Genomic DNA, 71,369 nt, shown 5'->3' with positions numbered 1-71,369 from the left:
TACTGTAGTCACTATTTCCCTGATAAATCAACCATTTTCTAAAGGGAAAGGCAGTTCCTTGCTATAATGCAAAATGATAATTTCTTTTTGTACTTGTGAAAATCCAGTGGTAAAATTACAAAAACATGCTGGAGAATCTTTCTGTTTGTGTAGCACTTCCATGTGGAAGATTCAAGTTACCAGTCTGACTTCTAAACTCAGTTTTTAAAGATATATCAATATATCCACTTAAATGTATGGGATGAGCCAACAGTGCTGCTCTGACCTGCCCAGTCTTTGCTGTTTATATGCCATGAATCTACTTAAAAGTTGTGTTAGCCTGAACCTACCGAGGTTAAGGAGTCACTTTTGATGCAACAGAGTAAGGAGGGATCATACATTTAGTTGTTTTTACAAAACTGAATCTTGGACATGTGTAACATCTTTGATTAGAATGAACACAAACTGCTATTCCAGCCTTTCCACACCCACACCACTACACCACTGTCTACCTCATGGAAATGAGACTAAAACTCACACTCAGTACTAGACATAAGACTGAGAACACAACCCAAAATCCTGCCTGCTGTTGCAATTCATTTCATCATTGAAGTACTGGGGAATGGAACAGTTAAGGAAGTGCAAGTACCTTTTATACCGAGGCTTTCTGGTTTGTGAATGGCAAGATGAAGTTATCCTGGCAAAGTAAGTAGTGATTTATTCACAGATGTAGAAGCTGGATATAATTTTAACAGATCCTTTCATGAAGACAGTTAAATGGATAGTGTAAGTGATACAGAAAAGGTTGACAAAGCTGAAGTTTGCAGTTTGGTGACAGAGTTGAAGGATGAAGACTTTTAAGTCAGACCTAGATTCTAAAAAAGGCATTTATGTATCTATCTCCCCATTGAAAAGAGTGAGAGGATTCAGACCTAAGTTTAGAAATAATTAGGGCATAAAGAGATATAGTTGTCTGTCTGGGAGAGTGGGGAGCACTGAACAGTGCCTAAGATATTAAGTTCCATTAGGAGAAATTTCTGACTGGGATTTTTGCTGCATAGGCTGCTTTTCCTTGGAAATTGTTGCACTGAAATGAATGGCAAACCTCTGTATCCTCCTCACAGATGCACCAATGTGAGGGTATGGGATGAAAGTGGGATTTCATAGAGTTCATTCAGGCATGAAGTGAGCAAAAGGTGGATTGAAGACACACTGAAATGAAAATAAGAAAAGGAAGTAATAAAAGGAGAAAGGAAGCAAAAACTTGTCTTATAGGGATGAAATGTTGCAGAGGATTTGTCTGCAGGGGAAGATTTTGTAGAGGTTCACATTTATGCATTAACTGGGAGAATAAGAATCTGTATATTAGCCTCATGCCCAGCTTTCTGAGCGGTTCAAGAGCTGCAGTGATAACCAGTGATCTAAATCCACTTCTGGGCTGAAGAGAGCCCAAGTTACAGACTGTCACAACTGACCTGCTTGGTACACTTGACAGTGTCGCAGTGGCGAGACCAAGGAGCAGATGGGAGCACGGCCTAAAACATCACTCTGTGACCAACCTTTTCTGAACAAAATCAAATGTTTTGAAGAGTACAAAACATACTGCAGATCCCTGGATGTTGCAGACCAGCAAATGTCACCATTCCCTGGAGAGAAATCTACCTTCACTGGCTGGGCTTGGCTAAAATTCCAGAAAGCTCGATAGCAATGTTTCTTTCAGGGCTCTTCCTTCTCTCTCTGAACTTTTCTCTCTCCTGAAATTATTGAACATATTCCAGCTCTCAGAACTGAGCCCTATTTCCTTGTCACTGAGGCTTCAGTGGGGCTGAACCAAGACCCTGCTGCACAGCTCTTGCTGTGCAAATCAAATCATAGGGCAACAATGCACATCACTGGGCTGAGAATGTAGAGGAAAGAGTTCTTTATTAGATATTTTAGTTCAGAGACCTCATTTGCCTTAATTCTTTACAGTGGACTCTTCTTCAGCCAAAGAATCTCCCTCTCCTTACCTGTTTTACAAATGAGTTGTAGATTCAGCTTCTTTCTGCTCAGTGAGGTAAGGGATCATTTTACCAGCCTTGGCAGTGTGCTGTTCTTTCCTTGCTCAACATCTGCTGCAGTTTTCATGGCTTGAATTGTTCCTGGACTTGTTTTAAAAGGCATGTTTCAGAAATGTCTTTGAGGATGTGAATTATTAGTCATTGTTTTATCTTCTAGGTTGTTCTTCATTTATCTTTGTTATTGTCCTTTTTTAAATAAGACTAAAGAGGCTTTGAAGTGTAAAGTTTATTAGGTTTTAATTCAGGTTTAGGGTAAAGATACTAAGAATGGTAAAGTAAATCATAACAATAGGATTTTAGTGCAGTTTCAGAAAGTAATTTATTTTTGTATGGCAATAAACTGGGATTTAATCTCCTTCTAGCACGTGCTTCTCCTTACCATTGTAGTATTTGTGTACACACTTTCCACATACACATGACAGTTCTGACATTTACTGCTCCAAAGCCTTTGCATTATTTGTACTTCATACCTCATTTCTCCATTACTTCATTTGTGACAAGGTGTTTGATATTTAGTGCACTTTTAAGCTACTTTTTTTTCTGTAAAGTAGCAAAACATCTGAGATTTGACTTTTCAATTTTCTTACTTAATTCTTATTAATATGCTTAATTTTTTTTCCAGAACACCTCGCGTCTTCATCTTGGACTCTGCATTTTGCTCAGCAGCGTCCTCAACATTTACTCTGCCCATGACATCACCTGTGCCAAACTTCCAAAGGCTATTTGGGACATACACTTGCTAGTAGGACATGTTGAAGACAAAAGGTTTGTGCAAGTTTAACTTGGAGCAGAACTGGTCTAAAGAATCTTAATTACTGTTGATGAAGCAGAAAGGAACCCAAATAGAGTTATTTATTTGAGCTGCAGCGGGATAATAACTCACTCTGGTCCTTACAGGGCAGCAGTCAGTGATTCAGGCCCTGTGGGATGCAGATTCCTCACTGCTCAACTCAGATATAAAAGAGGATGGTGTGACTCCTGTAGGGAGATGATCCTTGTGAATTAAAAAGTTTGAATTTCAGAACACCTAAAAGCAGTCCAACAGCAAGACAAGGTTTAAGGGTTTTGTTTTCCAGTAATCTCTTCTCAAGACAGGAAAGCTTTAGGAAGAGGCAATTTGGTGCTGCACAGACTTTTTGCTTTTTCTTTTTGAGTCAGTGGAAACGCTGGTAACAGTCCAGGGGTAAGAGTCAGCCTGTTGTAAAATCACACCTGCACATGAACCAGTATACAACTTTGGAAGTCCCAAGGATGTTACATTTGAAGGGTTCTTGCTGGATGAGCGTGCAGTAGGGATAGCTTTAGCCTGCCAAGTTGTACAATTCTGCTTGCATGGCTTCATGTCAAGGAATAGAAATGAATGAGTGAAGTTACTGGCCCACCAAACTTCACAGAACAGCAAAACTAGCTCCCTCTTTTGCTCTGCTGAAAATAGTTAAGAGAAACAAGTTTCCAGTTTCATACAACCAATTTGAATTTCTAACATTAAAACATATGAATTATCTATTGCTTCCCCAGCTAGTCACCTTTCCTAATCAAGAAGTTATATTTGTTGTCTGCCATTTAGTCTGATCATTGTTAAATCGTTCTTGTAAAGATGGAAAGCTTTACTGTCCTTGCTAGAAAATTAAGTAATAGTGAGAACAATTTTGTTATTCTTCTGTGGTAATGAAGGAGTACTGCAAGGTACTCCACACAAACAAAACTGTCAGTAAAGAACAACTTAACACAACCCCCTTGGCCCTCCATCTGGGTGTGTAATTTCCTTTGGGTTGGAAGTTTTGCCCATCTTGTCTTTGAAGAGATAAAATCTTTGTCTGACTTGCTTCAAAACATGCACTAGTTTCTTCAGGCAACTATGGGAACACGTCCCATATTTAACTGAATTACTTGATTTGTTTGCAGTTTCCCAAATAGGCAAAAGCTTATTAAAGGAATAGGGGCAGTTACTTGAACTCTGCCTCTGATAGTGAGAATACATTTTAGGTGGTGTAAGAAAGTAAGATATAGTCTGGAATCATATCTCTAACTATTTAGACTGCTGGATAATCTAGAAAAAAAATAAACTTGTCTCAGAGCCTTTTTAGCTGTGTTTTCATAAGTCTGAGGCAGCTCAATAAGGAAGCTACAGCATGATTTATTTTAACCAGTTATTACAGAGGAGTCATTTAAAAAAAAACCAAAACAAAAACTCGGCAAAATCTTCCTTACATACTTTTTGCATTTCAAATCCACAAAAAGTTTAGATAAAATCTCATTTCATTACAACCAAAACAAACCTCCTGTACTAGACTGCTTTAAATTTTTTTCTTTAAGTGATGATGTTTCCATACCTCTTCTGTCTTCACTGGCTTTCCTGTTCAGTGTTTTTCATGTCTGTTTTCTTTATAATCTCACTAAGGTTAGTCAGGAATTCTATTGTCTCCTAAGGCTTGGGAAGAGCATTTGACAGGCTCTGAACTAGAGATGGAGTAGGGAAAATGATTTTGCCATTTTTGTCATCTGAAAATGACTTTAAGAACTGCTTGCAGACGTGGTTATTCTTCCAGTTCAAATGTAAAAGAATCTGGATTTTGTCCTGTGTATTGAACATATGCTGAAAGTTTTACCAACTTTTCAGCTCGTTATTTCGTTTGATATTGCTGTTGAGTTAAAAAGTGTGCATTCAGGCACACACAGAATCTTCTTTTAAAATAACTCCTCTATCTTAAAAGAGAGGAGCCATGGGGCTACTGAATGATTTAGATAAAGAGTGTCCAGCTCTGCTCCTGTAACTTACAATCTCTAGGCATTGTGATATCAAATTCCATAGGACTAATGGTTTCATCTACAGCAACTGTTGTGACATTGGCTGTACCTGTTCTTGGCACTGACCAAGAACAAACAAGATGAAGACTCATCTTCAGTTCTTTCACTTACTTTTATTTATGTACTTTTGAAGGCCAGTGAGAGGAGGGAAGCATATAAAGAAGGAGGATAACACCAATTGCCATAACTGGTCAATTGTTAAATGTGTCCGACTCTGAATCAAGAGAGGGCAGGAATCCATTACTGGAATATCCATGGTATCATGTACCATTTAGGTTGTCTGAGGGCATATTGTTGATAAAACATCACTGGCAGGATCATACTTTGCTCGTAAAGACTCACAGAAAAATTGAAGCAAAACCTGCCAAAGTCACCTCTCACTAAAAAGAAATATTTCAAACATATTCTAACAAATCCTGACTGTAAAATGTGCAAATTGGATTTCCAGTAATGAGACCCATCAGTAGGCACATTTTCTTGACATATTCTGTCTTGGAAATAGTGATTCAATTTTCCAAAAGTCCTTTAATTTGCTTAGAGAGGAAAGCATTTTCATTTTGCCCAGTCAGTTCTAATAATTTGCTAAATTCAAAATATTGAAATCACTGAAGCTGGTTGTACCGACCAGAAGGACCTCTAATCTTCTAATAATATTTTTCTTTTCCCATGAATCATGTAGGCTTGCACAAGAAATTTTTCAGAACAGATAAAACACAAATCTTTGTTGACATGCCTGCTACTTATCTCTTCCACAGACAGAATTTTGGGCATTTGTTAGTAATCTCCTTCAGGAAATTTGCTTTAGAAATCTCTGTTAGCTGCTGGGGTGTGTGGCTAGAAACTTGCATCTTCTCCAGCAAGTGAAGTTCCCTAGGAATTCCCTTACAGATGAGCCTAGGTATTGATACTTCCTATCTTGGCAATGACAAACATGTCAAGCTAGATGAAGAGCAGTTGGGAAGGAAAAACAGTTTTCCACAGCTTTTTTATACTTTAAAGCCTTGAAGGGCTTTAAACAATAATCCTTTATCCCACAGTATATTCTCTGGGCGTTTTCTTTTGGGCACCGGATGTTGAGTTGCGTGGACTTTGGAATGCCTCAGGACAGCCACACATAAGTAACTCCTGTGTGAATTGCATGTAGCATGTTTTAGTAGCACAGTCTTCTGTCTCAAACAGTAAGGAGATTACCAAGGCAGTTGTGTGCTCAGCTGACTTTTCATTTTGAAATTGAAGCTCATAAGTAGTGTCCCTCTAATAGATATTTTCTATGTCTTTCCCGATTAATAACTAGCTATTGTTAAATACCTTTGTTTTAAAAAGAGGATATCCCTTAAGCTGTTACATAATATATTTATTCCATCAAATATATTTTATAAAAAGAAGAGTTGTTCGTTTTTGTGCTCTACATCTGGAGTTCCATTAACTGTTATGCAGATACAAACATGTATTTAAGTGGGTGCTTTTGCCATTTCTCTTCCCTGGCAGCATCATGCAAAATCCCTGTCCAGAATACTGAATTGCAGTCACAGGGCTGATGCTGCTGTGGCTGGCAGAAACAGTCCAGTATCCATGAGGACAGACACTGTCCTTCAGTGGAAATAGGAGTGTAGGTAGGTATGATTATTGTAAATTAAAAAGGGATTGCACAGTTGCTCTCCAAATCTACCGCTCATCTCTTTTTAATTTACAGTGCAAGGGTTAAGATATTTTCCTGCAGCATACCACACCTAATTATGAATATTAATCCCTATTAGGAGCATTAGACTTCTTCACGGATTCACCTAAGGACAACTGAAGTACATGGGATAATTTGAAGACCTAGGCTTTAACAGTATTTTTAGATTCCAGGGAGAAGACAGACAAGAGTGTGGACTACAAGGGGCACTAAAGTTGCTTTATTTAATTACTTGTGCTGTTGTAAAACTGCATTTGCCCCTAAATTCAAAGTAAAATACTTAAACCAGGAGTATTTTTCCAGTAGATTGTCAAATATATGTATTCCAGATGCAAATGAACTCTTGCTGCTTTTGCTGAACGCTTGCTAGTGGAGACTGAGACCCATTCTTCTGCAGAAGAATCAGCACAGACTTTCAAGATTACCAATGGGGAACATCTGCACAGAACTGCATCACCTTCAACCAGGATTCCATTCCTTTGTCTGCTCCTGACACTCTGTACTTACCAAATTATCCATTGAACTCTTGTGCTCCTCAAAACAAAAAAGGAAATGGGGTACAAGACAGAATGGTAGGTAGGGAGGGATGCTGGCTACAAGGATAGTGCAGCTTTATGAATGAACCCAAAGTTTTGCTGAACACTTTCCAGTGGAGACTGACAGAAGTGTGAATTTTGTCATCTTGCTTGACTAAACTTGTGGAATCAAGGTATTACTGGTTAAATCCCAATTTCAGTATTTTAAATGATCCTGCGTGAGGAGCAGAGAGAGGGGCGGGAAAGAGGAGCAAGAAATCACCAGTCAAAACAATAAGTTTTTCATCTATTTATTGATGGGCCTTTAATCTTCTGATTGGTCAATTAAGACCAAAACCATCTGTAGGCTTCTCTGATCTGTCCCTAGTCACCCCAATCCCTACTTCTGTCAGATGTTCCTGTAATGAGTTCCAGGCTAACTACATTTTTAGAAAACAAACAGAAGGAGAATGGCATTACCATAACCTAAAACACTCTCTGTGTCATGATCTATATTGTGGATCTATGGTGAAAAATAAGCATTTTAAGTAATAATACACCAAATGGAGCAGGTTAAAGGAACTGACACTTCTCTATTTTTCCTGGATAGCTCCTGCTAGCTTCTGCTCTTTGACACACAGAGAAACCATATGTGCCTGTAATGTTCAAGATCTTTTGATGTAATTAAAGGGTGCTGATGGGTGAAGTCCACAGCATTTACTGTGTATTGAGTAGGACTATTTCTACACCAAAACTAATAATTACCTGAAATCAATTATTAGAATTCTTCAGCAAGTTGCTCTTTCTGTATCATTTAAAATGAAGCAGTATTTAAAATGAACAAAGGAGCTGGAATCCCTGTCCTGAAGAATTCAGCCTAGAAACTTACTTCCAATGTCAAACAAGAGACAGAGAGTATGAAAAGATAAATTATTCAGTAATGAATCCTACACACTTATAATGCACAAGTTGTAATGAATCTCAGTTGCTCTTGTAATTTTGTAAAGTTGTTTACCTAATATGGTAGATGTGCCATATGGTACACTAAAGAGAGTGTTAGAATGAGGACGTGAAGATTTCGAGGTTTTTATTTCTAGTTTTGTAGGCATCTGTAAACTACATTCAAGCTGTCCTAGAATGTGAGCAGAGGAAGAATGCAGGCTGCTCTGCCCCTCCATGCTGGCTGCTGCTGCCACTTGCTAACATCCTCCATCTCTTCCTCCCTTGTTCCTCGGGCACTGTGGCCCAGCATGGGGCTGTACCAAGGCTAGATGCCATCAAAGAAAGTCTTTCAGCCACTCTCCACCTTTAGGCTGGTTTAGCTTAAGTCAAGCTTTTTCACCCTTAATAAATCATTTGAGCAGCTGATGATTAACTCTTCCGTTGGGTATGGAATGTGACCAGGCTTCTATTCCAGAGAGTTCTTTGGTATGTTGCTTATAGAATTTCACCATAGCTAAAATGAGCAACGTGCTCGACTGTGGCAGCAGCAAAGAGGTTGGGACTGCCCTGCTCGAAGCAGCATTCCTGTCTTGTAAGAAAGGGGCAATGTGACCTACAGTGATGTCTGTAAAATCACAGCTACTTTGCAGTACTGTAATTTGTCAAAAATTGGTAAAACGGGAGTTAAAATTCATACAGATGAAAAGGGCAGTTTCTTGCTCACCCTTGAGTTTCAAATGATGACTGAGAAAAGCATGTGAGTACAAGAATAAAATATTAATATAAAAATTCTCAGAGGATGGAGGCAGTCCCTCAGTGATGCCAGAGGGTGAAGTGAGAGAAGCCTTGGGAAAGGCTTAACGTTGTAAATTTTAGTTATCAGCCAAAGTCTACTGCAGGTGAGAGGAAGGCACAGAAACTAGAAGAGTAATATCCCTCACCATGAACTGAACTTCTAGTATTTTTGATTTAAAGATACTTATATTATTTGGGGCCTGTATGTTAAGAGCAAATACCTATCAGTTTTTATGTTTTCACTGTGAATTTTTGGCAAACAGCTTCTCCATTGTAGGTGTGTTTGCATATTTGGGGGCAGGGTAAGACATGGACAGTACTTCAGCACTGTTGCCATTGCTCATGGGGTTAACTGTCAAGCAGATCAATTTAATTCATGTTAGAGTACTATAAGTTAAGTGATCAGCACAAATACGTGATGGGGGAAGCGCTGACACCCACACCTGGGCAATCCTAAGTAGAGAAAACTTGGACGTGTTTAAAGTGATCCCCTTGTCACAGATAACTCATGGCTTTTGTTCTTCCAGGTCTCCACCAGCCTCCAGGCAGCAGCTTTCAGGCCAGTTAATTCCTCAGAATCATCAATCAGCAGGTGCTGGGCCCATCCCACTACAACAGAGTTCCAGCCTCTAATGCCACCCATTCCCAAAACATAAGAGCAAAGCTTATTTTAAAATACTGATATAAGAGGTGCTATTTAAAGCTTGCTGCCCCTTAAAACTTGAAAGTTAAGTTAAATTGGGATATAGGTTGCCCAGAGAGGTAGTGGAGTCACCACCCCTGGAGATGTTTTAGAGTCATCTGGATCTTGCGCTGGGTGATGTGATTTAGCGGTTTAGGGGTTACAGTGGCAGTGTAGTTGGACTTGCTCTTAAAGGTCTCTTCCAGCCTTGATGATTCTATGATTCTATCCGTGAAAGATAAACCGTAGCATCTGATAATATTGTTCCAATTGCATCTGGTAATACTGTTCCACTAATTCAGCTGTCTGGGGAAACAGCGCCTGGCAGAAGAGCGCATTTATTGAAAGGCGGGTTGTATTTTTACGTTATTTACTTCCTTTATGATGGTTGCACAACAAGGTCAAAGTGCAGCTACCTCCTGTAAGCGATCGTGTCCACCTGCAGCCAGCGCCCGGCCGAGCGCTGCGGGCCGAGCCGTGGCCCCGGGGGCTCCGCTCCCCGCCGAGCGCCGCTGCGGAGCGCGGCTCTCCCCCAAGGGTTAAGCGGCGGCGGGGGTGTAACGCGGGCTGACACACGGGCGGGGATCGCCCCGCCGTGCCGGCTCGCAGCTGCGACTGGACCGTTCAAAATTGCCGTCTCCCTCTCTTTTCCCCCCCGCCTCCCTTCTGTCTCCTCTTCCTTTTCCCTTCCCGGCGCTGGGCTCGCAGCCGGGCGCGCTTTCCCGGGGCTGGCCCCGGCCGTGCTGAGTCAGACCGCGCCCGGCGCCCGCCCCCGCGGCCCGGCCCGGCCGCACCGAGGGGCTGCAGCCCCCGTCTTGTCCTGCCAGCGGCGGAGGGAGGGAGGCAGGCGCGGGGGCTCCTCCTCGCCCGCTGCCCCCGCCCGGGGCTGGGTGTGTGCCCCGCCCGCCCCGCCGGTGGATCAGTTACACGCAGCTGGCACAGGTGCGGGGCGCCCTTCAGACTCGCGCCGGCGGGGGAGACCCGGACGCAGGGAGCAGCAGGGAAAACATGCAGCCATTTTGGGCCGAGGCAGACAAAGAGCCGCCGGCGGTCGCGACCGCGGCCGCCGCCCCGCGCGGCCCCCGAACCCCCCGCACCCGCGGCGCGGCCACACCGAGGGGCCGCAGCCCTTGCCCGCCCGCGGCCGCCGCCGAGCCGCCGCCGCCGCCCGACTCTCAACTAAGCGTTCGCAGCCATTTGCACGGCCTTTTATAGCGCGGGCGCCGGCCAATCAGCGGCGGGCGGAATCCCTGCCCGGCCGGTGATGTGCGGGCCGGGCGCTCGCGCGTGCGCGGTTGGGCGGGGGGGCCGAGTGTGAGCTAGGCGGGGGGAGGAGGGAGGAGTGAGAGGGGAGGGGGGGGAGGAGGGAGCCGCTCACAGGAACCCTCCGAAAAAAAGATGGCGGCGGGCTCGGATCTGCTGGATGAGGTTTTCCTGAACACGGAGGTGGATGAGAAGGTGGTGAGCGACCTGGTGGGCTCCCTGGAGTCCCAGCTGGCGGCCTCCGGCCACCACCACCAGCACCACAAGGCGCAGGAGCCCCTGAGGGCCGCTGGGGGGCTGCTGGGGAACCATGTTGTGAGCAGCAGCAGTAGCAGCAGCAGCCCTAGCCCCAGCCCTGGAGGAGTAGTAGTAGGAGGCAATGCTAATGCCCAAACAGAGAGCAGCAGCGGCAGCAAGATGGGACTGAGTGCCCCAGAGATCACAAAAGCAGGTAACGTGGGCAGGGGTGGGGGGCTCTGAGGGAGAGGGGCCCTCCCCTCCCCCCACTCCCCGGCTCCCGCTGCCTCCTTCCCTCACTGCTTTCCCCCCTTTTCCCTCTCTCCTCCTTCTCGTTGTGGCAGGAGCGGGAGTGCAAAGGGTGGTATCGATCATACGGGGGAGAGCCTCCCCTCATCATGCCCCCTCGGTGTGTATCCGCGCCTCTGCTCCCTCCCCTTTATTTTCCCTCCTCGCCTGTGCTTACTCGAGGGTGTTGGATCATGTGTGGGGGCAGCCGCCCCGCAGAAGGAGCCGGCAGTGCCCGTCCGTGACTCTGCCGGTCCCCTCTGCTTTTCCTGCCCTTGTTGCTGGAGTGTAAAAGGGCTCTGTTAATCTCGGGGACTGAAGGAGGCAGAGCCCACCCCCTTGGTCATGGCTGTGCCTCCCATGCCGCCTGTGACTGCTCCCCGTCCCTTTCCAGGGGTGGAGGTTATGGGGGGGATTCCCTCTTGATAATGCCGCCTTAGCTGTCTGTGTAAATGCTCCCTCCCCTCCCCCTTCGCTGTTGCTGAAGTGGAAGGGGGTGTTATTAATCATGACACCTATTTCCTGTAGAGGAGGAAGCGAGGGGGGATTTCAAGGGGAGGAAGTCCCTCAAAATGCTTCCCCCCCATATCTGCTTGCCTTGATATTCCCCCCGCACCCCCTCCCTTGTTCCAGGGGCTTGGAGGGGGCATCCAACACCTCCCATTCCTCCTCTGCCCTCAAGGGGGGGTTGTCACAACGCCGGGTCCCGGGAAGGGGGGGAATTCAGGCCACAACACCCCACCTTGCACAGCGCCTTCTCCCACCCGCCCACCCCCGGAGCTGCCTGGGAATATTCCCCCCTTCGTGTTGGGAGGGTTGTAGGGGGGCAGTGTGAAGGCTGGGACAGAGGGCTCACTACGTGGGAATGGAGGGAAGCTGGTTTTTTTCAGGGGGATTGAAAGAAATGTCTCCCCAGAATGTCTCTGCAATTCCTCCCCTCCCCCCTTTTTATTTTTGATTTCGTCTTGCTGAAGTGTAAGAAGATACCACAGACCCTCTGTTATGATTGATGAAGCTCTTCTTGGAGGATATCCTTGACCCTTATAATGTGCATCTCAGTGTCTGGCTGTCACTATCCTTTTCCCATTTCTGTTTCCTTAGGGCCAGGACCTGGACTGTGTGTGATTGTACTTGTGCTAACACCAGGCCTTATCAAGGGGCATGCGGATTATTCAGGACAAGAAACTACATCATCTTGTCCCTTCTGAAAACCAGCTTTGCTTTTTATTTATTTATTTTGAACTATCTCTGGCTGTGGGAACTTCAGGTCCATTGGAACAAATTCTGTAATGAAGAAGAGGGGTTTTCTAGAAACCTACTCCAGGCCTTGCAGTACTTCTTATCTTGCCAGGCCAATGTTTTTCTTTCCTTTTACTTTTCATATTTCAAAGTAAGCCTCCCGATCTGACTGACTTACTTTGTAGGAGATGACAGGCTTAGGGAGTAATGAGTGCTTGGTCTAGGGAATATATCTTAATAATGTATCTCCCATGGACATTTTCTCCCCCTTGCAGTTGTAGTGCTGTTGCTAAATGGGATGTCAGGTTCTAGAATGGGGAAGAGGTCTTAGATGATCTTCCTCTCTTCCCTTGGTTGATATTAAATCTGTTTTCCCTGCTTTTTCTTACTGTAGTGTCAAAAGCAGGGGTGTTACAATTAATACTGAATCTCCCAGTCTTTGGTGGGAAATTGGAGGCTTTAAGATAACGTCTTCCAAGCCATGTTCAGTTTGTATTCTGTCCTGTTTTCCTTGCTCCAGGCAGGCAGCTTGGGAGATGGAGAAGACTTGATGATGTGGGAGAGCATTCTGTCTTCTCTGGACTTGTCTTCTTGCTCATTCGCTCTGTTTACCCATGTTGTTGTTTTGCAGGGGCAGGAGGAGTGCAGGGGGGTGTTATTAATCATAACACCAGGTCCCAGACTTCAGCTCTGGATGGAGCCACCACAACGAGCACCAGCACCACCACTGCAGCAGCAGGAGGATCTGAAGTCACTGCTGCTCCAGGGACCCTCAGTCAGGGCAAATCGGTGGTTATCAGCACCATGGCAACTGCCTTGTCCACCAGGAATGGCAAGATTGGGACCACGACAGTGCAGACTTTGAATGGGAGTAACGTGGTGATGAACTCTCACCACACAGGAAGTGCTGCTTTCTCTGGGACTCCTGTGACTGCCAACCCCGCTCCTGCACCTGCTGTCGCCCCTCTCGTTAACAATGGACCTGGATCCGTGGGGAAAGGAAACACTGTTAATGCTGTTTTGCCCTCAGCTTCTAACACTGTCATCCAGACTTCTTTCCTTAATACTGCTGTGTCCTCTGCATCCTCCTCCTCACCCACAGTGATCTCCTCGCAGCCACCCCTGAGCGTTGGCACCGGGGCGCCCACGGTAACGCTGGTGAGGCCCCCGATCCACACAGCAGGACCCACGGTAGCTGCAGCTGGTGCAGCCACTCAGAACGGGAGCAATACTGTGATCAATTCAACCATCAGTGTGGGGAGTTTTCCTGCTGTTGCCACAGCCACTGTGGGATCTGGAGTTTCCCTCCAGACGTCACTTGTGAACAGCCAGTCTGGTTCCACTGTGGCGGCAGCTCCTGCCACGCAGGTCATCAAATCTGAGTCTCCTAAAACTATAGTCCAGGCAGTGTCCCAACAGCAGACGCTGGCTACTGGTGGCCAGCCCAGTACTACAGGGGGTAACATGATTATTGGGCAAACTATGCAAGCTGGGCTCTCCAATGTTGCTCCCAATCCTGGTGGGATACCTCCTGCGGCTCCTGGCACCCCCACAGGAATGGCTAAAGGCACTGCCAATACAGTGGCACAAAGTCTGCCAAGGACTCCAACACCAACTACGAGTGGAATCAGAGCAACTTTGACTCCTACAGTTTTAGCACCTCGTTTGCCTCAGCCACCTCAGAATCCGACTAACATTCAGAATTTTCAATTACCACCAGGTAAGTCAGAGGATTGAGGGGTTTTATTTTGGAAGTGTGTTTCTTGCAGGGAGGAAGGAATCCAAGTGAGATTTCGTGCCACTTAATTGTGAATTGTCCAAAATGCATTACTTGTAACAATGAGAATGGTCTGGTGTTGAGTAGTAGTAGCACAGTAGCATTCCACTACTTTGTGTCTGATTTTGGGTGACCAAAATGTCTTTTCAGCAGTAATTGAAAATAATTCTGCCTGGTATCTTTGTTCCAGTGTCAGTGTAGATGAAGCTGCAAACTGCCAAAGTGTGACAAAGGAATATTATCTGATGAAATGTTATTATTTCATTAGTACAAAAGACATTTTGACTTTTCAGGTGATTTTGTCAGTAGTTTGTAACCTTTATGTGCTGCTTGGTTCCCTCCTGTCCCTGCATGCCCCCAGTACCACAGAGCTCTCATGAACAGAGAATCAGCAGATACAACACTCGAAAACTACCTACTTTTGCTTTAAATACCTTCAAAGTCTGACTTAAAAACTCACAGATTTGAAGCTTATGATCATCTTTTTAGTCACTAGCATTCTGATACAAAAGGCAGACTTCCTATGTCCTTACCTCACCCTGTTGTGTCTAGGGCTGCAGCTTTTGTAGTAGCTAGTCTCATGCTTAGTGCTGAGCATCTCTGGACAAGGAATCTAGTCCTGAACTCAGTGGGTGAGTGAAAAGCAGGATGAGAAGCATTTATTTGCTCAGAACTGTCTCTCCTTAAATATCCTAGGTGTGGAGATTTATATATTTGCTGTTATTTGAGTCAGGCTTGTTGCTTGTATCCACTTTGATTTTTAGCTGCAAATACGTGTGTGAACCTACACACTGCCTCCTGTCCTCCTAATAATACATACAATAGCTGTGTTCTTAGTCTTCACTGTTTTCAGGGCAATATGCAAAGAACAGCTAATTAAATTTTGCTACTAACACTGAATGAAATCGGTGGTGGTTTTAGTGAGTGGTTTTAGTAAAATACAAGTGGTCTTAGTAAAATACATCTCTTGGAACTCCTGGCCAACCTCAGAGCAATGCACCTGTCACATAAAGTAGATCAGGAATTATGAACTGTGTTACTAAACACTGTGTTTTTGTGTAATATGCTGTCTGTGGTACGTGATGCCATGCAGTTTGATGAAGTCTGTCAAACATTCTGTGTATCCAAGTACTAACTGGTATAAATATGCCTTTTTCTTTTTTTTTTTTTTGTGTGTGTAGAAGATTATTCCATATATGAGTAATTTGAATGACATGTTGCTAATTTAAAAAATAGCAGTAAAACTCAGATCTTGAAATCCTGGTGCTTGATTAGAAGCCTGTAAATGGTTAGGCTGGAAAAGCCTTATTTTATTTATTGCCACAGTGTTTTGAAGGGTTGGTCCAGTTTAGTGTATTGCCATTTATACCTACATTTTTGTCAATACTGCATTATAAACGTGATGATGGGGGAAAATACTACTGTAGAGTCCAGTGGGACCTTTTTTCAGGTAGCTGTAGCTTTCAGACTGCCATAGCATACTGAAATGTGTTACTCTTAGAAGCAGCATTGCCAGTCCTTAAGCAAAATTGGACCATAAATTGTTCCTTTGGATTTCTCGATAGATCAGAGTAAAACAATACCGGTTCTAAGCACTTGGGTTTTTGTTAAGCACTTTTCTTGTCTGTCCTACACTAGAAATATTTATAACTTCAAAAGAATAAGTATGACTCCTAAAATAAGCAAGTATGTGTGACTGGATGCACAGAAATTGAAAACTGAGTTCTTGCATGAGAAGGCAGACTTAATATTGAACTTTTTTTAGTGGAACAGATTATTTTTCTTTTAAGTTGCTTTAGCTTGTTTTTTGTACTCTGCGAAAGTAGCCAGCTTTGAAAATGCTGTGCATAAACCATTTCTTTCAAAATATTGAAGAACTGATGCATGCTGGGCTCTTAAAAACATCTCTCAGGCACAAGGGCCAAGCATCTCTGCAAGTCTGGCCATGTGCATCTGCTGGGATCTTCAGCAGAGTGCAGGTGCATTCATAGTGAAAGGAGAATGGGTGGCTGTGCTTTTGAAATTGTATTTTAGATGACAGCGTCATAGGCTAGATTTTTAGAGGCAGTTTGGTAGTGTGAAGCTGCAGTGCCTGTTTGCTGTGCACCTACTGCATGCATCGAATTTGCATTGACAAGTTTGTTTTTAAAAGTTAGTGGTGTGTGCTAGTAAGAGTTTCTAAGACATTGCTTGAAATAGTTTGAAATCATACACTTTACACACAGCTTTTTACACCAAAAAATACAAACACTTAGAAAGAAAATCCTGATGGAAGGTTTGACCATGACAGCACACGTTTTACAGTTATTTTCTTATCCAGAATTACTGTTTCTAGCTCTCCAAAATACAGTTACAGTGTCACATGCATGGAAAGCAGCATATAAAATGTCAGCAAGAGTTATTAACCTGGGACTTGAAAATTAGGAACCTTTCAAGGTTTCAAATGTTTTCTTTAAAAGAGCAAGTGGAAAATAAACTTGATCAATGGTCTTTGAAATGTATTACTTTTAGAATAATGCTTTGTATCACATCAAGTCAATTGTGCAGCAAACCTTGACTGACCAGATTGGAGTTGTTTGAAGAGCCAGTGGGCCATAATTGTTGTGACCTTACTGGGTTTTGGTATATTACTTCTCCAAGGAACTGGACTATTGAGGGTATCTGTGTATTAATGATGCTTTTTCACTTCTGACAGTCTTCTTTGAGGAAGACTGTTGCACTTAGTCATTTCATCAGGAGCCTGTGTTTGGAACTTTGTGGTCCATCTGAAGAGATTTGGGTAATGAAGGTCCCAAAATAACGTTATTTATGCCTTCTTAGAAAAGACATGGAAGTATTTACTTGTGAGATGATTTTGTAAGGGGGTGGGAGCACAAGTTTATACAATACTGCCTTAAGGATGCAACACTCCTGAAATTGTGAGTGAAGTTTGTTGTTTCTGAGTACTTCAGTAATGAGAAATGTGTTAGGTACAATAATATGGTAAGAAGTATAAAGTCTGAGTTTGTTAAAGCAGTAAGTCAGTGTTCCACTGTTAGAGGTGCTCAGAAAAGTATAACTGGGATTATGCTTTGAAATTTATCTTTTACATTGACCAAATGTGTAAAGTGTTTTGAGATCATTGCTGACACAGGGTAGAATCATCTTGTAAACTGGCAAAACTTGTGTAGTTTAAAATCATTTTTGAAAATCCCATCATGTCCAGTAGTCCTGTAGTACAAACCCAGCATCTGTGAGTTCATGCTTGCTTAGGAGCACTGTCAACTTGGGATTCAATGATTTGATTTCTCTTCCTGCAAGTTCATTTGTTACTCTCTTCTGCTTTATCTTTATGTACAAGCATAATATGTTTTTAAGATACTTGCTTAAAGAAAGGAGCAGATTGGTGAGTGCTGAAGGTATACAGTAAGAATATTGTAGAGCAGGTAGGTCTGGACAGTTTTCTCTGCTGGCTTAGGTGAAATTGAAATCTAGAAACTTTCACTTCCCTCTGTCCCTCTCTTTTCTTTTACCTTCTGAATGACTGTTAGTACTTACGAAAATTTAGTGGCTTGATCGTAAAGACTGGTATTTTCCTGGTTAAATATGATTTGGTGACAAGTGGTCCTGTTTAAGATAGCGGATAGGATGGGTTGTCTTCATGTTTTTTTTTTAATTCTGCCGCCATGACCAGTTTTCCCACTAGCAGCAGTCCAGTTCTGCAGCTGTTGTAGGACAGAATTGTTTTGCCTTGTATCTAAAAATAAAACTTCTTTATTACTTTCTCAAAACTCAGTTGGATCTGCCAGTAGCTGATGATAGGGGATGAGACTATAAATTTCTTCGTTGCTTTCTTTCTGGAGGGCATCTCATGTGCCTTTTCTGTGGTGAGGACAGGATGGGCCTTTTATAGACTGAGAAACTGCTGGGGCCCCTTGAACAGTGGAATGTTCCAGAGTTCTGAACTCTACCAGTGGTTAAAGCTTATCATTGGTGCTTTCCAGAAGCAAATGATACCTGGAGGAGCATCAGTGCTGTGTGTCTGCAAATCTGGAAGATGTTCACGTGAATATGCACACTCAAAGTTTTCTTCAAGGCCTTAGAGGCTCAAAACTTCATTTGGTGTTAAATGGGAAATTTAACACCAAATTCTTGTAGAAACTGATTGGTTTTTAGCTTGTGTTCAGTGTCCAAGAAAGATTCTAACTTAGGCCATGGTTATGGTGGCTTTAGGATGGGAAAACTACCTGAACACATAATTTAAAGTATGGCTTTAAGTGCTTGAGCAGTCATACCTCTTGGAGCTGAAGTAACTGAAAAATAACTTCTGCAGGAGCAGTTACATTTCTTTCAGTTGGGAGTTGGGGTGGTAGGTGGTTGGGCAAAGGAGAGTGTGTAAAAAATGGAGAAGGGTGACAACTGAGAAGAATGAAACAAATCAAACAATTTGTGTTACTTTTTCATACTAAGTACCTCATTCTTTGTGTTTGCTTTGTGCTTGAAACATGTACCCCAGAAGTGCCCAAAGTAGCTAGTGTGTAGATAGATGAGGAAATCATCAAGCTTCCATAATACAAGAAATACAGAAAGGAACAGTAGAAATACTATGAAGTAGTGGAATGTGGTTGTTTCTATTTCTCACTGACTAGTAAGCGAGTTCAAACATATCCTCATTATAGTTTCCCTGTATGTTGCATGTGCTGCCAATATTATGCCTGTTAAGTGTGTTGGCATGGCTCGATTTTGTTAAAAATAATGTCTGCAATGCACCGTGACAATGGGGGCTTCTTAGAGTACTTACAGTATGTTTTACTTTCAATGCATTTTACAAAACTTAATCCTTGCAGCATGCCTGTGTGGTTGGTAAATAAAGTAGTATGAACTCTGCTTTAGAGCCAGGGGAAAGAGCAAGTTAGAGAAGTTCTGACTTGCCCAAGGCCATGCAGGAATCGATATTTTGCCAGGATTAGAACTTGGGAGTCCTATACTTGGCATGTAAAGCAGTATCTGTCTTTCTGGAAGATAACTGTGGATCTCTTCTGCAGAACTCTTCTGGGTGAGGGGTGGATTTTATGTTCAAATCATGCATCAGCAAAAGGAACATTCTGCTTTATTTGGAATCTGCTACATCAGATCTGCCATATGTCACCAGACTGAAAGTTGTGTTTGTTCGCATTGCAACTTCCATAACTGAGGACTCCTGCATGCTTGGCTTTGTACCCCAAAGAACCTGAAGCTCAGAGAGCTGTGCAATAGGATTTTTTGGTTCTGTTAAAAAGAGTATCTTGATGTTTTTCACATCTGATAAGAGTGTATCATTTAGTGATGGGATCTAATGGGAGTATAATTGTGATTCCGTTAAGCTATGAAAGCTATTAACTCTGATTACATATTGTCAAGTTCTGTTATGAAAAATACTGCTCCCAACAGCCCTTGCAAGTGCATGTATGGATATGTCTGTATGATCTTCAGATTGTGATCTGGGTTTTTTGGGTATCGCTAAGCTTGTGATAAAAGTTGTTGGTCATCAAGCAAAAGTGATTTGTTTCTTTTGAGGTGTTTTGCACTCTGCAGGAAGTTACATATTTTCCGTCTCTGGAAATCTAGCAGGTTGCTTGTGAAACCTTTTTGGTTTGAGGACCACAAATCTGAATGTTGCATAGGACTTCAACCCCTTACTAACACAGGATGCTGCGGCCAAGTCAGCAAACTGAGGTGAAAATGCATCAGTTTTGGGCACTGATAAGACCCAAATTATATCACAAACTCTCCAAATGAAGTAACTTGGTATATGAAAACTCTTACTGTCGTTTGTCTCCCCTGTTTTGGGAAATGGTGTGTAAATATAATTTAAAAAAAATTATGGAGTAGTTCAAGAACACAGTTGAAAATACTGATATTTAAACTGTCTGGGTTCAAGGAAAGAGAAGATACTGGTGTCTGGAAAGATTGCTTTCTATAAAAACACTGTGATCAATACTGAGTCTGCTCAGAAGGAACTGGACGTAGAGGTCACTTAACACATTAAACATTTTTTGTTACTATATGCATTTTTTGTCAGAAATACTAAAAATCAGCATTTTTACCTGAAAATAGCTACTCTTGTCAAGATTTGTTTGTGTTGAAACTTTGTGAATATTTATAACTCCACTTATCTGTCTGAATGTGCTCCTTGAATTTGTTGCCATTGCTTCATGTAGTGTTGGAAGACTAAGCAAGTTTAGCTTTATGTTAGGCACATTATCGTGAAAGAAGATTTGAAGAGGTAGTGGTGTGAAGAACAGAATTTTGAAAATACTGTTTCTCACAACTAAAGGCAATGACAGAGAGGAGATTTTAGTCCTAACTAATAGACAGTTCTTTGAGGTGTATTATGAACCCTAAAGCTCTGAAGGAAGGAAGGCCAAACTCTAGGGAGAGTGTGTTGCTCAAAGGTGACAAAGGGCTTTTTCTTTGCACAGCCACAGGTCTATTCCTAAGTGCAAACAGTTGTATCAACCCTCTTGTATCTACTTCCTCGTAAGAGAAGCAAAATTACTTACACAACATGTACACAGACCAGGCTGTAATTAAACAGGTATAAAGATTATGTGATCATCCATATTTCAGATTAGATGAGGCTTTTTTTTTTTCTTTTCACTGAGGCCATGGACACATGAATAGAGCTTTTTGGTTGTTTTAAACCTTCTAGGGCAGTTTTACCTCAGCTTGCTCTGGAAATTTCTACCCCAGTTCTGTTCTGTGGGTATTCCCTTCCAGAAATGCTGGTTGTCTTCTAGAGGTGCAGGTATCTCAAGGAACTGAGAGCCAGTTTTTTGCCTCAAAGCCTCCTGTCTTGGAGTAATTTTCTTCAGGTGTCTTTAACATAATATTTAATGTAAAATGTAATAGTTGTCCTTGAGGTCTTATTTATGCCTTTAAGGGTTTTTTTAAAATATAGAATTTTTTTTTTTGGAGAATAAAAATACTGATTATTGACACTGTATAATGGTATAGATTATCAGTAATGAAGAAAGAGGTGATAATTATAAGGAACTGACCCACCTGCAGTGAGATCTGCTCAGTAGAGCTGTCTTAAGGCATTGTACAGATGTAGCTGATCTTTGGGTCTGTAACTGTTGTAAAGCTCAAAAGAACATTTTAAAAAGATGGAGTTTCTGTACTTAGATTACCAGCAGTCAGATAGTTGGACTTTGAGCATTGAAGGTTGATTCTCAGCAAAATGCATAGATATGTTATAAAATTGGTTAAATAGGGGTGGTGCTTTTGCTGTGTAATTGTACAGGATTTAGTGCAAGGTCCCACTTGGATACCAAACTCTTTTAGTGGGATTTGGGAAAGTATAATGATAAAAATTAGGTAACTTTTTGCCATTATAGATCTCTGTTTATAAATTTGAACTGTAAGCTATGAATGCTATGTATTTTAATTTTGATGCTTTTGCTCTTAAAATGCATTACTAAAATGTATTTTTCAGTAACACATAACCAGTACCTAGACAATGAATAACATAAAACTCACTGCAGTGTGTAATAATATTTTACATGACTGACATGACTGTCCTAAGATTTGTATTGAATTGAGTAAGCCTCTCTTGTAAAAATGGTCTAACTTATGATTATAACTTGATTAATATATGCTTCTGAGAGTAGCTGAACTGTTAAAAGCTATCACAGTGCTTTTGTGCAGAATAAAGCACGTGCTGGATAGACTGTGCTGACAACTAGTGCAGTTGAAAAATGTGTGCTCTAGATATCAGAGTATAAACAAAACCCAGGCAATGAGGTGTGGTGCCTTTCTGAGATGGTTTGGGGGGGCAGCAAGGCTGTACTGAGTTGTCTGCACACCTTCCTTCAGTTTATTAATCAAATATTTCTGTGAGGGAGGGTTAGGTTTAGAACCTCTCTCCAAATGTAATAATACCAGGTACTTTCAGCCTAAGTGGTGGTGTGGCGAGTGGGACCAGTTGTGCTCACATGAGTCAGAAGTGCCAACTCCAAGGAGTAGCACTGAGGAATTGCAGCACCTGTGGCAAAAAGAGTACATGGAAGGGACCAGAAGAGTGTTTGTGGAGGGATCAGTGCAGGAGGAGAGATCTGGAGTAGAGAGGCTGAGAGTGACTAAACCGTGTGGAAGTTAAAAGACAAGCATGAGGAGTTATTAGTTTTTAACAGACATATGTGTAGTCATGTTTGCAGTAGTATTAAGGGTGGATTGGAAGAAGATAGAAGTGTTCATGCACTGAGCTTCAACCTCTTAGTTCCTTTCATTCTTCCTTTTAACCAGTGTATCAATTCGATTTTCTTTCCTTCCCTGTCCTCCATGGGGGAGGGGGAGAAAAGGCACTAATTATTTATAAGTGTTAGTCATACCCAGTCATTAAGCTTAGTCATTACTCAGGACTGTGCATTTGATGGTTAGTAAAAATCAAAACGAAACCTGATTTTGTTGAAAAGCTTTCTGAATTCAAGCTTACAGGTGTGAAAATAATTCTGTGCTCAGACTAACTGCAAAAGCAGAGCTGCTTAATAAATGTTGGTATCAGCCAAATGGCATGTAATATCATGTCCCCGTTGATGGTTTGTATTGAACTTGCAGGCGTAGTGTTTGGCATATTCTCAAAGCAGAAATAACTCTGTATGGGCAGTGAGAGAAGCATGAACTCACAGAGGAGGATGTGGAGGGAATGTTTCTGCTGAGGCTGCCCTGGAGAGCTGTCAGTCAGTGGCATTGTCCAGCTTCAGGTCTGCACAGCTCTGGGTGAAAAGGTGGTATCAACAAAGGGTTTTCTCACTGCTGAAATTACAAAGAGTGTATACCTTGAGTAGGGCGTTCACAGTAGGGACAAATGAAAGAAATGTGTTCCTTATGGGTTTTCATGTGCTTAGTTGTTTTAGGCTGTTGCGTTCTGGAGGAAGAAAACATTGATTTAAAGCATTACTCCTCATTGAGTATTTCTGTACAGACTGTGGTAATAAATGCAAAGTAACTCAGCCATTCAGATTTCTTAAGGTGCTCGAACAGCACTTACGTTGACACACCTTGGTACAGACAAACTGTCACAAATGAAGACTAGTTGAATTTTGAAACCTCCTATTTAAAATAACAGAGGAAAAGGGTTAGTGACATTTTATTTTGTGTCTTCCTTTCTGAAACCCAAATCTGTTTGGTGTAACTGCTTTGTTGTTTGATGTAAGTATATTGAAATTAATGGCAGAGCTAAATCTGAATTGCTTGGAGATCAATAATTAAAGCAATTGGTTTAGCTCTTGATAGTGTTTTTCTTAGCTGTTTCGACATCAGACAGATTTGTGTGATGATTGGGTTGCAATTTGACAGAGCACTCTGGTGTTTTGGCTTTGTATGCTTGACTAGAAAGGAATGTTAACACACTTTCAAGGAATATAGCTTTCCAGAGAAGTCAAAATAGTTTCAAATCCCATTGTTGTTGAAGCATTTGTCAATTGTTGCTATATAGAATGATGTATTTCCCAGAACAATTCTTATACACCTTTTCAAATGAGCAGGTAAGATTTTTTCCATATGGGATCACTGTTAAATGCAGTGGCGTTTTGGCACTCCCACATGAGATTATTTCTTTAACTATATTCTTAAAAGGTTTGTAAATCAATACTTTACAAATGATTCACTTCTTCACCTTTTAGACAATACAGTTGAGTTGTGCTCTTTGAAACTGAATTCCTGCATAGCAAGAGTAAGCAAAAGCTTTGAAAATGAAATCAAGTTTGTCTGTTGATTCTTTTGTAAGAAAAAACAGTTTTTCAAAATGTGAACTTCTGTACTTGATCTGTACAAAATATGCTTTCTGTGCCCTTTAGTCAGGATTCTTGAGGGTATTTGCAAGTGTATCTTTCACCTGTGTTGGCAATAATCACCAATCGACTGTTGAAGAATTAATATTTCTGAGACCATAATGTCTGGTTGGAATCTGTGTGTGCAGGTTGGGGGAGAGTGGTGGTAGCAAGCAGTGGAGTGCTGCAATAAACTAACATTGTACCAAAACTTCTAGGCATTGTGTCTGGGTAGAATTTTGCTTTACGTCAGAGTGACATGAGTTGAAAAGGAAATGGAGTGATGTGCTTTTGTAGTTCTTGTCTGAAACTCTGTGCCATGCCAATCTTCATTCCATGTAATATTTAGTGCCTGTTGGGTGAGACTCCAAGTGTTTGGTATTAGAGATGCTGTGAAGCAGCACCTGACAGTCATGCCATGTTTTTTCATGGTAAGTTGTAGCTCACTTTCAGCACAGCAGGTGCTAAATGTTTAACAGGCTCCTTTCTTTGAGCACAGCTCTGTGCAGAGCCCCAGCCTCATGGCTTTGGGGTGCCCCTTACTCGAATTGGTACAGACACTCAGGTTGCTCCAGTGTGCTGGACAGCTCTGGCACTGCCTGGCAGTCTTATGGAGCCTGCAGACCTGCAGCTCAGCAAATATATCTACTACTACTTCATGTTTGCACAGCCTGACCTTGTTGCCCCAGTGCAGGGCAGCCACTTCTGGAGCAGCTGAAGTCTCACATAGTCATGGGTTCCTTTTGAGCTGGTGGATTTGCTGATACCTCCTGATTCCTGCACTATGGAGACTTTTCCTTAGGCACTGTGCTTATCCTCATGGAGCTAAGGTGTCTTCATGGAAATCACAAAACAACCACGTTTGTTGATGAAACTTGAGAGCTTGGATTGCTGATGAGGTCAAAGACTTTGGCAAGAAAGTTCATGTAAAATTTTTTTCTGGATTTGTGCAGCACAGGTCTCTTGAGGTTCTAAGCACCTAAACCTGAGTACATTTAATGCAGCAGTGCATGTTTCTCCTCAGGTACAAAGTAATGTGTCTTCAATAACATCTAATCAACATCTCCGTTACCGTTCACAGTTCTGTGCTACTCATTTTGATTTGTAATCCCTGTTTCTCAGGAATTGATGGTCCTTCATGAGCTGCTACACATCTGGTTCATTACAGATGCTGCTCTTTAATATGTGTAAATAATTCAAATCTGCTAGAGGTTGTGTGGTGTTAGGGAAGATTTCCTTAATGACCCAGATTTTCACAGAGCTGCAGTGATCTAGTAGACTTCAGTAAATTCTTTCTGCTTTTCTTGGGCTTTCATTCCTGTAGAGTGGGAGTTCTTCCAGGTGGATCAGTTACTGGAAGAGGAGGAACAGTAGATCGTTGGAGAGTGTTGATGTTGGTACTAGGCTGTCTTTTCCTTTTCTGCAGTAAGGGATGGGACCCTGTCACATATATCACTTATTCTGAAAGCTCTTCATACAGCTTATAGTGGCAGGTGTTTTTCTCCAGCTCTCTCTCTGGTATTGTAGCATTTTTTTATTGGAAAACTCTTAGAAACTCTGTCCTTTTTATAAAGGTTTTGTCATTCCAGAGTCCCTGCGTAACCTGATCCAATCACTTACAGTGCATGGACTCATCTCCTTTGCTTTGGATGGTTTTTGCGGTGTGTATGATGGCAACTTGCATAACCTTACACACACATTTGCTTTCTGTTTTATTGCAACAGAATCTCTTCTGACAATTCCAAAAGGATACTCTCATAAAGCTTTCTCCTGCTAATATGGCACAGCCCACTTAGGATTACTGTCAGATTTTTCTGCCATGTCAAATGTTTGCAGCATCTTGCCACAAATGAGTGTGTGCTCAAGAGCTTAAGGCCCAAAGGGCTTTGACGTGAAGATAACCTCTTAGTGAACTTCCCTGGCAAATCTAGTTAGGATTTGAAGATTTGTCAGATGTCAGTGGACTGTATGATCAATCATCTTCTTTTCTGGAGGTGTTTGTAAGGACTTTGATTTTCTACACCAGAAGCATCAGTCCTCTGGTTATTCTTTCAGGCTTGGACATTGTTTCTGAACACCAGCATGTGTGTCTATTGATTCTTTGCTGCCTAGCAGCTCTCCCTGACCCCAGCTGTTTTTTCATGGGAAGTTTTTCAGTTACTTTATTTTAAGAAGAGGAGACTGGAAAAGGATATTCTCAATGCACTTTCAAGATCATATACCCATTAATTCTTCTGTCATGTCTCAGCTACAGAAAAAAATGACTTACTAAAAGTCTAGTTTCGTAGTAATGGCTCTGAATTGGTCTGGATTAACCATGAGCTACATTGTGAGTAGCAAGCAAAATTTGTAAGCGTGAACCTTCTGTTCTTCTGTTCAGTGTCTGCATCAGAAAGAGAGATGTTGTCACTTGGGATCAGATAGGATCCTGTGTAGGGTTTATATTTCACAGGCAAGAGTTTCGTCCTTGCATGCTGGTAAGCCCAGTGAGAAGCATGGGCACACCTTGCTGTGTCCTCTCGCTGGGTGCTTGCTAACTGGAGATGGAGTCCTTCAGAGTGTCCCCTAGGGTATGGATGGAGTCCCTGAGACATGGAGCGTTATCCTGAAGGGTGACACCTGCATGTGCTGCTGTTGGAGTGGCCTCCTGCTGGCTGTGACTGTCAGAGGGACACTGCTGGATTGTGCACTTCCTCACTACACTGATGTGAAGGTGCCTGCTGGATCTGCAGAGAGTTTTCTCTCTTTCATTGGGAAGTCCAGATCCTATAAATTTTATTAATCAAGATTTACCAGTAAAAATTGGTAACAAAACAGGAAACCATTTTGGTTTGGTTTATTTTGTTTTGGATGTAGGGGTTCTCTAGCAAGAAAGTTGCATGTCTTTGAAATTATGCAGATAATCAGGGTGGTCTGCAAAGGCTACAATATATTTTATTAGTGTTCCTTATCATTCTGTTACTTTTTTTCTTTAGCTTTTGCTAAGCCAGGCCATGTTTCAAAGAAGGAAGGAAGAGGGAGGTATTAGAAAAAAGTCTGGTTTGTGTTTTTCTGCTATGTCCTATGGCCAGGGCTCTTCACGTTTTATTCCAGTGCATGATTTTACACATTTTATTAGTTGAAAAGATACCAACAAAGAAAAAAACCCCAAAGCACAACATTTGATAAATAGTAATGCCATTAGCAAATGGAAATAAAAATAAGTAGGAGGCAAAGATGACACTGTGGAATCATATATCATATAATAATGGCATTTTTCAACCCAAACAATCTTGAAAACAGGAGTGATCTGGGAAGGTCTCCGCAACAAGAACAGCTGCGCTGACCATTGTACTAGTCAGGGACACAAGTCTTTTTGGCATCAGAAACAGCCAACTAAGTTTTGTTAATCCTTTGTTTGGAGCCATGATAAATTGTTTAATTCAAACTAAAATATGAGCCTCCTTCAGGATTCTTTCAAGCCTCTAACTTCTAACAAAAATGGTAATTAATTTTAATTTTAATTAGTTTTTTAATGAGAGACTTGGAAAGAATTCTGGAATGTTTGCATTTTTAATAGTGAATATGATTTTAGAGTACACGTGATCAGACTTTCTAGGAAAAAGAAGGCAGAGAGATACTTAAAATGGCCAAGCTTTATTGTCACCTTTTTCTAATTGAACATGTCCAGTGATCCTTATTAGCTGTTTGGTCTCAAATAGTAATTAATCCATTTGTGGAACAAAAACCTGATTGATAGAACAGAAAGATGTTTTCCATCTTCAAATATGTTGCTGAATTTAATTTAAAGAGTGAGATATGTTACACAGTTTTATCTGTCTTCTATACCTGGTAGTCAGTTCTGACCTGGTTCATTCAGCATTTGCAGCCTTATGCATTGGAGTTTGAGGTTATGATATTTTCATGTATTTAAATATTTAAAATATATGTTTTGGAAAGAAATTTGTTTTTCTACACATGTGGCTTTCACCCCTTCCTCTTCTCCATTGTCATGAATTGTTAGCTGAGATTCATGTATGGATGCAGACAGGAGGTTGTTACAGTCCTACAGTGACTTTGTTTAGAAGTAGGAGATAAATGGGACTTTGTTTTTAATTCTTAATCGAGTTATCTCCAGTGACCCTTCTGAACTTCAGTGGAAATCCACTTAATGCCAGCTTGGGTATAGTTTTGGGTTAGTGAGTTCCTTTTTTAGCTAAATGGGTTGGAAAAGAGTCTGTGGTTGGGCTGGGAGGAGAGAAGGTGAGAGAGCAGCTCCATCTCCCTTTTTAAAGAATTCCTATCGTAACTGGAGGGTTTTTGTGTTCAGTCAAAACTTCCTTGCCTTCACACTGTACCACAGGAGAATTTCTGCAGCGAAATTTCAAGTTCACATTTTGAATTTTTACACCTATTCCAAAATCACCCATATACCAACAAGAGAGCATTCCAAGCAGGTAAAATGTCTTGTATCATCACACCATGGTTAAAGTTTATGCAAAACCAGTCAGATGTTAGTAATTGTCTTTATGTTTGTATATAACAAAGTACGTGTGCACAGGAATTTATCAGTGGTAGATCCTGACTTAATGACATGTTAGAAACTATATAAATTGAAAATAACTGTGTATCAGCTTTGAGTGGAAATGAAAGAACTATTTAAATAGGGACAGATATAAATGTGGCTTTGTGTGAGTTACTTTTTCATTATGACTTCAATACTTGAAAGAAGTACTTCAGACTTCCCATAGTTAGAAATCTAACAGGGTAGTGCTTAGAGTCAGGGTTTGAATTACAAATGATTGTTTTGTCTGTCTGCTGCCAAAGATTGAACTTTCTTGATATGTTTTCTAAAGCTCACATTAATATGCTTTTCAACTGTCTGTTTCAGCAGTTGTGCTATGTTAATGTGTAGGCATGTTCTAATTTTGCATGTAGCTCAGGGAGAATATTTCATTGTTCAGATGTTGTGCTTGCACTTCTGGGGTATTGAACCTTCACTTTGTGGTTATTTCCCCTCTTTTCTCTCTCCTCATTCATATTTTGGGGAGCAAAGCAGAAAGTTGACAGTACTGCAACTACACTCCCCCATCCAAAACTAGGCTTAGTATTTCTAATGTTGCTTCTGTAAGGAAAAAATGTATCACCCTTTAAAGAGTTTGGATGGTGCATTAACTTTAAGATATCTCAGGGAATCCCCAAACAGGTGAATTTAAAGAAAAAGGGTTTGTGTTGGGGTGTCAGTATAAATCTATGGTATTTAAGGACTTCTGAAAGCTCAGGCAGAGGTAGTTGAATTGAGCTTTTTCAATTGTTAGAAACTAAACAGTACTCCACAAGCCTTAATATTTGATGTTGACTTGAAAATAGCTCCTCTAATCAGATTTCCACTGTACTGATGATTTCAGTTATAATGATATTGAAGATTTCCACTGATTCAGCATTTAGCTGCTTCAGCTGATCGTTATGAGGGATGAAAAAACAGGCAATGTGAGTTCATTTCTCAAGATTTTATGTTTGCACATTGAAGAGAATGCCAGGTTCTGTTTGTGCAGGAATGAGTTGGATGTAGTGGCAGGTCATCCTCTAGTCTAAAATGTTCAGTTTCTCTGTGTTTTGTCTGTCTCAGTCTTTTGCCCCTTCCCCATAGTGTGGGGCTGATGGTGAGAAAGTAGTGATGGTTCTAATGAGCCACAGAGTCAAGCTCTGTCTTCACTATGAAGGTCTTTAGGTTCTCAGAAGTTTTGGTGGTGCTGTGTGCCTTTGCTGTTTTAAAGGAAATACTTTTCCCTACGTAAGTTACAGGAGAAGAGACCTTACTTTTTGGAATGGCTTGGAAAATAGTTTTTTGGACTTGACAGCTAAACAAAGAGTATTTCTACAGTCTGCAAGATTATAAATAAGTGTCTCGCCCTCCTCCTTTCCCACAGAGGAACACTTTGAGGATATTTGTTTCTAGTGATAACTCTTGTCCATAGCACTTTGTGGGTCCCACCTTTACACATTTAAATAAGTTGTGATGGAAAGTCACCCTTTGGATGTAAACTAGTTTAACATCTCTGTGTGACTCTGCTTCATTAAAAGAGAGTTAATGTAGAGAATGTGAGGAAAAAATTAGGGGCAAATTAACTAAGGCTTTTCCTTTGAACTCATTTTTGTAGAAATCAGTATATGGATTTTTGCAGTTTACTTGTAAAGCTGTCCAAGAAAACTGTTTAAGGCATTGTCTGTAAACATTTCAGCACTTTACCAGAATAGAAAAGCAAATAAAAGCTTGATTCTTTTGAAGTAGTCATGCTCTGAGATGCAATAGACCACATCTCCAGATATTGTTGGGGACAGTGTATGGGCTTTTGATTCACTGAACAACACTTAAGAAAAACTTTCTGATTTCACTAGTGCCTCTTGATTTTCATGGTCAAGGTTCTTCCTGCAGTTGCACAGAGAAGCCTGCTAACTTTGAGTGCCCTGTTTGTTTCCTTCGGTGGCTTTTGCAGGACTGATGAGGTCCTGAGGCTCTCGAGGACTGAGGGAGGTGTGCTGAATGAAGGAGCTCTTGGCAAGCAGTTTATGTTGTCCAGATCCTGTTTGTGCCTTCAAGGAAGAAACAGTCTCATCTGAAAATCTGCCTGTTAAAATCTGCTTCCCTACAGCTACCCAGTGGGGTTAAGTGTATTGATCTGAGTGACTGAGCAGGGAATGACTTCCTCATTTCCCTCTCTGTTTTATTTTTCATTTGGGGTGTAACATGGCACAGTGCAGTCTGTTGCTGATGCACATGAGAGAGATTATGATTTTATAGCCACTTTCATTACTAAATTGGTTATGGGAAATTAATTTAGAACTTAGACAATTGTGTTTCTGTTGATGGTGAAGCCTAGGTTTGATTATTTTTCTTTCTCTCTTACAGACAAACTAACAGGAATCTTGCCTAATGGCAGGATTTTCTTCTATTTGTAGTGGCTCATAAAACAAATTTCCTAGTAAAGAGCAGGTAGGATTTTTACAGGGTTGCTAATTTTAAGTTCTGTTCACATGGAATATTTTTGGATTGGGTGAATACAACTCACTGTGTTCTGATGCACAGCATACTGAGCATTTAGATAGAGTATTTCTGAAATTAGACTGTTTTATACAAAATGCCATAACGCAGCTGGGTATTTTGCTTTTATTCTAAACCTCTTTTGTTAGCTGCCTAGTCCTTCAGCAGTACATTAATTCCATATGTACCCAACTTGGATTAAAAAAAAAAAGTCAGAAAAATGTGTTCTTTGACATTTGCAAAGGATGTGTGTTCCTTGACCACTCTCTGTTTTGCAGGCATGGTCCTGGTGCGCAGTGAGAACGGGCAGTTGCTGATGATCCCCCAGCAAGCCCTGGCACAGATGCAGGCACAGGCACATGCCCAGTCTCAGCCTCAGAACACTCTGACTCCTCGTCCTGCCACACCTACCAGTGCACCCCCAGTGCAGATATCCACGGTGCAGGTCAGTCCAGGAAACTCTGGTGCTAAAAACTGTAAGATTTATTTTTGTTCCCTGTGAAGAATAACCAGAGAGTATGGTGCGAGGTTGGTGATTTGAAGAAACCGTGGATCTAACTGAAGATACAGAGACTTCTTATAGATTCATAGAATCACAGAATTTTTTTGTGTTGGAAGGGACCTTAAAGCTTATCCAGTTCCTGCCATGGGCAGAGACACCTTCCACTAGACTAGGTTGCTGCAGCCTGGCCTGAAACACTTCCAGGAATGGGGAGTCCACACCTGTCTGGGCAGCCTGTGCTTGGGGCCTCATCACCCTCAGAGCCAAGAATTTCTTCCAAATATCTAATCTAAATCTACTTTCCACATGGTATAGGCATTGCATTTTGTTCCTAATTCTGTCACAGCTTGGCTGTTACTCATCAAAAATATTTTTACATATCTGAATCTCATTAAGTTTAAAACTTTGATATAAAGAAGACCATATATGGTTAATGTGTACAACTCTTTTCCCCAGAATAAATGTAAGACTAGAAGAAAAAAATGGATGTGGATATATGTACACTGAGATTTTGACAGTTGCATTGAGTTCAAGACTGAAAATCCTTCTCAGTTTTCTAGAGTTTCAGATGCATTCTTTGATATTTGTTATAATGGTAATTATGCAGAATCAGAATACTAGATAAAGTGTAAGACTTTTAACTCCAGGCACTGATGTTTGGTTTTTCCCCTCTTCCCCAGGCTCCAGGAACGCCCATTATTGCACGACAGGTGACACCAACTACAATTATCAAGCAAGTGTCTCAGGCTCAAACAACAGTGCAACCCACGACAACGCTACAGCGTCCCCCGGTTGTGCAAGTGAGTGTGCAGGGAACTAATGTGTGCATGAGACTGCCAGGCACACAGGAAATGCAATTGCTCAGTGCAGGGAAGAAATACCTTCTGGATTAGCCTTTCTTAAACATCTGCAGGTCTCAGTGCAGATTTTGGATGTACTGGTATAATTTTTTATATGTATATCGTTATTGTTTCATACTATACCTGCACATATCTCTGTTTAAAGGTATCCTGTTAGTAGTTTGTTTAATCAGAGCTGACTAAAATAAAATACTTTTATGCTTTCTGCCTTAAGAAAGTGACAAGAATTCCCTTTGGATTTGGAGCTGTGGTGTTACTGCTGTGAGGGATCTGCAGTCCTCTGAATTCTGCAGCAAAATTTACAATTGCAAAGATGACTGCACTGGCAGCCTTCTCTTCCCCAAACCTTCTCCCTTTTACATGAGTCTGTTTTGTTCTGTGTCCTTCTGGGGACTGGTAACTCAAGGATAGACAGTGGTGTCAGTCTGGGTTTCATAGCCTGGCCTCTATTCATGTTGGGATTGCTTGGAAATTTTTTTTGAGATGTTGAGAGTTTAAAAAACAGTGCAAGAGTGTGAAATTCTCCACATGGCGTCCAGGCAGCAGTGATACAATATGATTGCTGTCGCCTAATCTGTCTCATTGTGCTTTCTTCATCCTTTGAGTAGACAGGATTAGAGAGTTTTAATTTAAAACATGCAGGTTTTGCTATGCATCCAGTTAACCTTTTTCCCCTCAGAGAGCCTTTCCCTGTGCCAGTGATCTTTCTAGATCTAAGAGTTAATTTACCTAACTGAGTCTCCTTAATTTGCTCTGCTGTTATGCAGGACAAAAAAAAAAAATCATTCCATCTGCATATTTTGTGCTGTAATGAGCACACCATGGACTTCATTTATCTTGATTTCAAAAAAATGAGGCAAATAAAATCCTTGTCTCCCTTAGTTTCTCCCAAAATACCAATAAAGCTAGCTTTGGCAGCACAGGAGCCTCTTTTCTTGTGCATCTTTATATAAAGAGGAAGTTTACAAATGATTTGCTAACATTGTGAGTGTCAGTTGTAGCTTGGTAGGAATTTGTCTCTCAGATTGGATTATTGTTAATAATTAGACTGTTGGAAGCCCATGAATGAACTGTGTATGTGAGAAGATCTTGCTTACAATGGTGCTTCTTTGGAGTTGATATTCCTACTTCAAATTACCGATTTGTCTGCAAAACTAGAAAAATACTTTGTTTCATTGTTCATCACAAAGACCTCAGTAAGACTGAAGCTTTTGTGTCAGTTGTGCCTTTTTCAGAAATTCCTCCCTTTGGAACTAGCATTTAATGAAGCAGGCAAAAAAATAAATTGAATTCACAGGAATTCAGCACTTGCTTTGGTTGTGTTTTGAAACCCCATTGCTGAGGTTATGTTTATGGTATTTTATTCAGTGACCAAAAATCGCGCAATTTTTAATTAACTTCTGGGATTCCCGTTTGGCATGTTTTTAGTGCCATCTGGTGGCTCTTTCTGTCCACTGCACCAGACGCCCATGAGTAACTTATTTATAGCACCTCTGGAAGGTGTTCTACTGCCCTGTGCCTCATTTTCTGTTTGATGGCTCAGGAAAACAGGCTCTTGGTGCGTTCCAAGGAAAATAATCTTGTGTTTGTATTCTCTGCAGCCTCAGATTGTTCTGGGTGGTACTGCACAAACAACTACGTTGGGGACAGCAACAGCTGTACAAACTGGAACTCCTCAGAGAACAGTGCAAGGGACAACGGCCACCTCCACTGCTGCCACAGTAAGATACTGCTAAATGTAACATCTCTTTTTGTCCACTCACATATGCATGTGTTCATGGATTTATGTATATACACATACATGTAAACACAGATGGGAGTGGAGACTGGTAAAGATGCAGGAATTCTGTGAGCTGTTGACCTTGAAAAGGTAAACTTTAATAGAACCATATAATTTACAAGGTGTGGGTACAAGTCACTTGAATTTTGGTAAGTGTCAAAGTGTTTTTATTTTTTTTTTAAGAGTGTTAAAGCACTGATTTTTAAAAATGTGTTAGATGTATTTTAAAGAACAATGAGTTGTTCAGCACTGCAGAGTAGAATAAGTGTGAGAAGGGATAAGCAGTTGGCACTGATTCATTCAAGCTTCATGTTTCCAGGACTGCAAAACAGGGGGAATCCATGTACTATGCACTGTGAAAAAAGAGCTTTACTATTTGTTGTTCTGCTGAAACACTTTTTTCCCATACACAGTGTGCCATCCTTAAAATACTTGGTGTTCCCTAACTTCATGAAGAATCATAATTTCTTCAATTTTGGTAACAAAAATGTGTAATACATATGTATATATGAAGCAAAATAATAATTTCAGTCTGATTATGTCTTAAGTGGTGAGGGAATGTATCTATAAATATTACTCTGCAGTGATGAACTAGGGGACTTTATTTCACAGAGTATGGTCATATCATGTCTTAAGAAGAGTTTGTTTTCCTTTCTCTTACTGTTTTCCTTTTACCCTTCTTTCTAAGGAAACTATGGAAAATGTGAAGAAATGCAAAAACTTTCTGTCCACATTAATAAAACTGGCATCATCTGGAAAACAGTCCTCAGAGACTGCAGCTAACGTGAAAGAATTAGTACAGAACCTGCTGGTAAGAAAAGTTAATTGAGGCTGGTAAAATACAGCATCTGGGCAAATCCAGACTCAAAACTGATTTTCTGTGGGTTTTTTTTTCTTTTTCATTTTCTTTTATAAAATCTAAGCTAAGTCAAATTAACTTCTCTTCTTCTGAATTAAAAAAGATGCATAAATTTTCAATTGAGTTTATAGCTGAGACATTACTGCTTATATTCATGCATGAGAACATTGAGTTCAGTTGAAGTGTGAGTAATGCAAGTAGTGGCTCTTTAAATTCTACATTTTGATAAAACAATGAATAAAAAGATGTATTATGTAGTTGAGGATAGACAGTACCGCTGGTGCAATAGCTGAGTTTAGGAAATCACAAGTTTTTACAAAAAAAAGATAATGTTGCCTGGTGCTAATATGAAAGCTTGACATATTTAATATTTGTAGAATGAGTATTGGTATTGCTTGGCCTAGTTGTTAGCAACTTTTAAGTTAGGGTAAAGCTGTGTATTCCATCATGTAATAACCAGAGGTCTGTAAGTCTTACTACTTGATATTTGTAGTAAAATTAATTACTACCATAAAGCTGTTGGAAGCAGAAATAGTGAGGGATGATAAAACTACTTTTCAAAAAGTTTCTAAGTCTTACTTTTTTTTTTTTGTGTTGGATATCTGTAAAAGTTAATTTCTACAAGTTTGTTCATTTGGATTTTCTGTTTTGAAGGATGGAAAAATTGAACCAGAAGACTTTACCAGTAGGCTGTACAGAGAACTTAATTCTTCACCTCAACCTTACCTTGTGCCTTTCCTGAAGGTAACTTACCATCACCACCCTTTCTTTATCACTGTGCTTATATAACAGCAGCAATGAACACAAGCACATCTCTTACCATTATAGGTGGAATTCCAAAATTATATAGAAGGAAGTTTTAAATGGTGCCTGGTTAGGCTTTTGGTCCGTTAAAAAAATACTTTTTGTGTCTTAGTTCCAAGAGTTCGTTACTGTGATTTGTTGGTACAGTCAGTAATGTAACTTCTGCCATGGTGACACATCATAGATCTTTTGAGAAATCTGAAAAGGTTTTTTTCTGTCACTTAAATCACTGACCTATGAATTGATTTATTCTCTTTTTAGTCTTAAAAAGAAAACAAGGGATTCAATGGTACAGAAAACTGTACCTTTTGGGCAAGTCTTTTGCTTGTGCTGTAGACTGGCTTCTGTGGATAAGCAGGAAATTTGTCACCTCTCAATAATAAACCACATTTGTCATAAATTTTATAGTAGTTGGACACATCTCAAAATAGTACTTATTGCAAAACATTTACCATCTGAAAAGCAGTGAAAATACTACAGCATTGAATGGTAAGAATGTAACTGCTTGGCTAATATATGATTAAGGGATATAGTTGTAGGTGTGTGTTGACATTCTAGGTTCTTAAATGCTTGTTCAACCTTGAGCTGTTCCTGAGGACAAAATTTGTTGCCATAAGAAAACAACTAATTTAAGAAGCCACTAAAACACTGTGGTCTCTATTGAGCTATTCTGAAATCTTCCCTGGTGTTCCAGTGCGACTTTCAAGTCATTGGACAGCAGTCAAGGAAGGCAGCATGGGCTTGGGTTGTTAAATACATACCAGGGGCTCCAGGTAGGCTGCATAGCCTAGATATCTGCCCATGATATCCAAAAGGTATTGTCCCTCTGTCCTGCTTATTAAATAGGAGCAGGTTGATATTTCTGTGTGCTCATCTGTCACCTTTCCTCAGGTTCACACAGACTGAGCCAATGGACTGAAACGAAATGCATTGCCTTTTTACAATTAATATCATGTGAGCCAGGATGAAACAATTCAACAAAAGTCTTTCCTTCTCCTTTTCAGAGGAGTTTACCTGCCTTGAGACAGTTAACACCAGACTCTGCAGCTTTCATTCAGCAGAGCCAGCAGCAGCAGCCGACGACGCAGGCGACGATAGCCACGATCCCATCGGCAGCAGCTGTGCTGCTGAGCTCCTCGGTGCAGCGCACGGCGGGCAAGGCCACTGCCACTGTCACCAGTACCCTCCAGCAACCTGTCATCAGCCTCACTCAGCCCACACAAGTTGGTGTCAGTAAACAAGGGCAGTCCACGCCACTGGTATGTCAGCTGAAGTCCAGTGTTCGTTATTGCATGGGGGGGTGGTTTTGATAGTACTTCTTAAATTTAGCTCAATCAAAGATTGGAGAAAAAAGGTATAACTTAGGGTTTATTGTTCCCACCTGTGTGTCAGATCATTTACAGTTCTTTTTTTCTTTTTTTTTCCTTATTTGCAGGTTATCCAACAGTCTCAAAAAGCAGGGGCATTGATAAGGCCTCCACAAGTAACGTTGACACAGACACCCATGGTGGCATTGCGGCAACCGCACAGTCGCATTATGCTCACTACTCCTCAAATCCAACTGAATCAACTTCAGACAGGTAGGACCTCGAGATACTGGATATGCCATATTTGATAGCATTACCTGAAGTGTGGTTCAGGGGTTGCTTGCCCAGAGAAGTTACTGATACCCCACCCCTGGAAGTGTTCTCAAGGCCAGGTTGGATGGGGCTTGGAGCAATCTGGTCTAGTGAAAGGTGTCAGAGGGGTTGGAATGAGATGATCTTTAAGATCCTTTCCAACCCAAACCATTATGTTGTTCTATGAATGTCAGTGCACAAATGCCCTGTTTGTATTACTGTTAAAATCTTCCAATGTGTAGTGCCATAATGGCTGGGGGACACAGATCTGTCAGGACAGCACTAACAATCGGAGAAATTGTTTGGGTGCTGGAATTGTGGGAGGGTCTTGTTTTTAGCTGGGTGAAATGCTGACAGAATCTATTGAGGTCAAGTCTTTGTACCAGAGCTATTGCCATAACTACCTGTGTCTAGCTTGCACATGTGGACTCTTACTGATGGAGTACAAATCCTGTCTGTCTTCTTGCAGTACCTGTGGTAAAACCAGCAGTATTACCTGGAAACAAAGCTATTGCCACTGTTTCGACACAATTAGCTGCTGCTCAGAAGAATAAACTGAAAGAACCTGGGGGAGGCTCTTTTAGGTGAGGAATTGTGTATTTGTGCTTGTGCTGCTTGGGCTGCTGAACTCAGACCTTCCTGGTGCTGAATCCGTCTGGGGAAACCCACAGTAACCTGGAGGTGGATTTTCTGGGCCCAGGTTTGCGTCTTCATTAAAGACTTTAATAAACAGCACTGGACATAGTCGTGCCAGACTGGTTTTAGCATTTAGTTGGCACTAAACCTCATAAACAATTCCTGCCCAGACAAGCAAATGGAATTCATTCCTTCACTTCTCCCAGCTCTGCTTGAGTTACTTGGATGAACAGCCTGTCTTAGTGATGAGGGCAGGTTATTATTGTTTTGTGGTAGTGATTTGTCTGGGCTCTTGTTTCTCAAGGTGTTGAAACATTACATAAGAAAGGATCTTGAAAAAACAGGAAGTACAAAATTAGTACTCTTTGAAGTCAAAGCAGTAATTTCTCATTTACAAACAAATGAGTTGTATTTTATCATATCACAAAAGCAAATAAAACGTGAAATTAAGTATTCAGGTTTATGGTGGAATTCATTATACACAGCTGTGGTATTGTAGCAGTGTGTACAGATAAGCCCTAAATGTTATGAGTATAATAAATTTTCCTTCATTTAAGGGATGATGATGACATTAATGATGTTGCATCCATGGCTGGAGTCAACCTGTCAGAAGAAAGTGCTCGGATATTGGCAACAAACTCTGAGCTGGTGGGCACATTAACAAGGTCCTGTAAAGACGAAACCTTCCTCTTCCCAGCACCTTTACAGAGAAGGATATTAGAAATAGGTATGTTCTTTTATCTTGAACATTAATGAAAACAAATTTCACCACTCTTAGGTTTAATTGAAGGTATTTTCCATAGAAATTTGGTTTGAATAATTAAAAGTTGCTGGAGCGCCTTCTGATATTTTCTGGTATATTCAGATGCTTGTGGGCAATCATTTCTCTTACGAAAGTAGAATAGTGTCAAGGAATAGCAAACATAGATTTGCCTTCTAAAGTGATGGCAATTCAACATCAAAACTACTCAACCTGGCTAAAAGCCTGATTGTGTAAACAAAGTGTAACAAGCATGACACAAACAATGAAATAAGCCCAGAAGCATTTTTATCAGCTTTACTTAGTAATTTAGAATTGATGGTAGAACAAAAAGCAATCTTGAATTCTTTGTTACACTGTAGTACACAGAATTTATGAATAGACTGTAAATTTTGTTAAATTGATATAAATTTCATTATGTATGTAATTTCCTGTTTAATCCTTGTCTGAGGAAAACCTGAAAGTCATGTTTAGCAAAAGGCATTTAAATATACATGACTGAGATTATACTCATGTTTTGCTTTGTTGTAAAATAATTTTTTACTACCCGCTTGTGTCCTGATTGTAGGTAAAAAACATGGAATAACAGAAATCCATCCTGATGTAGTTAGCTATGTATCACATGCTACGCAACAAAGACTACAAAACCTCGTTGAAAAATTATCGGAGACTGCTCAACAAAGGAATATTTCTTACAAGGTAACTGTATTTAATTGCTCAAATCAAATGGCAGAATTGCACAAATTCAGCAGGCTGTGGTGTTGACGGTAATGCAAGAGTTCAGGTGTTCTTTGTTCTGTGAAATCAGGTTGTTTATTCTCTTTGACTGATTCACCTTCCATTAAGATATTAATACACGTGGGTGACTAGAACTTTTCAGCTTGCATATACAGAATGGTTTTAAAACAAATGCAGAGAAGCTGTGCCCTCCCCTTTATTTATTATGTCAAATGTTTAGTGTGTGAGTGATTGTAGAGTCAGACAGATAAAAGCACTGCTTTGAATTCTCAAGAGACTGCTCTCTGACAGATGTGTGTTCCTAATAAATGCAAATGCCTGAGCAGCGTTTAAAAAAACCATGCAGCTCTGTGAAATATGTTGGAGAGGTTAAAGCTGTGATGATATCAGTTTAGAAGTCAAAATCTGATGATTCATGGAATAGAACAAAATGCTTTTAAGAGTTCTAGCTGGTTTGACTGGTGTAAATATACTCTTGCTATTTGTCTGAAAAGGACAAAATGAACATTGGAGCTTTGAATGTATATGTTCTTCCCAGTACAGTACAAGTTAACAGCTTTGTTTTTAAGGGAGTAATGAGAAACATATTTGCTGTATTTTCAGGATGATGAAAGATATGAACAAGCAAGTGACGTTCGGGCACAGCTCAAGTTCTTTGAACAACTTGATCAAATAGAAAAGCAGCGTAAAGACGAACAAGAAAGGGAAATTTTAATGCGCGCAGCAAAGGCAAGTGCTTGGCTTTCACACGTGTTTGCAAGTGTCATTTTTGACATCAAAACTGCAGAGTTTCTCTTCATTCTAAAACACTTGCAATGAAGGAGAAGACTAATCTTCAAAGATGGAACTTGATGAATGTGTTCTTAACTAGAGCTCAGTTTTGCTTCTCAATGTAAAGCATGTGAAACAGCTTCTTTGCCAGGCTCGTTGCATGTTCCCAAATTAAAGGAAGTCTTAAAACTTAGTTTTTGCATTTTCCATTGGCAAAAAAAGGTGAATTTTATGGCTTGGTGGTACTCCCAAATGTAATAGAGAAGTTACATAGAAGAAGAAGTGTTTTGGAGACTAGAAATAGATTTCAGAAAGATTTTTACAAATTGGAGAAATACAATAAATAGGAAGCAGTTGACGTAAACATGAATGTGAATTATTTAACTGTGGTTTTACTCAGTGAATATAGAATGAATATGATTAGATAAGAGCACCCTAGAAATAATTCACAAAACAACCTATGTTTTCTGCTAGTTTTGTGACCCAGCATGAGTTGACAATGTCAAAATCCAAATTAATTTTGTTGTTAGCCTAAAGAATGCAAGGGATTAACAGCACTCAGGATCTGATAGGACAAGAGGAAATTGCCTCCACTTGTGTTGGGGGAGGTTTAGGTTGAATATTGAGAGCAATTTCATCACTGAAAGGGTTGTCAAGCCCTGGAACATGCTGCCCAGGGCAGTGGTTGAGTCACCATCCTTGAAGTATTATGTAGATGTGGCACTTAGGGATATGGTTTAGTGGTGGGCTTGGCAGTGCCAGGGAAACACTGCACTGAATGTTCTTAAAGGTCTTTTCTAATCTAAAGGATTTTGTGATGCTAAAATTGTGACACACACAGGGAATTGCAGGTGCCCAGTGAAAGGGCACTTGCTGATGTAAATGGTCTTGGGTCACTCAGGTGCACTTTGTTCAGCCTGCAGCCTGACCTGTGTGTGTAGGTGTAGCAAAAAAATCTGCTCTGAGTAAGTGCATGGTTACCCAGCAAGGGGAGGAATTGTTCCAAAAAGTACAGGTCTGATTCCTTTGTTCATATGCAAAGTGTGTAATTCAGTTCACAGATCTGTGTAATTTGTGTCTTGGTTTCATTTAAGGCATAATTGCCTGGCTACTCCTTTGCTATCTTTAACAAAGCAGAAAAATGGGATGCCTTTTTCAAAAATAGATACCTGAAACTGAGAAGTGGGAAACTTGTAATTTCTGAAAGTTGTTTACCCTTGTAGCTCTCTCTGGGAGTGGTAGGTATTCCCCACTTGCTGCTGAAGTTTGAAAAAAGCTTTCATATCCTATGTAAAACTTACAATCTTTAACTACTTTTGTAACTGAATTAATTTTTCTTTTTTTTCCTCCAACCATCTCCTGTTCATCCTTTATCAACACAGTCTCGATCTCGACAAGAAGATCCAGAACAGCTTAGGTTGAAACAGAAGGCCAAGGAGGTGAGTGTTGACCTTAACATAAACTTTTATTTTGGAAATTGAAAGAGAAATAACAAGCTGTCCTTGTTCTGGCACATGCAGATGCAGCAGCAAGAGCTAGCACAGATGAGACAGAGGGATGCCAACTTGACTGCGTTAGCTGCCATCGGTCCCAGAAAGAAAAGGAAAGTAGACTCACCAGGATCTGGATCAGGGACAGAGGTACAGTATAATTGTCACCTTGGGGTTTGCTGCCTCAGCCTCTCTGCAAACCTTTCTGTTCAGAGCTTTTTTCCCCAGTTTGTGGAAACTTCCTGAGCAGCACAAGTGTGTTTTGTGTTCAGATTTGCTCGTTCCAAGGCCAGGATCAGTTTTTAGCACCTGCGTACTGGCTTAGGGAATAAAATCTGAGTTGTCATTCCCTGATTCATGGAACTGGAGGAACGTTAGAAAAACCATCTCTGATCTCACAAGTCTCAGCTTTTTGGACCTGCATCGTTTTGGAAGGAGATTTTTGTGGTTGTAACCAATCTAACTTGGATTGCAGAGTAGGGCTGCTGAGGTAGGTGGGGTGGTAGAATTGAATCACTGCTAAATTTGACAGCAGGAGCTTCAAGTTACAGGAGCTTGCCTAATTTCTTTCTCCAGCAGCTGATTGGCCTTAATTTTAGTGTCTCCACAGCAGATCACTTTCACCAGTTCCATCTGATTAGGATGTTCTTGCACAATCCTTTGTTTATTTACTGTTGACTGCCTTTTAAAAACTTCTCCTCAGACTAAGTATCAGAATGCTCAGTGTTTGATTCATTTAATATTAATTTACATTCTGGTAGGTAACTATCTGCTATATATCTAAACAAGTTAATAAACATGAAGTGGTATAAAATTGCTTTCTGCGTGAGAGATGCAATGTGGGATTTCTCTAATGTTTAAAAAGAACAAAATATTCTTGAAAATTGTCGTTTATTGGACCAAAAGCTCTCTTCATAATTTGAGAATTTTTCCCTGTGGGTTTTGTGTCTGATAGCAAGTGACAAGATAGTAATAGTTTAATAATTCTGTTTATTATTCCATGAACATTCTGAATTTTCAGTGCTAAAGCATTTATACTCTAGAAAAGCCTCAAAAGAGCTCACCTTGGTTTATACTGGATTGCTAGAAGCAATAATTTACATGTGCTTGATATAAAATGGTAGAGAACAATCTGAATACTAGTCAATATTATTTTTGTTCATAAAAAATCAAGCCTCTTGAGCATCTTTTAAAGTCGTTTTAAGTTTTGAAATTTACAAAAATGTCTGCTACTGAGAATAAGACTTGTTTTTATATCAGCTGACAAATTACTCTATTAAAGGTTTATAGATGTGGTTTAAAATTACGAAAATTGCAGAATGGGGCACTTTGCAAAGATAGATGTGTACACAAATGAAGTTGTCTCAGAGGAGTATGCTGAAGTACCTCATGCAGAGTTAATGTTGGCATTGCTTACTCCTGCATGCTCAGCTGTGCCACCTTAATGGTCTGTTAATGTCACTTAGGTTATGGGATGTATTTTGCATCTACTGTGAGCACTTGTTTGTATTTCATCTAAATCTGACTAATTTAGTTATCCTGGATTAATCACTGGTTAACCAATTAACTACAGGTTCCCTGGAAATCTAATCTTTTTGTCTGTTTAATTAAGAACCAGCTGCCTTTTATCTGATACTCACAGCTGTGCTTTTGCTGCTGTGTCACTTGACATTTTTAAATTGGGCTCCACTTGTCACCATTTGTATGCAGTTTGTGGTTAAGGCATATTACAAGAAGTGTGGAAAATAAGGTTTGTCATTACTTAGACACAGATTTGTAAATGGAAGCTTTTGATGTCTACAAATGCTGACTCTTAATTACATGTAAAATCACTTCTAAGTAGTAATTGCACTGTTTTGTTTCCAAATTCATCAAAACAGGTTGCTGTCAGTTTTAGAGTTTTATGTCTGTGTGATTTTACTGAAAGTTACCAAAAAGCTTCTTAATTTATTCCATACATAATTCTGTGTCTTTAAAGACTCCTGAAATTTTCTCTTTGCTTTTAAAGTATTATGGTCTACATAATAAAGCACAGGCTTGAGCTTCTAGTAAAGAATATTTTTAAACCAAGAACAAAGCCCCTTCCAACCCTTCTTTCTATTGTTTAGTAATCCTATGTATCTATTTGAGAAAATTTACTTAGCATCCAGTAATCTGCATATTCTAATTTCCACTGAAATTCATGAAAATTGGATGTCCAAATTGTGCAAGTGCCTTAAAATATCTCTTTGAAAATCTAGCCTTTAAGCAATCCTAACTACAGGATTTTGGTGATTTGATGTTTGCTGGGTCAACAGAGTGATGAGAATCAAAAATCTGACTTCACTGTTAACAGTGTGTTGAAGCAAATTCACCTGCACTGAATAGAGTTCTGCTAACCCAGAGTGATAATTTCCAGAGCAAATTCAGGTTGGTTTGATCATCAGTAATGTTCACTGATTAAATACATTATTTTCACATATGATTGTGGGAGCCTCGGCAGCTTATTGACATGGCCCTTGCACCACTCTAAATTTTGTCTTTTTTTAAGTCTGGGGTGTTCTTATTAAGGAAGGTTTTTTAAAATTCTCCAAACTCACAGGCAGATCAGTCTTTATTCACTACTGGAATGTGTTTGGTGTCATGAAGTATCAAAGTTCCATTAAAAAAAAAGAAAAGAGAACATTATTTTAGTCCATGAAATTGGAGGGAAAAATGAATCCATAGGTGAGCCACAGAAATATAACCTGCCCACAAAGAAGTCATTATTTAGGTAGATAACCTGTGAGTAACAGAGTTCCCAAAACATTCCCAGCTGAAAATCGAGGAACAGCCTGGATTCCGATCTGCTTCTGCCATCTGCCGGTGGCTGCGCGGTCGTGCAGCAGGCGGTGCTGTCACCGTCCTTGTCCCTTCTCTGTCCTTCCTTCCGTGCCGCGCGTTTGTTTCCTTCTGGTTTTTGCTTTTTTCCTTCGTTTTTTAAGTGACTGATATAATAACATGCTGTTTGTTTGTGGTGCCACTTCGGGAAACTCCCACTGTGTGCCAGAGGGATGAGTGATGCTGGGAGATGGTGAAGCATTCAGAGGTCATTAGAGAATGTGCGACTGTGTCTAGCAAAGCTTCTCCTAAATATAGTCCTGAGCTTGGTTACAGCTGTTGTCACCACAAGGAGAGCACCCTGCCATGGGGATCAGGGGGATCTAGGATGTGATTCAAGGCCTCACAATCCTGGGAATGGGACTGCTCCCCAGGTCATCCACAACTCCAGGGCTGCCCTTGGCATCTGCATGCTGCCATTGTTGACACTGTGTGTCCCTTCTGTTTGGTTTGGTTATTGGGGTTGCCTGTCCTTAGTGCCTCTCTAAAAATACAAGCAGTGCTTTGGGGCTTTTTTGTCTATATCAAATGCCACTGAAAACTTCTGATTGTTCAACATGTTGTTAATAAATAAGAATTAGAAAGAAAGTCTTTAATCTGGTAGCGTACAGCTTCCTGACTGCACAGTTTTTAGCTCACCCATTTTCTCTGAAAAGTTTTGGAACAGCCTGGCATGGACTGACTGACCTGTCGTCGTTCTTTGCAGGGATCTGGTTCAAGTGCAGCAGTCCCAGGCAGCTCTGGAGTTGGAACAACCAGACAGTTTACGCGACAAAGGATAACGCGGGTGAACCTCAGGGACCTCATATTTTGTTTAGAAAATGAGCGAGAGACAAGCCATTCACTATTGCTATACAAAGCATTCCTTAAGTAAAATGGAAAAGATCAAGGTATTTTTGACGGAGAGACGCCTGAGGACATTTTTTAATATATTTGCAAATTACGCCTTTTTGTAACAAGCGAATGGGATATTGTTTGAAAAACAACCACCTCTTTACATGGAACAGTTTTATATTCCTGTTTATAAATAAACTCTTCAGTATAAGAGAAATACATTTCTGTAACAGTGAGGATACTTACAAGGCCTGTGGATACTATAAAAGGACAATTAAATTTTAACTCATCTCTTGATTGAGTGGCCTTCTTGCCAAACAAGCCATATATAAAGACTGATGGAATCGTTTAGCAAATAACTAGCTACCCTTTGTCAGCCCTGTAGCAGTTTCGACATTAATTGTTCATTTTAGTTCAGTTTTATTCAACTAAATCCATTATATAGGCATATGTCTACAGCAGATGACCTCATTTCATTTAGCTTTTTTTTTTTTAAAAACAGTCAGTTAGCAAAGCAAACTGATTTTTTAAGAATATTTATCTTTCCCCCAAATGCTCAAAATCTAGAGGGATATACAGTTAATTTTAAACATAACCTCAATTTTAATCACATTATTGCTTATTAGAGGCCCTGAAATCCCATAAAGGAGGGTTACTTCTGAATGTTTTAGCAGCATCTGTAAAAATGCATTTTATTTGCTATAGTTTGTAAAGCTGTAAAGTTAAAAAAGGAAAAAAAGGAAAAAAAGAGAAACCTTTTCAGCATAAATATATTTTACTTGCACTGTGTTTTTTAGCTAAAGTGAAAGCTTAGATTAAATAAAATCAAAAGTTGAGAGGAATCATCAAAAGACTGTTTCTCAGTGTGAATCAAGTGTTGAAAAATGGTTGGTGTATTTTGTCAGTAATTGTACATAATTTTTGGCACATAACATAAAAATGGCTATGTAAACTATAATTATTTTGCTAAAAGACTGTATGCAAGCTGTGGGCCTACTTTAAAGATGTCCAGAGCAAAGTCCCTTCTTTGTACCTATTTTTTTATTACAAATATACTAATTGGTTCTTTATATTTTCAGAGGTTATTGTATTAAATTGTCTATTGATAGTACTTTTATGACTGTAAATACTTTGGCTTTCTTTGTGTGAACTCTCATGGTAGAATTTAACTCTCTTGCGTGTAAACTGAATGCTGATCAGTATTTTTATCAACACCTGACAACTGTTACACCCCTTTTATTTTGTCTTTTAGGAAATCCTGTCTTTCCATTTTTTTTTCATGTAAATTTTGCACAGTTACTTGTTCATATGTAAATATTTTACTTTCAAAAATGAAGTTTTTAATTGCTATTGTTTTATATAGGATTGAAAGAAAATTAACTCCTTTATTAAAAACAAATTTATCTGTATTTGCTAATGTATTTTTCTCTCTAAATCTTTTCTCCACTTGGATTTATTTTTCTTGGTTCAGTAAAAGATGAGTCTACCTGAGGGGATGATGTTTGCTAAAGATGAACTTTGGGGTATTTTTATATTGTTTTGTTTTGTCAGTATTTTGGAGGTATGTGACTTCATGAATCTTGACATTTGATTGTTGTCTTTGGGGTCTTGGAGTGACATCAGCGGACAGTAGGTTTGGTTTGCTTGGTTTTTAGGCAGCAAAAGGTGTCTAAAACATGTGAAATATTTTGGTTTTGTGTTTGTCCAGTGAAGGTTTGATAAAACACCCTCTCCCTGAGGGCAGCCTGCTCCCTCAAACACACCATACTGCAGTGGCTTGCAGAAGGAGGTAGGACATAAAACATAATTACATTTGGAGCACAATTACAAACTAAAATAATCAGGGACACTTAGCAGTGTGAAAATCTGAGAAGGATTTCTGATGTTCTATACTGAATATTTAGCTTTTGGGTTGTATTATTTTTAATTCCTCCTCTCATGGGCCACTTAAACTAATAATTTTGAGGGTCTAATCCTGCTAATGCTTTAATTTGATGATTGTTCAGTGCATGCAGGCAAATCTGTCCACAGGCTACAGGCACTGGCAGCAGGCCCAGGGGAGATCAGTGTCTCTGAAAAAGAGGATTAACTCCTAAGGGATGCACTCACCTGACACCATGTGTGACACTGACCCCGAGACTTTCATTGTTTGTAAACTCCAGACAGTCTCAGATTGTGTAGTGGTGTTAAGTGGAAAGAAACATCTTTGACTCTTGGCCAAAACACTGTCAGAACATCCCTTTAATTGTAGCAAGAGTTGGTTGTAATTGGTAATCACCACGGGCAGTGACTGGGCTTGGTGTCTGCAAAGCTGTTGCAGGTAAGTAGGGAAGAAACTGAAAAATTGAGTTTATGACAAGGTGGGCTGTACTTTGCTCTCCCTGCTTAGTAGTAGCTTAGAAATGTGCTGGAGAGGCAAAGGGAGGAGGGAGAGATCTCCTGTGAGAGGAGAGCTCTTGGTTTTGTTTTAAATAACATTGGGTTTAAGTGCACAGGCAGCCCTTCACTCTAAATAATTTTGCTCAGCTTTTAAATGTTCTGTTAGAAAAGCTGGAGGGATCCATCTCCCTCCAGTAATTCAGATTCATGGAGTTTTGGACTGGGAAATTGACACATTATTGTCAGTGCACTGGCACTTGTGAGTTCTTGTGGCAGAGCAATTGCAGACTTTTGTTCATTTGTTGTTGGGGTTTTTTTATGGTAAAGCTGCTAACTATTTTTGAAGCTGCTCAGAAATTTGACATAGTTAAGTCAGCTGAGGAGGGTGGCATTTACAGGGCAATACCTGTGTACAACACTTCTCTTGCATGTTAGTGACCTGTAGAGAGAGAAATTGTGATTCTTTCCTGGCCCTAAAGCTCATACAGCTCCACCAGAGAGTGAGGGTGAGAAGAGAATTTACTGCCCCATTCCTTGGGTCTCTGTGTGCTAAGACTGATCAACCTTACAACAAAAGCACCCTCAAAACTGAAGTTTGCCACAGCAGGGATGTTCTATCTGCGAGTCAGTGGTGATTTATTGCACCTTGATTTTATCATGCTTTTTCAGCTCTGTGTCAGAGACAGGTTCCCTCTCACTTGCCTGTAAGTCTGTGACTTGGAGTAGCCTCTCCACCCTGTTTTACAGAAGTTATGATGTCTCTGTGTTTTTTTAACACCTTTGATTGGGTAGTGCATTGCTGTAATGTTCCCTAACTGTTGATATCATTCTTCCAGCAGAAAAATTGAGCAGAACAAGTAGGATACAATAAGGCACTCTGAATAAAGCCTGTTTTTCCTATTTCACAGGTTTATAATTAAATAGATATGTTTTCAGGAAGCCTTTTAATATATAGTGAGAGATGCATGCATGATAAATACCACCAATTTCATGGTAATTAGGGTTTTATTGGATGTTTCCCTGTGATCCAAGAAGTTTCCCAGCATTTCTGAGTTTGTCTAAATCACAAATAATGATAAAAGAACTGTAATGCAATGATAATTTTAACCATTTTCTTACGTTTACAGCTGTTTGTCCATCTGCAGAGAAGAGAGTTAACCTTTGGGGTAAGTGAGGTAGGTGGCACTGGGTGCATGGGGTGATGGCACTTCCAGCAGTGACACTTCCAATGCCTGTGGCAGGATTTTTGCCCAGCTGGGCTTTAGGCAAGGACAGGCCACCCTGATGTGTTAAAATGTGGTGTAAAGTGCCAAGAGGAAAAGGTTTAGGTAGGATGGGTTGGCCCTAATCTTTAGATTTTTTGGAATGCCATGTGAGCAGTCCCGTGGCAAGGCTTGCTCTTCAGTATTTGGGGAGGTTTTTGAGTGACACTTCCCTGTCTATGGAAGTTGCCAGGCTGGTGAATTTGGGGAATGTTTGCTGGAGGGATGCATAGGGAGGCCAGCACCCTTTCATTTGCCCAGTGCAAAAGCCCTGCCAGTTAGGATATCCCACAGGATGACAACTGGGGGGATTAAAACTGCATTTTAACAGCACAGATCAGTCCTCTCGCAAATCTGCTGTGGCCACACCCTGCACTCTACCCTCTCCCACTGGAGTCCTGAGAATGATTTTGCCAGAGACCAGCAGGGACAAGCCAGAGCTCCTTCATTTTTTGTGGTGGTGTTATTAGATGCTACAGAGCTATGAGAGAAAGGGAATACATTTTCTAAAACTTCCTTTCAGGAATTCAGTCATGTTTTCCTGTGCCAGCTGAGAGAAACTTGCCCAGTGCAGGTGTGGAAGGGCAAACTGTGGGGAGGCTTCATAGCCACTGCCTGATCTTACATTGTTCAGCCCCTTCAGAAATAACTTTCCTTGTGAAACACAGTTTATTTCCCCTTTGTTTTCCTGCTCAGCTTATTTACTGTTATTCTCTGGAAGCAGCTGGGTTGCACCCTGTTTGGTTTCCTCCTGGGAGTTTCCCTGTTCTGAAGTCAACAGAGGACTTGTACAAACAACACGAGCAGCGTTGGGCTGTGATATGGTACCACACTGCTGGGAAAGTGCTGAATAAATGCATAACAAATCTGGCTTTTACTGCTCTGTAAAAGTACTGTACGGTTTAACTTGAGCACTTATGTACTTTTTCAATCCAATAACAAAATTAAGTTGCCAAAAAAAAAAAAAAGTGCTTTCTAGTTTGCTGTGATGCATGTGGTGCTCTAATTTTGAGCAAACATGTTGGAGTGTTGCCCAATTATGGCAGATTGGAATATGAAGAACAATATATCTAATTTCCCAGGAGAGCCAACGTGCTGATGTTTAGATGCAGCCTCTCTGAGTGAAAATGAAAATCCTCATGTCTGTTGTGCCACTTTTTAGCTCCTTTGCTCCACTTTGAGAGGGGCAGGAGTAAAATCTGGGTAAGTTAGAGGTGAGGCCCTTCCCTTGAGGTGGAATTGGTGGGAGTGATCATTTATATTTGAGAAATAAAGAGTTAAGTTCCTTTAAAAAAAATTATATTCTCACTTTCTATGCAGATGTACAGCAGTAGAGTGTGATTTGAAGTTGGGGGGGGATTTTCCTTCATGTAGCTTTTGTTTATCGTTTCTCTTCTCCTTGCATGGTGTGAATTCCTACTTTTCCTACTTATTCTTACTCAAGTGGTGGGAAAATATTGTTTATTTACTTACTCTTGATATAGATATTTCAAGGTCTGCATTTAGAGCACAGCCCTAAACCAGTTGTGCTGGTGGAGCTGAGTGTGCCAGCAGAGATGGGAACCATTCCCACCCAGCCCTCTCCTCCCCAAACCCAGGGGAGGTCTGTCCCCCTTGCCCCTGCTCCACCAGCTCTGCTGCAGCTTCATCCCAGAAAAACTCCCCAGAACTCAATTCCCTGATGGAAAAAAACCCAGGAGCTCATGTGGGCAGGGTGAGGGCATGAGAGACCTGGGCAGCTGAGGTATGAGGCAGTGCAGGGTGGGTGAGCTGGAAGCTCTGAGCACATTCATCCTGCAGGAATGTGCCTAGGGCTGCCCATAAATCTAAAAAATAAATAAATTCCCTAAAAATAGCTAAACCTGGTACCTACACAACACAAAGCAAGTCTGTGTGAGCAACCCCATCTCCTTGGCAACGGAAGCAGGGAAGGTTGTGTGTCGTGGGTGAGTGTGGTCAGCAGTGGCCATGGAGAAGGTGAGGAGAGGGTTCATCCCCCAGGGCCAGCATCACATTCCTTGGATGGCAACTGCTGTTTTGGAGGGTTTGTAGGCTTGGATGGATTCTTCTGTGAGCTGAGGAAGTTGCTTTGCTAGTGTGGAGGAAGGTCAGGAGGGGTGGGATCCCCCAGGCTCCTCCTGGCATGGGCTGCCCCTGCTCCCAGCCCACCTAATTTATGGATACATATATATAAATAGATTAGATATAGATATAGATATATATACACACATATAACATCTCTGTGTATACATTTGTGTATTAATACATGCATACACAGATATTGATAAAGTCTGCTTTATATGTATGAAGGACATACATTTTTCATACATGCAGCAGGACTGTGTGACACACCAGCTCTCCTGTGTCCCTGATCCAAACAAAAGCTGATTTTGTAGAACTGGGGAGCATCAGTGTCACCCAAAGCTGCTTGGAGGTGTAAGAGGGAATAATTTTGTAGTTGTTCTGCAAAGAGCCTCTTGGCTGTTTCATCCTGCACATGGAAACGGCAATGGAATGTTCCCTTGGAGAATGGGGATGCCAAGGAAAGTTTACAAGGAAAACTCTTGGGCTTTTTCCCCTTATATCCTGTGAACATTTGGGTTGTAGAGTATTTTGCTGGATTTGGAAGGGGAGTGGGGTGAAGAAGTGTGAGAAGCTGAGAGGAAAAAAAGAAATCAAAGTGTTGACAAAGTAGTTCAGCACTCAGCAGGGGTTTAATGGCAGAGAGCAGGGGCAGCGCGGAGCCGGCTGGGGGCGAGGAAAGAGGTCAGTGCTGGGCTCTCTCTGCCCTGCTGGTGAGGGAGATGGAAATAATGACTCCTGGGAAAAATAATATGAAAAGGTGAGAATCGTGGAGGCAGCTGGTGCTTGTTTTCCCGTGCCTTCACCTGTCAGGGGGGATTAACACCGACTGCATCCCATCCCTGTCTCCGCTGAGATCCTGCTGAGGGAGGGCATGGAAACCCGCAGCTGGGAAACGCTCCGTAATTGCTGTTATTTCTTTAGAAACGAGCCACATCCGGTTCTCCCCGCTCGGGGAAAGGCTGCGAGTCCGCACGGGCGGCCGGCTCGCCTCGACAGGCGGCAGAGGGTGCTCTGAGCCCGGCTATTCCGCGCCCGAGCGCTGCAGCCATCCATCCATTCCCGCTGCATCCATCCATCTATCCATCCATCCATCTCCGGCTCCATCCCCGCTCCATCCCTTCTCCATCCCCTGCTCCATCTCTCCGCAGAGAAACAGCCCTGCCCAAACCACGGCCCGCGGTGGGGGCAATGCTTTTCTGCTTAATGCAAAGGATGAATTATTGATTTGATGACTGTTAAATAATAGAAAGTGGGAAGGGGAGAAAAGGGGGTGTAGCTTGGATGATGTGGCAGGGAAAAAGCCTCCAACTTCCAATTAAAAAAAAGAAATTTAAAGAAAAGGAATGAGGAGGGAGCACTGTGTGCTTCAGTAGGCTTTGATCAGAATGGCTGCCCCAGACTATTTATTTCTGTATTTAAGTCTTTTTGGAGGATACAGTCACTGAGTGGAGCAAATGTCTGTGAGCTACAAGAGCAAAGGCAGGTACAAGCTGAGGGAATTAGTGGAGGTGCGGAAGAAAATGAGACTGTCGATTAGAAACATTTACAGACAGGACAGAGATGTTCAAAGGGAACTTCTGGTGATGGCAAGATGTAAGAAAATCAGTGTCAGGAAGCACAGCACACGCAGAATCAACATTTTAACCACCACCTCCTAATTTCCCCCCTTCTTTCAAGTGCTGCAGCTCCTACAAGTTGCAAATGCATGAGGCTGCACTCCAGATGCGTTTGGAGAGGGTGGGGCTAAGCTGAGCCAGGAGCTGTGGGTTGTGGAGGTAAAAAATCCCAACTATCCCAGGAATGTGCTTTGGCAGTGAGGGGCTGATGGAGCAGGGCTGCAATGCAGTGTCTGTCCGGGTTCTTGTCACGATCAGCTTCACTGCTGCTTCCTGCCCCTACCCTAACCCTAACCCTTGGAGGAGCAGAGCAGGCTGCTGGGGGCTTCCCAGCTGCCTGAATCCAGCAGGATCCCTGTGCCTCTTGGCCCTAAATCACAGTTAATCTGTGTTGAGCTGTGCATCAGTGGCTTGTCTCCCCTCATCCATCACTGAGGGATGCAGGGATGCAGAGAGATGGGTGCAGGGCCAGGCTGTGGGGACAGCAGTGGGGTGGCCCTGCTTCCATCCATCCATCCATCCATCCATCCATCCATCCATCCATCCACTCATCCGTGCTGCAGGCAGAAATCAGCAAGGTTGAGGCTGCTCCTTTTCCCATCTCCTTCGATGCCCAAGTCACTGTAAACCCCCAAGATGCTCCCAAAGCCACCCTCTGATGTCACCCTGTGGCTCAAGGGCTGGCTCGGCCCTGGCTGCCAGCACTGTCATATCCCAGCCCTGGCTGCTGCACCGATCCCAGGGCACACCACCCCACGGGCAGCACCGTGCCAGGCAATCGCTGTTTTCTAGGTCGTTAAGTCCTTTGCTCTTTAATTCTTTGCCTCCTGAACACCCCCAAGGCATGTTATAATCACCCCAAAATGCAGCCACTAATTGTTTGGTGTCCCTGTGGGGGAGGAAGAGCAGAGTCACGTTAAATCACAATAATCAAGAGCTTCTGTAACAAATGAACTCGAAGCTAGCTGACAGGAGGAAGCTGCAGCGCTGCTCTGTGCTCCACGAAGGGCCATGTTTAGTCGTAATCTTATTTGTAATCTAATCAATATGTTTACTGAAGGAGAGAATATCATCAAGTATTACTTTAAGACACTTAGGGGATGTGACACTGTCGACAACTCCAGTGTAAACAGGTTTGTTGGCTGTGTTTGCTCACGGGAAGAGCACGCTGTGTCCTAGTGGGGCTGGCAGAGGGGCTGTGTGGGGAGTAGGGGATCCCATCTGCTCTGTTTGGGGTGTCAGGGACCCCTAACACCCCTAAAAGAGCAGGTGTGCCCAAACCCCTCCTCAGCTCCCCATCCCACCCTCTCCACGAGTGTCCAGACCCTTTCCCAGCCTTGTGGGCAGACAGTTCCCTCCAACCTTCAGTGGCTGATGGTGAACTCTGCCCTGAGCCAAGCCCACATCTCCTGTCCCAGGAGACTTTTTTTCAGCGTGTGTGCCTTCAGGAAAGTTTGGAGGTTTTATTAAAACCTTCCCACATAACATCCATAACAAACAATTATGCTCTAATGCACCCAGTGGAGGAGTTTCTGCCTTACCCCAGGCAGTTAGAAGGTGCCTTTTACCCTGAAACATGAGGGTTGTACGTATAAAAGTGTATAATGTTTCCCTTATAAAATTTTTATCCTGTCTAATGTATCCCAAAGCTCTTTAAAAACTGAGAGCAGAAGCTCTGGAGGTTTGGCTGCAGTCGTGGGGAAAGGGATGGCTGCTGAGGTGAGAGCAGACTGACAGCCAGGGGGACACTGTGTCCCACCAGGGCAGAAACATCACCCACAGCAGGCAGGATGGGACCATTCCCATGGATCTTGGACAGATGTGCCAAGCTCCTGAAGCATTTTTTGGGGTCCACAGCCCATGGCATACCCCAGACATGCCCCCAGCCCACTGCTGCAAAGCACATTACGTGTGAGCTGAACTGACAGGGAAGCTGGTAGGGAAAAAAAATGACAGGAAAAACAAATGCTGCTTGTTTAATTATTTAAATGAAGATTTATTTGAAAGCTGTGTTTGCAGCAAACACCCTCCCCTTCCCCTTTATTTTTTAATCAGTTGGGGTTAGGGTTAGGGTTAATAGAGACAAAAAGCCTACAGCCCCAGGAACACTGGCACTGGAAAAGGCATTCCAAGGTGATCCTGGCTGGGCCCCAGCATTGCTGCTCCTACACCTTTCTGACTCTGGAAGCCCATGGTGATGATGTTAGGGTTAATATTAGTGCTAGGGTCTAGTGCACTGAAGGGAGGGGAAAGCCAATAAACTCCCCATTGCTGCCTCATAACATGTTTAATTAATAAAGCAGGTAGGTAAAAACCCTTCATCTTCTGCTTCCAGATGAGACAGCATCAGCATTCCTTCCCAGGCATGATATCCCCTGCCTGTGGGACAAGGCTCCTTGGGATTTCCAGTGGGGTTGGGGTAACCCAGGAGGGGTTTGGGGTGCAGAGCAGAGAGCTCAAAGAGCTCCTCCCTGTGGAGTCCAAGCCTTGCTCATTTTCCTGCATGCCCAGCACTGACACTGCAGAGAAATGGACTCATCCCTTTCCTAGACAAAAGGAAAAATTCACCACATCTCTCCCTGTATGCAGGTCACAGGGCCAGACCCAGGACTGGGGGAGATCCTGCTGGAGAGCTGGAGCTGGCAGTGTCTTGGTGCAATTCCAGCAATTCCTGTGGTGGATGGACTGGGCTGGCATCTGCAGGCAAAGCTCACTGGCTCTCTGGCATTGCTGTGGCTGCAGGGACTTGGCTCTGGCTTTTGCACCTGTGCAGCCACTGAAAAACAATCCAGGAAGGGGGGAAAGGCTGAATGTACTGGTGAAAATATCCTCTAAGTGTCGTTTTCCAAGGTGGGAGGGAGGCTGTGTGTGTGGGAACCTGGGCAGTGAGGCCATGCACACCCTGGGCATCATCTGAACATCCTGTGTATTGCTTGGGGTGAATTTGGGTAAACTTTGGAACAGGCTCTCCAGGGAAATGGTGGAAGTGTTCAAAAAATGAGTGAATGTGGCACTTCACAACATGGTATAGTGGGCAAGGTGGTGTTTGGTTGGACTTGATCTTGGATGTATTTCCCAGGTTGAATGATTCTGTGATTCCATGAATGCATCTGCTGCTGCTCGGCGAGGAGCTGGCACAGGACTCCTGAGGTGGCTTTTTGTGGGATTTTGTTATGCTTTTCTTGGAAGTGGCATGGTTGGTTTTTTTTGAATAATATAAAGAGTGATTTAAAATAGAGCCCACTCATCACAGATGACAGGCTAGTTACAAAATCCAGTGTTTCAGGAGAGCAATGCCAACACAACAGCCCGGAGGCACTTGGAAAAGCTGATGGATAAAGGGTGGGTGGCTGTGCTGGGGCTGGGAAGCTGCTTCCCCCTGCCAGGGAATGGGGGCAGCGGGCTGGGGAATGGCATTTCTGGCTCAGGAAACTGAGTCCAGGTGCCTCTGGCTGCCCAGGATGGGATGTGGGCTGGGAGCACAGGAGAGGCACGAGGGGTGGGTGGGTTTCCTCCAAAGCATTGCAGGGATGCTCCAAGGCTGATGCCCCAGCCAGGGCACCTCCTGCCTGCTGCCATCTCTCCATGGAAGTCGAGTCAATGCCTTGGCAGCTCCTCCCCTGCACATTTGGCTGCTGTTGCTGCCTGAGCCGTTGGGTGCAACCTGGGGGTGCTGGTCCCTAATTCAAGGGATACTGGAGGGGAAAACACAGGACTGGCGTGTTGTTTCAGGGATGTTTCTGCACCAGAGGGAGGTGGCTCATTCCCCACACTGCCTCAGAGATGTTCCACTCCCTTCAAACTCAGTCTGCCCCTGGAATGAAGCCCTACAACCCCGAGGAATCTGTGAGGAGCTGCTGGCATCCCATGAAAGCAGAACTCAGAGCTTGTCTTCCTGCAGCCTGCAAGCAGGGAGCAGTGTCCCCACGCTGGTGGCTCTGCAAACCTTTGGCTAGTGTGTGGCAACACTTCCCCATCAGAAATGCTGTCCCTGGATGCTCTGAGCACTGTCCCTCTGTCCCTGCCCATCCTCACCTCTCCCACACCCACGGGCCGGGAGGAATCACCCCAAGTTCTGTGCAAGGAGAAGGCTTTGCTTTCTTTCTGTTATTATCAGATAGACTGAGTCACACTGAGATAAATCCTGCAGATATTACAGTCTGTGTGTGCCTGGAAAAGATGTATGTGGATGTTAACATTGCCAGTTGTCACCATGCTATGAGGGATGTTGTGGAAATAGAAATGGAGAAAATATAATAGATACTTCAGATTTGCAGCCTTAATAGCTTTACAGCACATCTAATTATTATATATCTATCACATCAATATACTGCAGCACTCGTGGTATTTTTATTTAGCTCCATCTGGCGTATGATAACACACTGCTGGTACCAAAACAAGCATGAATTGGAAAGGAATTCAATACATAGCTTTGCAGAGAAGTCCCTTATAACACATCCTAAACCAAACACGTGTCATGCAAAACCAACACTGCAGTGTGGACAGAGAAGGCCCTTCTGGGTGGAAAGGAGAGATATGAGCAATTAAAAGTACTCCCAGGCAGAGACTGCTCCAGGTTTGTTGCTTGTAGCCTAAAAATGTGATGTCGATGCTGTGTTTGCTGATCTCCCAGAATTTAGTGTGAGCTCCTGGGAGCAGAGGTGTGGGATGATTCCAGGTTTTCTTTAGCTTTGAGAGAGATAAAGGGGTGAAAAGGACAGGCACAGAGGCACTGGAGACTGAGAGATGAGAGGGGAAGGGGCCAGCAAAACACCCTGTGGATGTGGGAATGGTGGGAAGGAGAAATACTGAGCCCTGCTCACTGAAGGCTCCTTCTCCAAGACATTCTGACTTCCTCAGCTGTGTGGGAATTACTGAATGGCAAAACCAACAAAATTAATTCCCTGCTGGCTTTCCCCTCTGCTCCCCAAGCGAGGGGCAGTGGTGAGTGGATGTGCCAGCCATTGTGACCCTATGAACTGCAGAGGGAATAATGCTGGGGACACATTTCAAGAGGGAGGAAAGGAGATATATGAGGGGAAAAATCCATTCCCCAGCTGTGTGGGGTGAAGGAGATGATGCATATGCTGCCAGCATCCCTTGCTGGGGAAACCACCTGCAAAACCCTGGGATCCCCCAGTGCTGAAATCCTCCTTCCTCCTTTCCTTGCAGAGATTCACCTTCCCTCTCCCAGATGAGCCCTAGAAAATGTAATTGTATTGAACAACTCCAGTAATGAACTCCTGGTCTGCAGAGAATCAGTTTACAGCCAGGCTGGCCATGAGCAGGTGTTAAAAACCTGAGCTCCCCATTTTGGCATCTGTGAGCTCAAGTGGAATTTTCTGAGGAAATCTCCCTCTGCCTCCCTGGCAGCACATCAGCACAGACCCCACCTTTGAGGCTGGCAAGGCTAATTACATCACAAGCTCCTGTTTGGAACTCACCTGCAGCTCCATGCAGCTGGTCCTGCACTGGAGGCAGAGACGTGCCTGACTAACCTGTCCCACAGCAGGCTGACTGGGGAGCTGTGCTGTGTTTTCTGCAGGATTACTTTTAATCATATGTTTTCCTCAAAATAAGGAATTGCCAACTCGGTACTTCGAGATCAATGTGGTTTATTTATCATCTCCAGGCAGGCACTGTTTCCTATTAACGTTTTCCACACTTTACAGTCTAATTAAGGTCATCTGACCAGCAGAATGCTGCCGTGTGTGTTTTAAACTACTGTACCTAATTATTTCTTTTAAACCTTACATGGAGTAGCCTGTGTCTGACCAGCAGGTCCCTGCTGCAGGGTGGAGGCTCAGCATTGCCTCCCTCCTGCTCCTAGGCAGGGGTCACCACATGTGGGGACATTGCACACATTCTCTGATGTTTTTTTATTCATTTGGTTGTTTTAAGGATCTCTATTTTTCTGTTTTGAGATTTGGGAGCTCAAAAAAAGCCCTGAAAGCTGCCTGCCATCAACCCAGACTTTTAGCATGAGCAGCACAGGGTCTCTTGCTGTGGTGTGACCTCTGAGCAGTGGGAAAGTCTCACCTGAGCCCTGTGCAGACAATGGAGCATCTCCTGCAGTTTGATGTCATCCCCATGCTCTCAGCACTGCTACCATTGAGCTTGGCTCAGTGTCACTCTGATTTCACTGCAAAGCGCCTCAAAATTCTTTGAAAGGCACGGCTTCCCCTAAACAGATTGTGGGACCTGCACCTACCTCCCTGCTACCTTTAAATCAAACTTCTCTGAATATATTACACACCAGAGCCATATGTTCAGTGCCATTCCCTCGGAGTGTCATGTAATTCATCAGCTATAGGCTCCCCAAGATATATGGACGTTGCCAAAAAAAGGGAATGCTGGACCAACCCTCCTTCCTCTTCAGCAAAAATGTGCTTTCAGCTGGCTGGGCAAGAGGGTGGCTGGGAGTGGCTAGAGAGGTGATCACACGTGGGAAAATCCCTGAAATTTTGTTCTGCAGACTCCATTCTGTGAACACTGTGAGGACAATCCTTCAGCCCTGTCTCACTCTGGGTTTTTCATGGCCTTCAGTCTGCATTTCCATGTAACACTCTGCTGGATAAAGCAATTGGAGTGTGTTGAGCAAAAGGCTCAAGGGCATCAATAAATTTTTGCTGCCATGGAGGGGGACAAATGTGCTCTGTTTCCATCTGAGGAGAATGGGATCTGCTAAAGGGCTGGCAGGCTTCATTTTCAACATGAAGACACAATGGGACCATCAGCTCCCTGTTCCCATGGTGTGTCCTGCTCTTCTCCTGGTGTCCCCATCCTGGGATGGGCATGGAACAGCTTGGGCTGGGAGGAGCTTTAGAGGTGAGACTCTGTTTCACAGCCACCTTTATCCCACCTTGTGTTTTGCGCTTTTGGCTGGGGCTGGCAGCCCATTTGGGGATGCTCAGGGTCTGAGGAGGTGCCAGATCCCAGCAGGATGGTCCTGGGGGCTGTCTGTGTCCATGCTCAGCTCCATGCTCAGCCCCCCAGGGCACTGCCAGGCCCCTCTGAACGCCACCACCGAGTGCAATTACAGCTCTGGAATGCACTTTCCTGTGAATCCCTTCCAGGACCAGCTAATATATGCTCTGATATTGGCACTGCTCTCGCTAATATTCCTGCCAGCGAATTCTCTGCTCTGCTTGAATATTCATGGGAAGCGAATGTGAGGAGAGGAACAGCCTAAATGAGGTGAGTCAGTTTAAAAATTCAGCTTCCAAATTCAGTGGCTATTTCTTGCAGCACTCACCCAAGCGTTAGCTCCCATACTATTAATTTGAGCCTGTGTTTTGGGCTTCTAAGCAAATTTTCTGTGTTTTTCCCTCACTGGATCTGCAAACTGTTCTCTCCCTCGAGATCAGTAGCTTTGTATAAAACCAGCAACTCTCCTTGATGAACTTTGCAGGCAAAGGATTTGTTTTCCCTGACTTTAATTTAAATTATTCTGCCTTCACCTCCCCGTGCATGGTTCAGAACCTGTGGTGGCTCTGCTCTGGGATTGAAATGATTCTTGCTTAGGCAAACTCTCATTTGGACTTGTCAAAGGAGTTCGGTGTGTTTGTAATTAAGTGCCTCTCACGCCTTCTTTAACCTCACTTACAAGGAGTCGAAGCGTTAGAAAAGCCTGCAAGAGGCAGGAAAGGCTCATTTGCACCTTGAAATACCAATGTTTTGGGAGATCAATGCTGTCTGTATGGAACAAAACTATAAGCAACTTTCAAGTGCTTTTTTTAATGTAGTGTCTCCTTTGCATATTGGATTTATGTCTGATTATATGGTGACTAAGGTGTGAGATAATAGGAAAGCAGCCTCTAAAGCATTAACTCCCTCACACGTGCTGTGGCTCGAGCAGAGCTCAGCTCTGCTTTCTTGTGCTTCCTCTCTCCTAAATATAACCACACCCGGCCGGATGATGGGGAAGAAACAGAACTGTTACAAAGCCGAGCGTAGGAAGTTTAGACTGTATCACAATTAGGGTAATTAGTGTTTGCATTAGGCTGTTTCTCAGCCATACAGCCTGTTCCATGGCAGGGAGGCAGGAAGGGCTGCTCTCCTCCTCTTCCTCCTGGGAGGTGACACCAAGGCAGGACACCCCCCTGACCTTGTCCTTGCCCTCTGTGCTCCCTGAACCATCCCACTCCCTTTCCCCCTTGAGCTGGAATGGAGCAATCCCACATTTTGTCCAGCTGTTGGGGTCAGCAGAACCACGTCCCTTGGTAATCATCCGTGGGCCACTCGTGAAAAGCTGTGAAATTTCCAATTAGCCTGGAAAAAAATGTAGATAAGCGTGTAATTCTCAGCCCAAATTAAATCAAGCGTCCAAGCACGCTGTTCCCTCACTGCTGTGCTTCATCCACCACCACCATCTCCCCTCTGCATCCTCTAGCACAGCACATTTTTCTTTTTAATTGGTGGCAGACTTTATCCTTGGAGTTTAAACTTTGCTAGCGGATGGAAGGAAGGGGCTGTCTTCTTTATTTGATTTAAAGAAAGGCTTTGCTGCTGTGAGGATCTAATGCATGAGCTTTTTGGGGGTTTTCACATCCCCTCCCTTGGCTGTGTCAGATTGGCTTTGGTCTGATGCAGCAGAGGAAAGCAGGAAGCTTAGCTGGAGATACAGGGAGGGAGCCCTGGGCATGGGAAACTCTGCCACAGGGTTTGCATTAGAAACATGTTGACACTGCTGAACATGGAAAACCAAGGGAATACTAATGGTCCATTTATTAAATATCTCAAAGTCCATTTAGGATCCCGTGGAGACCCTGAGTAAATTAGAGTTCAGGAGGCACACTGGTGCTGTTGAATACGCAGCAGTGAATTTGTGTGGCCAGCCAAATTCACTGGGGACATCTCCCACCAACAGGTGCCACCAGGAGGGACACATCCCAGGGCTCCTGTGCCACCAACAGCTCCCAGACAAAGCCCAGGAGATGCTGGGCATGACAAAATGGAAAACCTGTTACAAAAATAAAGGAATGATGCTTCAGGCCATGGCTTGCCCTACTGGAGCAGAGTTTTGGGTGCTTGGAGGTGGCATTTATAGAGGTAGGTACACATTGAAACTGTCCTCACCCAGCACAGAGTCATGCTGTCCTTCCCACTGGGAGTGTCCTTTCCCAAGGCTTTCTGATCTTTCCACCTTTCAACATTTAGCAAACAAAACTCAACACACACCTTTTTTTGTTTACTTCTATCCCCATATCAAACTGAAGAATGTCCAAATCATGGGGACGACCAGGCAGCCTGTTCCACCCTAGCTCAGTTCCTTTCCCAGTTGCTTTTCCAAAGAAATACTGATCAATTTTTTTTCTGTCTATACAGCAATTGCCCCTAATTGCTGTCTCCATTGTGTGCCTTCTGCTTTGGAGCATGTTTAATGTGAGACTTGTGCTCATCTTGAAAGGATGAAAGCTTTAATGATCAGGGAGAGCATCAGTGAGCTGGAATTTCACAAAGCAGTGCCCTTATTTCTATTTCCATTGTGAACTTCTCCCATCCTGCAATTTAACACTGAGGGGAGCCCAGAGCTGGGCAGAGAGGGTTCAGGGTGGGTGGTGGGAGGGAAGGTGGGAGAATCAGGCAGACGTGGAAATCATGGACTCATGGAATTATTATGGATGGAATAGACCCCCAAGCTCACCTTTGGAATGACCACCACCATGTCCACTAAAACATATCCCAGAGGGAATGCTGATGTCTATAGCAAGGACTGGACAGGAGCTGGACTTGATGATCCCTGTGGGTCTCTTCCAAACCAGCTCGCTCCAGCCATGGCTCTCATTGCTGGGGGGTTTTGGACATGGAGTTCTGGTGCCTGTGGTGGGACAGTGAGGCTGGGAAGGTCTGGAGGTAGGGATTGGTGCTCTTCTCCATGTGCCAAAGGGAAACACCACTGCTGCAGCTTCACACCCTGATTTTCTTGTCTAACTCCACAGAGATGGGAAAGGTTGTCTGTGATTAGATGGGTTTGGGGGGAGAGCTTCGATCCTGTCAGCAGAGACGGGAGAATGATGGAAAGAGAAATGAGTGCAAAGAAAGGAGAGGGGAGGAGGCAGACACCATCAAGGCAGTCCTGACAGACGGGGAGGAGGTGAGGGATGTGGCAGGAGATGTTTCCCACCGCTGCTCAAACAGGCAGGGGGAGGACAGGAGCTCAGGCTGATTCTCAGGCAGAGCTTTCTCTTAAACCGAAGCTGTTATTTCCATTGGTAGCGTCAGCTCAGCCCCAAAACCTTGGCAGGAAGGGCAGTTTGACATCAATTACTGCAGCCCTGTCTCTCCCTGGTCTGGCAGCAGCACGGGGAGTGCATTTTGGAGATGTGTTTGACTCTCAGACGTGATGCAGAGCAGAGCATCAGGCAGTGCTCTGAGTTTGGTGCTGCTCTGGCTGTTCCAGTGGGAACCAAGACCCTGAACAAGCTGATTGCAATGGTCTCAGTGAAGAATGCACTGCCCAAATTCCTGTGTGTGGGGCAGAGATCCACACAGCCTCAGGGAGCTCTGGAAACCACAGCTGGCAGTGCTCAGAATGTGGGAACAGAGCAGCCAGGGGCTGGCAGGCTCCATCTCAGAGCCACTCGCCTCTTGCTCTATCAAATCATCCCAAAATGCAGTGTCAAGCATCTGTGGGCTCATGGATGCTGGGAGTGGCTCTAGGTGTGCAATTCTCCTGGGAGCTGAAGGAGAAACAAACCCAGTGTGGGGCAATATCAGCTCTCCCTCTTGACCTTCCTCTCTTTGCTGGGGAGTTCTGTCTGTGAGGTCTCACCTCACTTTCCTCCAGCACAAAGCTTATCCTGCAGCTGTCACCATCCCACCTCCCACCTCCCAGAGGATGGAGCAAAACCTGTCTGGACCAGATTTTTTTGTAAACACATCCCTGACACCCCCACACTTTAATACAGCACTTCCTGTTCCCTGCTGGAGGTTTTGTAGTGAAGGCTTCTAAAAAAAAAGGAGAATTTCTGGCATTACTTGCAGTTAAAAAGATTGGGTTTGACACATTTATGGCTGAGACAGTAAATATGACTTATGGCAAATCAATTTGCTGCGTTTGACTGCGACATGGGTGCTGCCAGGGGTTTGATTGGGAATTGCCAGGGTGATTTGCCAAGGATGCCATCGGCATCACGGCTGCCCAGGCTCCAGGAAAATCACAGCTCTCAGCCCATCCTGGCCCACCCTGCCATGCCTTTCCTGCTCTTCCCAAACCCTGAGAATCCCCATCAGGGACTGTGATGAGGCTGATGCCATCCCTCTGTGCTGAGCTAGCATTTTCACAGCATCACCAAACTTTCTGGTTTGTTTTCCATCCCTCCCCCTTTCCCTCAGAGTCCATTTGGATGTTTGAAAACAGAGATGTAGAAAACTGAATTTATGCTACAAGGAGAAGCGGCAGAGATAAGGGGAGGGGGTGAGGGGGGGAGCTCGAAAGGCAGCTTTTAAAATTTTTTTTAAACTTTTTCGCTGATGGCGAGTGGTAAGCATGTTTTATTTATGTATTCCAAGATCCGCCAACGTTGTGTTTTTCTCCTGACTGATGCCTTGGCTGCAATGACAGCTTACACCGAGCAGGCTGTGCATGAACCTTATTACCCTCCACAGACTCCCCCCAAGACTGACAGTGAATTATTCTGCACCTTGAACTGCTCCTCAATTAATGGAATGCAAATTTGGCTCCTTTATTAAATTTTTTTTTTTTTTGAATGTGCAGATTATTTTTCAATGAAAACAGGGCTGGAGGCTTTTCTGAGTTGGCAAAAATAAGGCATCTTACAAAGTTTTAGTGAATTCTCCCTGCCTTGCTGGTGTCTGTGTTAGGAGAGAGTTTAAGAATGGTGATTCCTTTCACCCTCCTTTTTCTGCTGGAGGAGCAATGGGTTTTGCCTGTGAGAGCCATGCTGTGCATTCCCAGTGCCTGCTCTCCATTCCCACGACATTTGTGAAAACTCATTTGTCTGCTTGTCTCCAGAACACTCCTTGGGGTGGCCAAAAGCAGATCTGAGCAGAGATCAAGGTATAAAATTGGAGAGAAATTAGAGGATGCTCACTGCCAGCTGCCAGGCTCCGCAGGAGATGCTCATTCTGTGTTTCCACCAGCACATGTGTGTGTTCAGGAGAAACTTTTATCACCAGGAAAGTTCATGCTGAGGCACTTTTGCTGGTTCCAGGCAGCAATTCCTGACAGAGCACGGCTTCAGCCCTGCTTCAATCCCAGCCGGGGAACTACTTTGGCAAAATCATCGCTAAACGAGGTTTTTAGCAGCGTGTGGTATGGAAGGCATCCAGGACTGTGGTTTTCCAAGGTAACAGCTGAAAGAAAGGGGAAAAAAAATGGGAAAAAAAAAAAAAGAAAAAGTTAAGACTGAGCTTTTGTTAAGTAATTAAAGAATTCCGGCTTGCTGGAAAGCCCCAGGGCTGTGCTTCTGCTGCTGATCAGTCTTTGTTTGCACAAGGCTGGTAAACAATTTGCAGTTCTTGGCAATAACCTGAGTTATGTCCTACTAAAAAAAAAGAAAAAGTAGTTGAAAACTCTGGGTTTATATCATTATATCAGGGCAGGGAGAGGAATGAAGGGAGGTACTTCTGATGGGCTGGCATACACTGAGGTCTGTGCAGAGATGCCCTCACTTCTCTAGCTCCTTCCACAGGATGCCTTTGGGCAAATAAATAAAGCTCAGCATGAGCAGAGAGCCCAGGATTGCTCAGCACAGGAGTTCCTTCCCTCAGATTGGGTTTAGGTTCTGATTTAAGCAGGAGGCTCACTGCACAAAGCATTAAGATGCTCCCTGTGTGCCCTGGCTGTGCTCACAGCTGGGAGATTTGCATGTGAAACCTCTGCTCCTGGAGCCTCTACACCCACAGCCTAATTTAACAATGCCCCATGTTCCTGCTCTATAGGATGAATGGATATATCCACCTTCAATGCACAGGAGAGGATTTTGTGATGATTTTGCTGTTTGTTTCAGTGAGGAGGAAGCTGGCTCGGTGTGTTCACCTGACCACAAGCTACGCTTTGGTTGGAAAAATATATAAATAAAAGCAATATGCAATTTCCCATCTGGGCTGAGCTGCCAGGACAACACCTTCACTGGCACATGGAGAGAGCTGGAGGTCAGGGATGCCATGGCATTGCTCCCATCTCCTCCTGGAAGGGCAGCATTAGCCCACACCCAGTGGTCATGGAAATCCAGCCTCAGGGATGGGATGGCAGGCATGGAGATGTTCACTTAAATCCCCTTCAGTCCTGAAAATATACTGAGAAACCTCCATGGAGCCCTCCTAGGAGGAGATGCTATGAGGAGAGACTAATTTCTCAGCACTGTTGACTCTGCCCAGCCTTGGGTCAAGTGGAGCTTGATAGCTTGGTAAAGGACATGTTCTCCACAGCCTCTGTGAAGCCACAGGAGATATTATTTATTAGCCACAGCCACTGAGACTGGAAAAAAAAGCTTCTAGGAGAGGCACCCCTCCTCGTCATGCTGCGGGAAAGATCATCTGAATTAACATGAGCTCCTCGGCTATTAAACGGAAATTTTAAATGGGAAGAAAATTCTGCAGTGAGTGCTAAATTGTGTGTCAGCAGAAAGGGGAAAAAGCAATGTGTGTCATTCCTATTATCATCTTGAAATCCATCTTCCCTCTACACGCCATGACGGTGGATAATCCCCGATACGATGCCTGCATCGCTAATGTTTGCAGAGGCAGAATTCCTACTTTGGAAGACTTTCGCTCTGCATATCTTGAAAATGTGGTTTGAGATGATCAGGAACGCTGAACAAACTGCTGGGGGGTGGGTTTTGCCATCAGTGGCCTCTGAATTCCAAGGAATCTGGAGATTATTGGAGTGCCAAGTCCCTGCTGGTGTGTTCTCACATGCTGTGTGCCTGGCTGTGGGTCAGACCTGCTGATGAGGACAAGAGGTATTTTCAAACCAGGAAAATGGTGCCAAGCCCAGCCAGGGTGAGGGTGAAATGGCAAATGTGTGTACCCAGGGCTGCAGGAGAGCATCTCCAAAAAGAAAAAAAATCTGTGCTGCTCCTTTACTGCCTGTGGAAAAGCATGGAGATCAGACAGGAATGCCAGGGCATGATAAATTTTGCAGCACCTGCACTTCTTTAACTCCTTGGCAACATGAGATTTGATCAGATGTTCTGCTGGGGTGGGTTTAGATGTGAGATGGAGGTGGTGAAGAGGTCCCTGCTGCTGAGATGGGGCAGCATGTCCCTCAGCTCCTCCTTGGGGACAGGGACTTGGGGCTGTTGGTGACACACCCAGCTCCTGCTTCCTGCCCTATAGGGTTTGTCATGGTCATTACCCAAATGGAATGGGGTGGATAGGCTAGTGCTGGTAGGAATTTGAAGCAGGACAGCACAAATGAGGGATAATGCACAGCCCTGTCTGCCAGGGACTGCCACAGTTTGCTCTCCAGATGTCCCAGTGGGTTGAAGGAAGTGGTGGCTGTGATCTTGGCCACATCTTTGGTTTTCCAGGCCAGGCTTTGGTGTTTTTGGTGTTTTCGTGGGACAGGAACTGGGCTGGGTTTGTTTGCAGCTGAGGAGCCAAGACATGGCGATGAGGTGAGTGCTGGAGAACCAGACCTTGTGTGCACACCTTTGCATGAAAAAAACTCTGGACCAACACCCTCCTTGAGAAAAACAACATTAGCACCAATAAATCTCCCCCTCCAGATCCCCATCCCACTTTGCCTGACAGGGATAGAAGCATGGGGATCCCCAGGAGGAGAAAAGCACAGAGGGGAGGTGAAAAAAGGTGTATACAGGGTGAAAAAAACCCAAGCTAATGATGTAGGCATTTGTGCAGAGGTTAAAAATGAAGCAATAAAGCCTTTACACAAACTTCCAAATGCTTCAGCGGCCACAGGCTGCAGCTAAAGCAGGGAATAAATAAGGGAAGGTGCAGGCAGGCAGAGGGAAGCTGATAGAGCCATCACTCCTCAGTGGCAGCCTGAGAAATGTGTCCCCATGGTGTCCCCACAGCCACAGAGGGGAAGGAGTGGAGAAGTGGAGGCTTGGGGTGTCCTGGTGCCTCCTGAGGGGTTTGGGCTGTCCTGTGGGGATCAGGAGGGATGAAGCATGAACTGAATTTTCCAGGGCTCTTGGGCTCACAGCCTGGCCAGCCCAGCACCCTGCAGGGTGGGTTTCTGCTCCCTGGCAGCCTGGCAAGGGGGGAATCAAAGCCTGTGTGTGGGATGAAGGAATTATTGCCCACCCTTCAGAAAGTCTGCGAGAGGTGGGGGCAGGAGGGACACATCCCACTTGAATTTGAGGAAAGATGAGAAGCAAACAGGGAATTCTTGGTGTGTCACAGTTTTCCTGCTGTTGGATGGAGGGGAAGGGCTCAGGAAGGGCTGGGAGCCCAGGGAGGCTGCAGGGTGCTCTGCAAAGGGGTGGCAGAGTTTGTCAGGCCATCCTGCCCTCCCTGTGCTGGGGCTTCTGACTGTGAGCCACATCCAGCACTGCTTGGAGCCTTTGCTTTATAAATGAGCATGGAAAAGGAATGTGAGTGTGCTGCAGCTTCCCAGGAAGCCATTCTGCAGCCTCTGCAGATGAACTCGCTGTCTCCTTAGCTTAAGGCCTGGGTAAGGAACTAATTATTTGGACCTAAGCTTAAATCTGTATCCACAAAGATGGATTTGTGACTCTTGCCAGCTTCCCCTAGAGGATTGCAACCTCATTTTGTTCCTTGTGAACTTCTGCTGAGGTGTAAAATAACAACAATCGTGAGAGCTAAAATCGCTGAAGGATGGATTAAATTATAATGCAATCAGTCCATAAGACCTTCTGTCTGCAAGGAGCAGCATTAGGCTGTCCCAGAGCAGGCAGCCTGTCAGGATTACCCAGCCAGCTCTGGCTGCTTGGTCTCCACCAGGAAACTGCATTTCCTGGGCAGAGCAATTCCATTATCCTCTGCTGGATGCTCCTTGGGAGCTTTGGCATCACCCTGCCCAGGGCAGGACTCACTCTGAGAAGAGCTCCATAAACCCACGACAAGAAAGGACAGATGGCAAGGAATATTTTGAGGTCTGCAGCATATTCCTGGGGAAGGATTGTTTCCGACCTGCCGTCTCCATGCAGACTTTAAATCACGACTTGAGCAGCAAGCTCGGTCTGGGGTCTGTTAATATGTGTTTGGAGAGGATTTAGCATAGCAGGGCTCCAATCCCCACTGCGATTTTTGAGAATAAGCTCCTATAAATAACTAGGATGGAGCCCATGGGATGATTTTCAGACATTTGGAATACCCTGGGCCATGGCCTCGCACAGCTCGGGGAGCAGCTGGGAAAGCAGGAGCTGCCTGGCCAGGACTGATCCTGCTGGGTCTGCCCTGCTCCCCATTCTGCTGAGCCCTCACCCCTCCAGATGCCCTGTGCCACCACATCTCACTGGCAGGAGGAACAGGGCTTATTCTGGGGCTCCAGGCACCTGGTGGGATGCTGGACAGTGACCTCACAGCAAACAGGGCATCCCACAGGTGCAGTGCAATGGATGTTGAGTCCTTCATAGCTCCTTGTAGCTGGCTGCAAGGCCCCTTGGAGATTTTATCCCACTTCAGGGCAAGTTTAAGATCTCTTTTCCTGCCTGAACAAAGGTAACAAAAGATGCAGGGGCTTAATTATCTTTCTGGCTTTGTCCAATTTATTTTCTCTTTGTCAACGAGTTCAGCTGTCTGTGCAGAGCAGGGGGAAGCAGGGGAGAGGGGTGCAGGCAGAGCAGAGCTGCTTTTGCTGAAGAAACCCTGCTAAAAAGACATCTCCTTCCTGGAGATAAGCCACTGCTGCCCTCTGCTCCATGCTCAGCCTGCTGGGAGCCTCAGTGGTGTTGGGCTGTGCTCATTAGGATGCTCTGAGAAAAGTGGTCCTTGAGGACTCTGCCCTGATCCTCCCCTGCAGAAGGGAGGCTCAGCCTGGATTTGACCCTTGCCTGTTCACCTGAGTTGTTCTTAGGCAATGAAATGTACAGTTTCTCTTAAAAAGAAAGCACTCTTCTGCTTGGGCTGAAGTCTACAGGTTTACTGCAATCCCCCCTGGATGGAGGGAGCCCAAATCATGGGGGCTGAGCTTCCCTCTGCAGAGGGATTTCCCAATGACTGGACATCATTTCCAATTTGGCTGAAGTCTCACTTGTTTCTTTGATAAGTCTGGATGAAAATACTTAGATTTTTGTTTGTTTGTTTAGTTTGAGCTTTTTTTTTTTTTTTTTTTTTTTTTTTAATGAAGAGGTTGCTGTGCTGAAATAGTTTTCTTTGTAAAGCATCACATTAAGCAAGTCCAGCCCTCTACACCCCCTGCATGTGCAGTTGCCTCAGTGCCACCAGGGTCCTCCTGCAGCTGCAGAAGAACAAGAACAAACGGGAGAGACAAGCATGAACAGAAGCAGAACAAATGGAAAACTAAGATGCTCAGTGAAAAATTTAGAGAAGCCTTTTAAGCAAGGGAAAGGTTGTTCCTTTTCCATTTATTTTATGCCTTGGAAGCGAGGCACTGCCTGCTTGCAGGGGGTTGGGTACCTGCAGCAAAGCCCTGCTTTCCATGTGCATGTTTCCTTGCATTAAGGCAGGCAAGATGATAAAATGCTTTTGATCAGAGGCTCTTAAATAGCAGGATTCTCCTGTACAAACGTGTTTTCCTGGCCTGATGTACTCGGGAGTGTGTCTTAGCCAGAGCTTGGGGGCTGTGCACAGCACATGGCTGCGGTGGCATCCTGCACTGGGGCAGGAGGTAATGAGAATTTCTTGTCAGACTTGTCCCAGGTCCCCTGAGCCAGCACGTCTGTGGCACTGCAGAGATGTTTGGTTGTTCTGGGATGGATATTTGCTCTTGGCTTCATGCCTTTTACAAGAGCACAAATGTAATGTCAAAAGAAACCACTTTGGCAATGTACTTAGGAGTTAAATATTTTATACAGTACTATAGTGATGTGATGTATTGCCTTCCTGACACTGCTTTTTGCCCAAGGTCTGGAATTTGGGGTCATCTGTGGGGCTGGATTCCTGCACCTTCTCCTCTGTGGGGCCTCATGTGCCTTTTTCACAGGGTGCTAAACTCCTTTCTGTCCCTACAAAATGCCAAAAGCAACTCAATCCCAGTTCCTGGTAAAACATGAATTCTGATTACCTGATGGTTATTGTTTGAGCTCTCAGGATCGATAGCACTATATTAAAGCAAAGGACTGAACTCCTTCTGAAGGCACAATGTGAGAGAAGATTTGTGATGATAAATGCACATCAGTCTGGGTTCCAGCACCTCAGCTAGGGGTGACAAGGAGGCACAGGCCAGGCAGCCCTCACACAAATATATATATCTGTATGTTTTACTTGCATTCCATCCCAATCAATATGGTTTTCACAGGCCAGCATTAGTTGGGGTGTCCTTTGTACCCTGAGGTAACTCAAACTACTCCATAGAGTAATGA

At 43.1% G+C, this 71,369-nt stretch overlaps 1 protein-coding gene and 1 long non-coding RNA gene across 6 annotated transcripts in view; both read left to right on the top strand.

The window, feature by feature from the left end:
- The window catches only part of LOC146428583 (uncharacterized), a 10,379-nt gene extending 4,017 nt beyond the window's left edge, over positions 1-6,362 (top strand). The window contains exons 4-5 of one of the 5 annotated variants that reach the window (XR_014856032.1): positions 2,662-2,804; positions 5,885-6,362. This is a non-coding gene — a long non-coding RNA (uncharacterized LOC146428583). Of the gene's footprint in view, positions 1,075-1,103; positions 1,686-2,661 lie in introns of those variants that run through there. The other 4 variants (XR_014856029.1, XR_014856030.1, XR_014856031.1 and 1 more) reach the window with 4 other exon arrangements.
- Positions 6,363-10,806: 4,444 nt separating this feature from the next.
- TAF4 (TATA-box binding protein associated factor 4) lies at positions 10,807-46,996 on the top strand. Its single transcript, XM_085079396.1, has 16 exons — positions 10,807-11,173; positions 13,118-14,206; positions 31,354-31,520; positions 32,258-32,377; positions 34,039-34,158; positions 34,906-35,028; positions 35,731-35,820; positions 36,885-37,139; positions 37,316-37,460; positions 37,969-38,083; positions 38,693-38,862; positions 39,464-39,594; positions 40,237-40,362; positions 41,787-41,843; positions 41,925-42,044; positions 45,460-46,996. The coding sequence occupies exons 1-16, from the start codon at positions 10,858-10,860 to the stop codon at positions 45,625-45,627; spliced, it is 3,312 nt and encodes a 1,103-aa protein (XP_084935522.1). The 5' UTR covers positions 10,807-10,857; the 3' UTR covers positions 45,628-46,996.
- Positions 46,997-71,369: the final 24,373 nt, after the last annotated feature.

This window comes from Lichenostomus cassidix, chromosome 20, assembly GCF_008360975.1.
Source record: "Lichenostomus cassidix isolate B80296 chromosome 20, HeHo_3.0, whole genome shotgun sequence".
NCBI classification, from domain to species: domain Eukaryota; kingdom Metazoa; phylum Chordata; class Aves; order Passeriformes; family Meliphagidae; genus Lichenostomus; species Lichenostomus cassidix.
This window is presented reverse-complemented; position numbering and strand designations above follow the sequence as displayed.

What these genes read in the sequence shown, in the direction of transcription:
- TAF4 (XM_085079396.1), top strand. Translation starts at nt 10,858, where the DNA reads ATGGCGGCGGGCTCGGATCTGCTGGATGAGGTTTTCCTGAACACGGAG. An exon ending in AATTAGTACAGAACCTGCTG is followed by an intron (nt 35,029 to 35,730) that starts GTAAGAAAAGTT and finishes TCTGTTTTGAAG; the next exon opens with GATGGAAAAATTGAACCAGA. An exon ending in CCTGGGGGAGGCTCTTTTAG is followed by an intron (nt 38,084 to 38,692) that starts GTGAGGAATTGT and finishes CCTTCATTTAAG; the next exon opens with GGATGATGATGACATTAATG.